The sequence below is a fragment of the Nycticebus coucang genome, chromosome 9 (genome assembly GCF_027406575.1).
Source record: "Nycticebus coucang isolate mNycCou1 chromosome 9, mNycCou1.pri, whole genome shotgun sequence".
Classification (NCBI taxonomy): Eukaryota; Metazoa; Chordata; class Mammalia; order Primates; family Lorisidae; genus Nycticebus; species Nycticebus coucang.
This window is the reverse complement of record NC_069788.1, coordinates 63,627,993-63,700,081: the sequence shown is the minus strand read 5'-3', so window position 1 is coordinate 63,700,081 and position 72,089 is coordinate 63,627,993. Positions and strand designations below refer to the sequence as shown.

At 41.5% G+C, this 72,089-nt stretch overlaps 1 pseudogene; it reads right to left on the bottom strand.

Annotated features, from left to right (window-relative positions):
• Positions 1-28,995: 28,995 nt before the first annotated feature.
• On the bottom strand, positions 28,996-65,003 carry LOC128594733 (actin, cytoplasmic 1-like; annotated as a pseudogene).
• Between the last annotated feature and the right edge of the window lie 7,086 nt (positions 65,004-72,089).

Here is a 72,089-nt window from a genome sequence, read left to right as displayed (position 1 = left end):
ATATTGCCGTTACCCTTTCCTTTTCTTTCTTGGTTCAACTGTGTGGGGTGAGATCCATGTCAGCACAATTCCATCACCCATTAAGGTTTGATTTTTGTCTCCCACATCTCTCATTTTCCCTCATTCTCATTTCCTTCCCCTTTGCAGCTTGTTGATCTTCACTCTCCTGCTCCCTCTTGATTCTCTCCCCTTCCCAAGGCCTTGACAGGAGTTCTGGCCTTTATCGCCTTAAGACAGGGTGGATTCCATGACTTATCCCCATTGCTGTCCCCTTCAACCTGTGCCTTGCTGCTTCTCAAGTGCAGCCCGGCTCACTGACAGCAGCAGCCATGCCTGGCTGCTCTTGGATTAGAGTGCAGGCCCCCAGATGGAGCACTGGCTCTGTGTTCCTCGTCTTGTGTCTCCTTCCTTCTCTTCACATACCCTCTGCTTGAGACAGCGCATGCTACCCTCCTTTCCAGAGCAAATCACCCCTGTTCCCACCTTTGCTGACACTTTCTTCTCCCTATGGAATGTTCTTTCAGTTTAGCAATTGAGAGCCTACCTATTCTGGCTCTAATTAAATGCTACTTCCTCCATGAAATTGTCCCCAATCCCACTGAGAGAACCAGACTGACGCCATCTTGGGTGAACAATGCCATCTTAGGAGTTAAGTTTCGTTTTCTCTGCCATTTTGTTTTGAAAGTTTCACTTTCCTGTAAAAGCAGGCATTTTTCCTAAATCATGAGTCGCCGGCCCCCAATCAGGAACTTCCCTCTGAATCAGGCCAATGGCAGCCAATCCAGAAGCAGTCCCTTTGTTCAAGTTTATACGCCCCACTTGCTGTGCAGCATTATAAAAATCCCTTGCTTCAGAGCTTGGAGCTCCTGGCTTGGATCCATTGCAGTGGAGCCCCTGGGAGCCCAAGCTCGAGCTTGCAATAAAAGGCTCTTTTGCTTTTGCATCGGAATCGGCTCCCTGGTGGTCTTTGGGGACTTCGTGAATTGGGTACATCACCATCAGCCATCAGTAAGCCTATCCCAAGGATATCCTCATGGCATTCATGTTAGCCAGCTGCTGATAAACTTGTCTCATCTCTGCTAGGTGACGGCTAGGAGCCTAAGGGATGCTGGGAGAAGATTTGCTTAGAATTGGCAGATGGGACCTTGAAGCCAATCTGGTTATTAATTTTGGAAGATTGCTTAACTTTTCTGGACTCCAATTTCCTCATCGTTAAAATGAAGTGGTTGGACCAGGTACCCTTGAAGGTCTCTACCAGCACCAAAACTCTATGAACTTTTTAACAGACTTCTAGCCAAGGAGATGCAGTTATTTTCTGTCTTTACCTCTGCCTCTTCCTGGAAGGGGATGAGTGTTAGTCACATGGACATTTTCTCAGTGCCCAGTAATGGAAAGGGCATTAGAATGAGCTTGGGGCCTTTCAAGTTGGAGTTTGAATGCAGTTGTATAAGCTGTATGTTTTTCAGCTATGTAAATTAGAGCAAATGTGTTACCTTTATGTACTTCAGTTTTTTAAATTTACAAATTGGAATTCTTAGTAACATCTATCCCAAAGGTAGATAGATAGTAACATCTATCCCACAGGTTAAGGGATATAACTTAATGAAGGTCTCATAACATACACTCTATAAATAGAAGCATGAGCAGCAAAGAACCACCTACTATCCAGATGAACCATAGTTTATCTAACCAGGTCTGGATCTCAGCTATGGATGCATATTAGAATCATCTAGGGAGTTTTTGTTAAAAAATGCCATCACCAGTGCAAATTGAATCAGAATCTCTAGGGAAAGGACCCTGGCATCAGTATTGTTAAAGTAGCTCTCTAGATTATTCTAATTTGCACGTAAAGTTATGAAACAATGTTCTAATGAGAATTTAATTGACCCCAAGAGAGGAAAATCCACATGTGAAATAATTAATCCCTAAGTCATGCTTTAGAGAAGTTTGAAGTACTTGGGCAAAGAAAGCTCTGCTTCCCCAGTTCAGGATCATTAAACATTTTAAACTCATGTCTATCTCCTTGACTTTACCTGGTGGCCTAGATATAATGCCTGTCTGTCCAAGCTAGGAATGGCACTTAGGAAATGAGTCATGACCCACTGGTGTTCCAATCCCCAAGCCTCTAACAGATTGTATGGATTTGAAATTTGAAATCTCTAGTTAACTACTGTTTTCACTTCCCTATTCTAAACTGTAACTTAATAGGCTATCACCATGGAAACAGGCATTTCTACTTGAGGACCAATCCTCCTCTTGACATTTTATGTCTTCTATCTTTTGATTATGCTTGACAAGAGGTGATGAACAGGTGAGATTTGTGTCCATAAAATGTGTGCAAAGGATCTGGATTTAGATTCTTCTTAGGGATGATATGGCACTTTCCATGAATCTGTTAAGGTTCTATTTGTGACAATAGGATACTTGTCTCCTAAAACAAACAAACAAAAGACACAGAGATCCTGCATTTTATCCTCCATTTCAAGAATATTGCTCAATACTAGGTAGATATGTTTTTAAACATGAGAAAATAAAATTATCATTATAATCTATCTCATTCTCACATTTCAGGTTCCAAAAGATAGAATCAAAAGCCAGTTTCAGACTAGTGGAGGGGTGCCAGCAGCCCCAGGTGGGAATCTGTACCCAGGCTTCCAGCCCATGGAAGAGCAGTGGTCTACACAGCCCGGCTGGGTGTCTGCAGTGCCCTCAGGCCCTTCTTGATCCTAAAATGAAGGATTAATTGAAACATTCCCAATCATTTGGCACTTTGGCCTCCATGGATAATGGAGAAAATAGAAAGGAAATGAGGAGGGAACTAGATGGGAAGAGGGATGTGGGGGAGAAAAAAGTCCAATTGCCTGTGAAGAGCCCTGCAGTTCTGCAGGGAGGAGCTGTGCTCAGCATGTGTGGTGGCTTTGTCATTTGTCGTCTGGACTGGGTTGAACTGTGCTTCTCAGAGTTCCCTTCCTTGCATAATTCCAGTGGGGATGGGCCATAGCAGACACTGTGCCCAACGTTGGAGGGCATCATGCTGACTTTGCATGTGGCAGCCGTGCATGTTGTCATTCATTTGCCTGCTCATGTTGCTGGTGTGACATAGTAGCTGGCCTGCAGCTACTGCACCTTCTGTATCCCCTCTCAGCTTTTCAACCCCCTGGGCCAGGTGGGTGTTGAACTCTGTGGCAAAGAGGCCTGTCTCTGAGTTGGAGGTAGTGAGGGAAAGACATGGGTTCAATCTATCCTATGACTACTGGCTTATCCTCACTGTCCCCCAACTGTCTTAGTTGGGCTGCTATAAGAGAATACTGCAGACAGACTGGAAACAGACATTTACTTCTCACATTTCTATAGGCTGGAAGTCTAAGCTCAGGGTGCCAGCAGGGTCAGGTTCTTGGTGACAGCCTGCTTCTTGGTTTATAGATGGTTGCTTTTGTGCTGTTTATGCAGGATCTCTGTGTCTTTTGTTTGTTTGTTTTTTGAGACAGAGTTTCACTTTGTCACCCTCAGAAGAATGCCATGGCATCATAGCTCACAGCAACATCAAACTCTGGGCTCAAGTGATCCTCTTGCCTTAGCCTCCCCAATAGCTGGGTCCACAGGTGCCCACCATCATGCCTGAATATTTTTAGAGATGGGGTCTCCCTCTTGCTCAGGCTGGTCTCGAACTCCTGAGCTCAAGCAATCCACCCACCTTGGCTATGTCTTTTCTTATAAGGTCACTTATCCCATTTATGAGGGCTTTACCCTTATGATCTAATTGCCTCCCACATGCACCACTTCCACATACGATCACGTGGAGGATTAGGCTTCAATGTATAAATCTGGTGGGGGTGCAGAATTCATTCCCCAGCACCCCCTTTGCATCTACCTTTCCTTCCAGGCTATCTGACCTGCAAATTTCATTTTCCAGCATTGGACAGAGAGAAACAGCCTTGTAGAGACTGTTTAACCAGTGCCTACAACTGTGTAAGTCAAATCCCTATGGTAAATTATTTATTTATTTATTTCAGATTAACATGAAGATACAAATGATATAGTTACACTGTTTTTGTTTGTTAGGTGAAGTCCCTGTTATAGTTGTGCCTTTCGCCCAGGAGATGTCCCACGTACCCTTACTTGTGCCCATTAGGTGAAAGCACACAGATCCCCCTCCCTCCTTCACCCCACCTTGTGATAAATTTTTATGCGTTTGTGTACAAACAGCTGTCCTAGTGCTTCTCTGAACCGTGGCTGAATCAGCAAGAATGAATGGAGGGGGATGGTGGTGTAGTCCTGGGTCCTGCCAGGTGCAGGACTTGACCTGACTCTCAGCCAGGCCAGGCCTTCCAGGGTATTTTAAGAAGTAGAACTGAGAGGGTCACTGACTCTAGATGTGGAAGCCATAAGAAGTAAATCTGGAAGGCTGTTGGTAGCTACACTAGTTAGTCGGTGAGGGATACTACAACAAAAACTACAGACCAGGGGCTTAAGCAGAATTTTATTTCCTCCCAGTCTGGGATGCTCTAAGTCCAAGATCTAGGTGGCAGCAGGCTGGTTTCTCTGGAGGCTTCTCTGTCTGGCCCACAGATGGCTGTCTTCTTGCTGTGTCCTCACATGGCCCTTCCTCTGTGCACGTACCTCCCTGGTGTCTCTCCATGTTCTTATAAGGACACTGGTCATATTGGATTAGGGTCCCACCCTAACAGCCTCATTTTAACTTACTAGTCTCTGTAAAGGACTTACTGTAAGTGCAGTCACATTCTGAGGTACTAGGCATTATGAATACTGGGGGGACAATTCAGTCCGTGACAGTGGCTATTGGTGGGTAAGTATGGTGGGTACACTTTTTGCTATTTGGAGAAAGTCTGATTGCAGAGAAAGTCAATAATATTGCAGAAACCCAGAGAAATATGGAACATATAATATATGTGTAGAGAGGACCACTGCATTTGGGATGGAAGAACTCTGCTTCACAAATAGCTTCTGCCATAGCTTACAGGAACTTATCAGTCCCAGCATACAAAGGGTCTCAGGCTTTCTCCTGCAGCATGGTCAGGCTTCGGGGGCATTTTACTAACTGCTGGGCTCCCAGGTGTCTGTGCTGACATCTGTTGCAGCTGGATCATCTCCCCAGCCCTGAGAGAAGGGCCTGGGTAGGGATAAGTCAAAACAGCTCTACTAGCAATAGCAAGACACCTGTTTTTTCTTATTATTATTTAAAACCATCTGTGACTTTTCCCTGCCTCTTTGGTGCTATAAATTAATTTTTTTTTCTAGAAAGTTCTTTGTAGGTTCTGGACTTGCTTTTCATAACCTCCAAGTTAAATGCATTGAATTAAATATTACCTCCACTTGATAATGTGCCAAACTCTCAGAAGCCCAATCACTTTTCAGTAATATATGCCAAAGAACCAGTCCACATTTTTTTTAAACATTTGTTTACTGTTTTCCAGTTTTATATATATATATATATACACACACATATATATAACTTTCATAATTGGAAATCTATTAAGTTTAAAAACTATTCCATTGATCTTAGCCCTTTGTCAGAGTTTTACAGGCATAATCAGTAGCTATTATTGCTGAAAGATGTATTTCTGCCCCTGAAAAATGTTTTTAAGAGTAAGGTCTCATTATTTTCTATTTTCTCCGTTTATTTCAAGTTATAATAGCATTTGCTTGTATTGGTAACTTTTGGTTTTGTGGAGGGTTCTATACTTCACAAAAACAACAGTGGCCATTATCTTAAAGACAACTTCTAAAATGCAACTTCAAAACATTTTAGCAGCTTGCTAAAATGGTACTTGGAGAAAGGAAAATTGGAGATGTTCTAAAGTGTGTATTTGCTACACAAGGCTTTCTTCTGATTCTACTAATAAAAAGTTAAAGGTCATGTTTCTGCCCTCTATAGCAATAATGTCTTCCCTTAGTAGGTTAGTGACACTATATGCCAGCTTTCAGTCTTTTTCTATTTCTTTTATTTACTCTAGGGTTCAATCTTGACTTCCCTTTGAGTGATTTTTATTTGTAAGGCACAGCCATGAATTCTTATTTTAACTCCTTGCTCATGTTTTCATATTTGATCTGTAATGGCATAGTCCTTACTTCTCCTGAATATTTTACTATATCCTCTGAGAATAAACTGATATTTGCCCTTCTACCAGTTCCACTGAAGTGCTTTTTTTTTTTCTTTTATTGTTGGGGATTCATTGAGGGTACAATAAGCCAGTTACACTGATTGCAATTGTTAGGTAAAGTCCCTCTTGCAATCATGTCTTGCCCCCATAAAGTGTGACACACACCAAGGCCCCACCCACCTCCCTCCATCCCTCTTTCTGCTTCTCCCCCATAACCTTAATTGTCATTAATTGTCCTCATATCAAAATTGAGTACATAGGATTCATGCTTCTCCATTCTTGTGACGCTTTACTAAGAATAATGTCTTCCACTTCCATCCAGGTTAATACGAAGGATGTAAAGTCTCCATTTATTTTAATGGCTGAATAGTATTCCATGGTATACATATACCACAGCTTGTTAATCCATTCCTGGGTTGGTGGGCATTTAGGCTGTTTCCACATTTTGGCGATGGTAAATTGAGCTGCAATAAACAGTCTAGTACAAGTATCCTTATGATAAAAGGATTTTTTTCCTTCTGGGTAGATGCCCAGTAATGGGATTGCAGGATCAAATGGGAGGTCTAGGTTGAGTGCTTTGAGGTTTCTCCATACTTCCTTCCAGAAAGGTTGTACTAGTTTGCAGTCCCACCAGCAGTGTAAAAGTGTTCCCTTCTCTCCACATCCACGCCAGCATCTGCAGTTTTGAGATTTTGTGATGTGGGCCATTCTCACTGGGGTTAGATGATATCTCAGGGTTGTTTTGATTTGCATTTCTCTAATATATAGAGATGATGAACATTTTTTCATGTGTTTGTTAGCCATTCGTCTGTCGTCTTTAGAGAAAGTTCTATTCATGTCTCTTGCCCATTGATATAAGGGATTGTTGGCTTTTTTCATGTGGATTAATTTGAGTTCTCTATAGATCCTAGTTATCAAGCTTTTGTCTGATTGAAAATATGCAAATATCCTTTCCCATTGTGTGGGTTGTCTCTTTGCTTTGGTTATTGTCTCCTTAGCTGTACAGAAGCTTTTCAGTTTAATGAAGTCCCATTTGTTTATTTTTGTTGTTGTTGCAATTGCCATGGCAGTCTTCTTCATGAAGTCTTCCCCCAGGCCAATATCTTCCAGTGTTTTTCCTATGCTTTCCTTGAGGATTTTTATTGTTTCATGCCTTAAATTTAAGTCCTTTATCCATCTTGAATCAATTTTTGTGAGTGTGGGTCCAGTTTCAGTCTTTTACATGTAGACATCCAGTTCTCCCAACACCATTTATTGAATAGGGAGTCTTTCCCCCAAGGTAAGTTCTTGTTTGATTTATCGAAGATTAGGTGGTTGTAAGATGTTAGTTTCATTTCTTGGTTTTCAATTCGATTCCAAGTGTCTATGTCTCTGTTTTTGTGCCAGTACCATGCTGTCTTGAGCACTATGGCTTTGTAGTACAGACTAAAATCTGGTATGCTGATGCCCCCAGCTTTATTTTTGTTACTAAGAACTGCCTTAGCTATACGGGGTTTTTTCCGGTTCCATACAAAACGCAGAATCATTTTTTCCAAATCTTGAAAGTACGATGTTGGTATTTTGATAGGAATGGCATTGAATAGGTAGATTGCTTTGGGAAGTATAGACATTTTAACAATGTTGATTCTTCTCATCCATGAGCATGGTATGTTCTTCCATTTGTTAATATCCTCTGCTATTTCCTTTCTGAGGAGTTCATAATTTTCTTTATAGAGGTCCTTCACCTCCTTCATTAGGTATATTCCTAGGTATTTCATTTTCTTTGAGACTATGGTGAAGGGAGTTGTGTCCTTAATTAGCTTCTCATCTTGACTGTTATTGGTGTATACAAAGGCTACTGACTTGTGGACATTGATTTTATATCCTGAAACATTACTGTATTTTTTGATGACTTCTAGGAGTCTTGTGGTTGAGTCTTTGGGGTTCTCTAAGTATAAGATCATGTCGTCAGCAAAGAGGGAGAGTTTGACCTCCTCTGCTCCCATTTGGATTCCCTTGATTTCCTTGTCTTGCCTAATTGTATTGGCTAGAACTTCCAGCACTATGTTGAATAGTAAAGGTGACAGAGGACAACCTTGTCTGGTTCAAGTTCTAAGAGGAAAAGCTTTCAGTTTTACTCCATTCAGTAAAATATTGGCTGTGGGTTTGTCATAGATAGCTTCGATCAGTTTTAGAAATGTGCCACCTATGCCTATACTCTTCAGTGTTCTAATTAGAAAAGGATGCTGGATTTTATCAAATGCTTTTTCTGTATCTATTGAGAGGATCATGTGATCTTTATTTTTGCCTCTGTTAATATGGTGGATAACGTTTATGGACTTGCATATGTTAAACCAGCCTTGCATCCCTGGGATGAAGCCTACTTGATCATGATGAATGACTTTTTTGATGATAAGCTGTAATCTATTGGCTAGGATTTTGTTGAGAATTTTTGCATCTATGTTCATGAGTGAGATTGGTCTAAAATTCTCCTTTTTGTTTGGGTCTTTTCCTGGTTTTGGTATCAGGGTGATGTTTGCTTCATAGAATGTGTTGGGGAGGATTCCTTCTTCCTCAGTTTTCTGGAATAATTTCTGTAGTACAGGAATAAGCTCTTCCTTGAAAGTTTGATAGAATTCTGGAGTGAAGCCATCTGGACCAGGGCATTTTTTAGTTGGAAGCTTTTTTATTGTTTCTTTGATCTCAGTGCTTGAAATTGGTCTGTTCAGGAGCTCTATTTCTTCCTGGCTGAGTCTAGGGAGAGGGTGTGATTCCAAATATCGATCCATTTCCTTCACATTGTCAAATTTCTGGGCATAGAGTTTCTGGTAGTATTCAGAGATGATCTCTTGTATCTCTGTGGGATCAGTTGTTATTTCCCCTTTATCGTTTCTGATTGAGGTTACTAGAGATTTTACTTTTCTATTCCTCGTTAGTCTGGCCAATGGTTTATCTATTTTATTTATTTTTTCAAAAAACCAACTCCTTGTTTCATTAATTTTCTGAATGATTCTTTTGTTTTCAATTTCATTGATCTCTGATTTGATTTTGGATATTTCTTTTCTTCTACTGAGTTTAGGCTTAGATTGTTCTTCTTTTTCCAATTCCATAAGATCTCTTGTGAGATTGTCGATGTGCTCTCTTTCTGTTTTTCAAATGTAGGCATCTAAAGCGATGAATTTTCCTCTCAAAACTGCTTTTGCAGTATCCCACAGGTTTTGGTAGCTTGTGTCTTCATTGTTGTTATGCTCAAGGAAGTTAATGATTTCCTGTTTTATTTCTTCCTGCACCCATCTGTTATTCAACAGAAGATTGTTTAATTTCCATGCCTTTGGGTGGGGTCGAGCATTTTTGTTAGAGTTGAGTTCCACCTTTAGTGCCTTATGGTCTGAAAAGATACAAGGTAAAATTTCAATTCTTTTGATTCTGTTGATATTTGTTTTGTGTCCCAGGATATGATCAATTTTGGAGAATGTTCCATGGGGTGATGAGAAGAATGTATATTCTTTATCTTTGGGGTGGAGTGTTCTATATGCGTCTATCAAGCACAGTTGTTCTAGGGTCTCATTTAAATCTCTTATATCTTTGTTTAATTTCTGTTTAGAGGATCTGTCCAGCTCTGTAAGAGGAGTGTTAAAGTCCCCTGTTATGATGGTATTATCAGATATCATATTGCTCAGACTGAGTAAGGTCTGCTTCAAGAATCTGGGAGCATTTAAATTTGGTGCATAAATATTTAGAATTGAAATGTCTTCTTGTTGTATTTTTCCCTTGACCAATATAAAGTGACCATCTTTGTCTTTTTTGACTTTAGTTGCTTTAAATCCACATGTATCTGAAAATAAGATTGCAACTCCTCTTTTCTTCTGAATTCCATTTGCCTGAAAATTGTCTTCCAACCCTTGACTCGGAGCTTGAATTTGTCTTTTGAAGCCAGGTGTGTTTCTTGCAGGCAGCAGATGGATGGCTTGTGTTTTTTAATCCAGTCAACCAATCTATGTCTCTTCAGTGGGGAATTCAAGCCATTAACATTCATTGAGATAATTGATAAGTGTGGTAGTATTCTATTCGTCTTATTTGGTGAGAGTCCATTGCTTAGTTTTATCTTTTGCATCAGTGTGGAGGTTAGGTTCTGTCCTTTGATTTCTGAGTTCTTACTTTGCTGCTGATCCATTGTGGTGGTCAGTGTGCAGAACAGGTTGAAGTATTTCCTGTAGAGCTGGTCTTGTTGTGGCGAATTTCCTCAATGTTTGTATATCCGTAAATGATTTGATTTCTCCGTCAATTTTGAAGCTTAGCTTAGCAGGGTACAGAATTCTGGGCTGAAAATTGTTCTGTTTAAGTAGATTAAAGGTAGATGACCATTGTCTTCCTGCTTGGAAAGTTTCATTAGAGAAGTCTGCGGTCACTCTGATGGATTTGCCCCTGTAGGTCAACTGGCGCTTACTCCTGGCAGCTTGCAGAATCTTTTCTTTTGTCTTGACTTTGGACAGGTTCATCACAATGTGTCTTGGAGAAGCTCAGTTAGAGTTGAGGCGACCTGGGGTCCGATAGCCCTCTGAAAGCAGTGTGTCAGAATCTTTGGTGATGTTTGGGAAATTTTCTTTTTTAATATTCTCTAGTATGGCTTCCATTCCTCTGGGGCATTCTTCCTCCCCTTCTGGAATTCCTATAACTCGTATGTTGGAACACTTCATAAAGTCCCATAATTCTGACAGTGAACGTTCTGCTTTCTCTCTCTTCTTTTCTGCCTCTTTTACTATCTGAGTTATCTCAAAAACTTTGTCTTCTACCTCTGAAATTTTTTCTTCTGCATGGTCTAACCTGTTGCTGATACTTTCCATTGCATCTTTAAGTTCCCTGATTGACTGTTTCATTTCCTTCAGCTCTGCTATATCCTTTTTATATTCTTCATATCGTTCATCTCTGATTTGATTCTGATTTTGGATTTCCTTTTGGTTATTTTCCACTTTATTAGCAGTTTCCTTCATTGTTTCCATCATTTCTTTCATTGTTTTCAACATGTGTATTCTAAATTCCCTTTCTGTCATTCCTAACATTTCTGTATAGGTGGAATCCTCTGCGGTAGCTACCTCGTGGTCCCTTGGCGGGGTTGTTCTGGTCTGGTTCTTCATGTTGCCTGGAGTTTTCTGCTGATTCTTCCTCATGAGTGATTTCTTTTATCTGTTTCCTTGCCCTAATTTTCCTTTCACTTCCTCTTGCTCTTTAAGTTCTTGTGCCTGTGGACTAAGGATTACAGGACCAGAAGGGTGAGAAGGTTGAAGAGCAAAAAAGGGATGAAAGAAAGGAAGACCAAGTGATAAGAAAAAAAAGAAAGATAGAGAAAGGAGAGTGGGTGGGTAAAAGGAATATTGACAAAAAGAAGAGAGGCACAGAAAGAGGGAGACAGGGCAATATAGGTGTACAGTAGGGTACTTTGACACAACCTTAAAAAACCCCACCTTCTGGGGATGCCCAGTTGGGTGGTTCCCTTGAGGTCAGCAGCTCTTTGCTAACCTGATCAGACACAGTACCCCACCTCCACCAAGTAGAGAGGAAAGACAAAAATGCTATAAATCATACCAAAACAAGCAAACAGAAAACTTTACGGGGATAAAATTGTGTGAAAAACCAAATGATAGCGGTAGAAACAGTAGCAAAAATGAAGTTGTAGTTATTAAAAAAGGCAGCAATGGGAAATTATAATTAAACTAGAAAAATTGAGAAAGAAAAAGGGATCTGTATGGAAAAGATTGATATTAAAAAACAAAAGAACATCAACAACGTCAAAATAAACAAACAAAAAAAAAACAACCAAACAAAAAAAAAAGAAAAATATACACAACCCAAAACAAAGCAGTTTGTATATCTTATTGAATATTGTCTGGGCAACACGTGGTCTTCTGGGGTATGAGATGTTAGTCACCGTTCTGATATGACTGGAGGCTGCTGATTTCTCAAACCCCAGCAGGTAGACACCCTAAATCTCTCTTCAGCCCACTTAAAAGCCACTTTGAACTTGTAAACTTGCTGAGCAGAAGCTTTCCCAGCTTTCTCGCTGGAATCAGTGCTGAAGTGGCTATATCCACTTACCCAGTGTGCCAAAACCGGTCTCACTCTGCCCCTGAGGGTTAGGGCTGCAAGGCGGCTCAGACCCCACCCTTAGGCTACTTGGTTGCTGGGTTACCAGCTCCCACCCGTTTATAGCTCTGTGACCCTGAGGGCGGAGCTTGCCGGGGCAGATCACTGACAATGGTTCCGTGTGACCCACCACCAAATACTATTAGCTCTGTCTGGCTCAGCGGCTCAGACTGGGGCCCTAGACAACAGCCAAAGTTCTCCGCACTCCTGCTCAGGCCTTCCCCAAGGCAGTTCAACTCAGTGCCAAGTCCAAGGAAATCAAAACAGTTCACAGGTAAGGCCTTTCTGGTTTGCAGTCTCGCTGCTACTGAACTTACAGTTGTGGGCGGGTTTAGACAGATTGAACACACGCGACCACTTGCTGGTTTTCCACTGTTTTAGTCCTCCTCTTGGGATCCAGAAGTCTCTCACTGACTCCCTGTATCCTCATAGGAGTGATGATAGGCAGTTCCCACCAGCCAGAGATGCCTGGAGTCCTATCTCCCCAGACTCATGGTGCCCAGATGCCCAGTCCACATTTTTTGAGCTCTGAGTATGAAGCTCAGCAGCAGGGAAGGCAGGAGATCCAGAGCTGAGGACTAGCTACTATTTTGCAAAAATTTTACCACCTGGATAAGCTCGGGGACCAAGGCACTGAACTAGGTATGTATATACAAGTCAGAGTCAAGGTCAAAATGTAATTTTGATTCTGATGCAGCCCCTTGACCAGAGGAGCAGAGGTGCTGACCTGCAGCCGTACACAGCACTTAAACAGCTTAGCTTTGTCCACAAGGAGCTGGAAAGCTGGCAGATTCATACCCCTTACTCTTCTACTGTTTACATCTTCCAAGTGGTTTTGATGAAAGTCCAAAACGATGTGGCCATGTCACAGAAATGAAAGTCACAGGTCTTTGTTTATTATTACACTGTGTGTATACAAGTCATTTTGGATTCCCTTCATATCTAGACCCTGGATGGCCTCTCAGTTCTGCCCAGATCAGGAGCTGACAGTGCTCTGTGGTTGCACTGATATTTGGAAGGAGTTGAAAAGACGTATAGTTGCAATAAGTGGGACCTTTCTAGTTGCCTGGTGGGTTGACTGCTGGTATATAATGGTTCTGTGTCCAGGTACTGTTTTGAACATTAAGGGGAAAAATATGCTGACTTATAAAGCATAGCCTGCTGCATGAAGAATGCTTCATATGGTAGTGAAGTGGAAAAAGAGACAAGGCTATTCTTATGTATTATAATGCACACATGCTCACACATACACATTTGGCTATTGTTTCTGTTTCTATGAAGAACCCTAACTTATACACTCTCTAAGGAAAATTTTCAAATGTGCCACCATCAGGAAATGTTCCCAGATTAAATCTAGGATGCCTGGTTACATTGGAATTGCAGATAGACCATAGATAATTTCTTGGTATAAATATGTCCCATGCAATATTTCTGACTATTTAGTATTTTTATACTAAAACATTATTTACTGTTTATCTGAAATTCAAATTTAGCTGGGAGTCTTGTATTTTTATTTGCTAATCTGGCAACCTACATCTAGGTACTTCTGTTTTTACAGCATCTGCAAGAGCCGTATGCCATGGCCATCACTATCTGCAAGGGAGGCTGGGAAATGTAGTGTTTTTAGCTGGAAACATTGTTTCAGCCAAGAACATGGGAGTTCTATTAATAAGGGAGAAGGAGATGGATGGAAAATGGATATTGGGTAGGCAACTCCTGGGAAGTCCTGGTGACTCTTTTACCATATGTGAGATGGGGATAAGCCTGTGTGGATAATTATATTATTGGAATGATCATGTATTAGGTTCTTTCTTTGTGTCATGTACTATGCTAAGAGCTTTACAAATCGTTTCTTATTTAATCTCCACAACAAGATTATTGCTGCTCCTATTTTGCAAAGGAGAAGCCTTACCCCATGGCTTTGGCCCAGAGAGGTTTAGGAGTTGTTTGAGGTCACACAGCCTAGTTAAGTTGAAGAGCTAGGTGTAGACTCCATATCAATATGATTATGTAGCTGGTGCTTTTGATATTTGATTTCTTTTTGATGACAGTTCTCTGTGCCTATATGGGCCAGGCACTAGGATGAACCCCTAGACAAGCATTCATATGAGTTATCTTTAAAGAGCAGGTCTATATTATGTGGTGCTGTGATTTAAACATGTTCCCTCCAAAATTCAGGTTTTGCCCATGTGATAGTACTAAGAAGGGGGGCCTTTAAGTGGTGATTAGGCCATAAGGGCTCCTCCCTTGTGAATGGGATTAAACGGTTACGTGCCAATGGCATTTTGAAATACAGCAACTGTTTACTGCCCATAATAAAGTTTTGAGAACTGCTGATCCAAGAGTGCTGATATGTGAAAGTGGGTCAGATTCTAATAACAAAAGTCTTAAATGATGAATCTGTAACTCTTCTCCCTAAACAAATATACAGCAACATAACAACAATGCCTGGGGTTCCTGACCCCATATTGGTATGTGGCCATTGCTCTTATAAAAGAGACTCTGTGTGGCCTTTGGTCTCTCCCACCCTTCTGCCCAGTGAGGGCGTGGGATTCCTCCTCTCGGGAGGATGCAGCCCTCACCAGACAGCTGAATGTGCTGGCATCTTGATCTTGGACTTCCCAGCTCCAGATCTGTGGGAAATAACATCTTTGATCTTTGTAAGTTACCCAGTCTGTGGTATTCTGTTATAGCAGCACAAAATGAACTAAGACATGTGGTCATGGTTAACGAGTTGTTACATGGAGGAAAGGCAGAGAACTAATAGTGGAAAAAGCACATGAGTTGTAATACTGCACCCGCACAGCTGATCAGAGAAAGGAAGGAGAGGGGCAGGCAGGGAAGGCAGTGGGTGGGCGGGAGGGAACCAAATGTGTGTGTAAAGGGAGGGTGTCTGGAGGGCTAAAGGCTGGGGCTACCACGGCCCCGAGTGATTTCAAGTCCTAGAAAGGCCCCAGCAGGAAAACCCATTTATAAACTGTCCAACTGGCTTCTTAGCTTTAACTGACTGTAGAGCGACTGAGAGCTGGCAACTTGTACTAAGTGGACTGTGAGTTTGTCTTTCTGTAGTATCCCCAGCACAGCACTTGGTATAGAGTACATGCTCAACATATGCTTGCTAATGAAACTTTACTGACCCTACCCACTTTGTCCAGGTTGAACCCCAGGTTCCCCCACACTGTGCATCCATGTGGTCTATGTGGGATCTAACTGTCAGGACAATTTTGGCTGGGCGGGGAAAGCAATAGTGAGCCAGAACTGGACACTCACCTGCTGGGCACTTTTGAAAAGTAATTTCTGAGTGTAGACGTCCCCTTATGTCCTTGGCAACATATGATTCTTTGGCTCCATGATTTCCAAAGATGTCAAGAGAAGTAATTAGAGTATCAATAATTGACATGTAATGCTTATTGTGTCTTAGGCACTGAGGGAAGTTGTTGGCACACACGATTTCATTTAATAACACTGATGAGGTAGGTGCCATTATTAGCTCCATTTGACAGATGAGGAAACCAAGGTATAGACAGAAAAAGTGACTTGCTCGGCTTCTTCAGCTGTATGTGATAAAGCCTAGACACGTTAAACCTGTCTTAACTGCTAGGCCAGTGCATCCCAAACTTGGCTGTACCTTAGAATCACTTGGGAGCTCTGAAAACTCTTAATACCCAGGTCACACCCAAGATCAATTAAATCAGAATGCTAGGGTGGGAACCGGATATCAGTATTGTTTAAAGATCCTCAGATGGTGCCAAATGGACAGCAAAGTTTGGGAGGGCTTACTAGGTTATAGGGCCTCTCAAAGGAAGGTAAAAGAAGCCAATTGCTAGGCTGGCATGTACAGAAGAGCCGCCTCATCTCTTTCTGCTTCCTCCAAGCTACCAGAACAGAGTAATCCCAAGTGGGAGTCATCCTGAGCTGGGAGGGAGGCATTCCTTAGGCTGGGGAAGTAGGTTTCCCTTTTAATTACAAGTTCTATCCCTATTCTATACACTCAGGTAGAGGGCAAGCTGAACTATTGCAGGAAAAAAAAAGTAATAAATGGATTCAAGATTTATTATGATTGTTATTGTTGTTATCATTCCACAATTTAGATCAGCCAGAACAGTTGTATTCATTTTAATAAGCTAATGAGTACCGTGGGAGAGCCTCCTCCAGTGATTCATGGTGATGTATTACATTCAATGTTAACTGCCTAGACGGAAAAAAAAAAGGCACTGCCCTCACTTTTTCTGTCATCACCCTTGCAGGAAAATTCCTCAGCCTTGAGCTGGATATTCCTGTAGAGCATTTAGCCTATAAACTCAAAAGCCTTGTAATTTACAGAGAGTCCAGCAGGAGAGACCATAAATGATTCTCCCTCTCCATTGGTGGGGCGCGTGTGTAGAGGAATTTGAAAAATAGAGCCTAGCTTGGTTTTGTGGTGTAGCAAGGCCAGGCCATCGATTATAGTCAATAAAACAAAGCAGACAGCTCAAGAGTTGTGGAAGTCATAGATCAGTTGGCACTATCTCTGATATTTCAGGCCCTGAGTATAAAACGGTTTTGGAGTGAGGGCAAAAGGTTATGTTTTTGATGATTGGAGGCATAAAAATTATGTTTGCAAAAAAGGTATATGATATCCACATTCAGGGGGCAAGTCAGGGAATGCAGGGATGGACAGATGAGGGAACAGGGGTGGCACCACCTGTCACGGAACAGCCTGGCCTTTTCTTGACCTCCCACCCAAGTCTGCCTGCTTGTAGGAAGGGCTCGCTGTTATATTCTGGAACCTTCTTTGGCAGGGTGAAGACTGGAAGTGGGGCTGAGGGGTAAGGGTAGAGTACATGGGGCATATTAAGTGGAAAGGAAGACTTACTTTTCAGGATAAAGGTGGGAGAAGTTACTTATTAGCATCTGTGTTCTTTTCTATTATTATTAATGTATTTGTTTGAGATAAGTTTAGGCAGAATGCAGTGACATCATCATAGCTTACTGGAAACTCAAACTCTTGGACTCAAGTGATCCTCCTGTCTTAGCCTCCCAAGTAGTTGGGACTACAGGTGCCTACTACCATACTGGGCTATTTTTATTTATTTATTTATTTTTTACTTTTTTGTAGAGACAGGGTCTCACTCTTGCTCACTCTTGCTCAACTCTTGCTCACTATCTTTTTGTAGAGACAGGGTCTCACTCACTGTGCAACACACATTAAATCAACTGGCCTCAAACTCCTGGCCTCAAACAATCCTCCCACCCCAGCCTCCCAAACTGTTAGGATTATATGTATGAGCCACAGCGCCCAGCATCTGTGTTTATTTCTTATTGCTTTCAAATCATCACACATTTAGCAGCTTAAAACAACACCTGCTTATAACTTCTGTAGGTCAGAAGTTTGGGTTCAGCATGTCAGAGTTTTACAAGGCTGAAATCAAAGTGTTGACCAGAATGTGGTCTCACGGGAAGACTAAGGGAGAATCCACTTTCAAAGCTCATTCAGGTTGATGGCAGAATTGAGTTCCTTACAGTTGTAGGACTGAGGTCCTGTGTCCTTGTTGACTGTCAGCTGGGGGCCTTCATCTTCAAATCCAGGAACTGGGATTGTCTCTCACAATTCAATCTCTATTGCTAAGAATAATCCTGTCTCTTAAGGGTTCCCTGATTAGATCAGGCCACCAAGGGTAATCTTCCAGTCTTGAGGTCAAGTGATTTTAGACCTTAATTCCTTCACAGCAGTACCTAGATTCACATTTGATTTACTGTGTACACCAGGGCCCAGAGCAACCTTGGACGCCCTCTTAAAATTCTGCCTATAGCAGCCTCTTTAGCAAAGTTCCTGAAATCACACTAGTGAGGGTGAGTAGCATCCAGTCCCAATAACTCAACCATTACTGGACATGTCATATCCCTGAGGCATCCTGTTCAACTATCCTTGCTCACTGCACTGCTTGGTCTCTGAGGCCAGCTTCGGAATTGTAATAAAGTCTCCATACTGTGCTTGTTCTATGGGTGGCTTATGGTAATGACGAAGTCAACTCATCAAGGAGACCTAAGGCCGAACTTTCCAACTGACCTACTTTGGGGTAGTCTGCAAGGGAGGAGACTACTCTGTTGAGGAAGGGCAAATGCAGGGAACTTCTGATGAAAGTAGTTTCATTATACTTTCCACGTAGACACTGTGCACCACACATTAAATAAACTGGCAAAATACATCTCTTAGGGAATACTGAAAAATAGAAATTTGTAAAGGGAAATGGCTAGTTGATTCTTTCTCCTGATGAAGTGAAGGAGGAGCCAAGAGGTGCAGAGTGCGGTCTCTGCTGAGGGACGTGGCTTCCGTGATATAAAGGCCACCACGTAGAGTTTGGTGGGAAAGAGGCATAACAATAAGGAAGGTGGGGTGGGATGCATGGGGAGGAGGAGGTAAGAACTGCAGGGGCTCCGAAGACATAACCCTGTCAATGGCTGAGGAATTTCTGAGCACAGAGTGAAGATCATTGAAACAGACATTTTTATTTATCCTTGAGTTGCATAAGAACTAGACCTTTGGCTGGATGTTTGGAGGCAAATGTGCCCCTTCCACTCCAAGAGCTCACGGGTAGTGGGTGAGAACAGGAGGAAGGCGGATGGTCTCAGTGTCCAGGACTGAGGGCAGTGAGAGCGATGAACCTGGGAGGCAGCACAGCTGCATCTAACTCCTACAGCAAGGGTGTGTCAGGAAAGCCCGAGATGAGCCTCACGGGGACCAGAACAACTTGACAATGACCGCCTTCAAGATATGTGTATCTTAAAGGTAATAAGAATGCTTGTCCAAGAGACAGACTTGTAGGAAGTGCTCAGGATATATTAATAGTGACCATGATCACGGCTTCTTACTGTGGCCCCTTCCCACCTCTGCTCCCACCCTTAAGAAGGGCTTAGAGAGGTGTTCAGGTCAGACCTTGATTTCGAATATGCAAACTATGTGCTGCAAGGTGAACAGCCCACCTAAAGGCACAGTGCTTGCTAATCACCCCAGCAGCTAGTTGGCACCCCATTTCCCCTCCAGAGCGCTTGTCAGTGGTTCTCAAATTTGAATGTGTGTCAGAAGCAACCAGAAAGCCTGCAAAACCAGAGATTGCTGGCTCCAACCCCAGTGATTCTGATTGTTCAGTTGGTTTGGGTGGGGCCCCAGAGTTTTCAGTTTCACAAGGCCCAGGAGACACTGGTGCTGAGGCCGGGTCCTCCGAAACTGCTGCTCCCTGTCACCTGTGTGGAAGGCGTTTGGAGGGGGTTAATCAAACATCAAATGGCTAGTAATTTTACAGTGGACATTGGCAGATTTGGCCTTGAAGGAAACCCACTAAAGTGAGGAATGGCTCCCCAGAGGGAAAGGCCAGAAGATTTCCACAAGGATTTCAGGATGATTGGGAATGTGGACGCAGCCATTTGCCCACCCGCACCCCTCCTGTACCCCCACGGTGGTGACAGAACTAAATGATAAAGCAGTCAGCATTACCCAAAGTGACTTGGAGGTGATTAATACTCAGAGCTCCTGGAGCAGAAAGGTGGGCATGCAAGATGCAATTAAGATGATAAAGAACACTGCTTAGCAGCGGGCTGGGTGTGAGGCTGGCGAGGAGGAGGGCTGCTGCCTGCCACCTGCTCTGCAGAGGCTGCGTCTGAGATACAGGGTGGGGCTCACCATGCCGCCAGGCTGTTGGGGAGAGAGAAGAAAGGCAACTGCAACGCGTATTTTCAAGCTGTGAGTGTGTCTTTGTCTCCCTCTGTGGAAGGAAAGCTGGAGGTTCCGGCAGTTGCTGATAACAAGGTTGATGATGATTTGGATGGTGGATGGAAAAAGCAATTGTGATTTGGTTTAAATTCAGTGTGTGGGCCAGCTAGTAATTGATAGAGGGAAGTAAATGACCTGAAGGAGGCTCTCAGAGTGATTCATAAGTCTTGAAGGCAGCGCAGGTTGCAGGCACAGAGCCAGCCCTGCCCACGGGAGGTGGTCCTTCCCTCCCCTTTCTGTGCTCCTGCTGCTCTTCTGGACACCCCCACCTCCCTCCGGGGCTCGGTGGGAGCTCTGAGGCACCATAAACATTCTCATTTCCTCAGCAAACGGCAGTAGGATAATTAACTAAATTCACACCAAATGACCAAATGGTGATTTAATGCCTCTATTCCGGTCAGTGTCTAACTCAGATGAATAACCCTGTGATGGTGGAAGGGCAGCAGAGAGGGCAGAAGGCAGCCCCAGATGTGTGTATCTGACTGCCCGCTCAGCGCTTCTGCTTGGGCCTGAACTCTCACTCTGTGCCCGCTTCCTTCATCCTAAGGCGCTCCTCTCTTAGCCTGCTCCATTGTGGGAAACGGTGTTACTTTTCATCTTTGAATCCTCCATCAGCAAATCTTTCTAGGTCTACCTTCCAAGCATATCCTAATTCAGCTTCCTCCCACTTCTCACCCCCATTCCTAAGCCACCAGCATCTCTTACTTCAAATATGGCAGCCTTTCATGGACTCCTGGTTTCCATTCTCTCTGCTTAAAGCAGGCAGTTGTGCACAGAGCAGCATCTTTATTTTATTTATTTATTTATTTTTGAGACAGAGTCTCACTTTCTGACCCTTGGTAGAGTGTTGTGGTGTCATAGCTCACAGCAACATCAAACTCCTAGGTTCAAGTGATTTTCTTGCCTCAGCCTTCCAAGTAGCTGGGACTACAGGCACCCACCACATCGCCTGGCTATTTTTAGAGACAAGGTCTCCCTCTGGCTCAGGCTGGTCTAGAACTTGTGAGCTCTGGCAATCCACCCACCTCGGCTTCCTAAGTCTTGGGATTACAGGTGTGACCCACCGTGCCCTGCCAGAGCATCATCTTCAAAAAGAAAAAGGACATTAGATTATGTTGCTTTCTTTGACTTCAGGTCTCTAACAGCTTCAACTGATAATCACTCTAAAATCCAGCACTGTTAGTGCACCTACCAGGCCCTACCTGACCCAGCCCTTTCCCTCTGACTCACTCACCCTGCCATTTTGTTTCTTCTGTTCCTTGAACACCCCTTTCTCATTCCCATCTCAGAGACTTTGCACTTGTTTTCTCATCTGACAGGAATTATCCTTCTCAAATCCTTGCACAGCCTATTTCTTACTTCTTTCATGTCTCTGCTCAGATGTCACCTGCCCAGGGAGAACTTCCCCGACTGCCTTACTCACCACCAGCACCCTGAGCTCCCTTCCCCATTGCCCTGCTTTATTTTTCTTTATGGAATTGTGTACATTGGCTTGTCCCTCACTTCTTGTCTACTTTTCCCTGAGAATATAAACTCTTTTAGGGCAGGGACTTTGGTTACATTCATGACTGTATCCCACAACGAGAACAGTGCCTGCCATACCACAGGCACATAGAAGTATTTGTTGTAGGAATACCCTTAATTAAGCCCCTCCTAAGTACTAGTAGTTTTGTATACTAAGCTACAACTGTCTGAGGCAGACAGGTGAAGGATATTGAGATGGGGGATTATCCTGGATCGTCTGAACAAGTTCAATACAATCACTTGATTCTTTTATAACGTGAGGCAGGAGATTAGGGGAAGAGAAGGCAATGTGACCATGGAAACAGAGATTGGAGTGGATGAGCACACAGGCAGGAAATGCAGGCAGCATGTACCAGCAAAGGAATGGATTCTGCCCCTAGAGTCCTCAGAAGGAATCAGTCCTATCAACACTTTGATTTCAGCTCTGTAAGACTCATTTTGGACTTCCAACCTCTGAAACTGTAAGAGAATAGATTTAGTTACTAATTTGTGCAAATTTGTTAAAGCAGTAATAGGAAACTGATACACTGCTCTACTGACTGAGTCACTCCCTCTTCTTTACCACTGTCTTTCTCTGTAGTTTGTTCATACCTTTATTATTGAATGTATCACATCCTATTTGTTTATTTGCTCATCTATTTATCTCCCCTACTAGACAGACAGTTGAGGAAAGGAGCCTCAAGAGCCTCAGAGTCAGAAGCTAATCAAAGACACAATTCCCTTCATAGTAGCTTCAAAGAAAACAAAATAATCTATGAATATATCTATCAAAAAGGTGAAGGACCTCTACAAAGAGAATTATGAAACCCTAAGAAAAGAAATAGCAGAAGACATTAACAAATGGAAGAGCATTCCATGCTCATGGCTGGGAAGAATCAACATTGTTAAAATGTCTATACTTCCCAAACTAATCTACAGATTCAATGCTATCTCCATTAAAATATCAACACCATACTTAGAAGAACTAGAAAAAATAGTTCTTCATTTCATATGGAACCAGAAAAAACCTTACATAGCTAAGGCAATTTTTAGTAATAAAAACAAAGCTGGAGGCATCACTCTACCAGACATTAGGCTATACTACAAGTTCACAGTGATCAAAACAGCATGGTATTGGCACAAAAATAGAGACACAGACATTTGGAACAAACAGAAAACCAAGAGATGAAACCAGTCTCTTATAGTTACCTGATCTTTGATAAACCAAACAAAAGCATACACTGGGGAAAAGAATCTCTTTTCAATAAATGGTGTTGGGAGAACTGGATAACTGCATGTAAGAGCCTAAAACTTGACCCACACCATTCACCATTTACAAAAATTGACTCAAGACATGAAATGATAACAATCTTAGAAGAATGTGTGGGAAAAACTCTTGAGGATGTGGCCTGAGGAAAGATTTTATGAGGAAGACTTCAGTGGCAATTGCAACAACAACAAAAATAAACAAATGGGACTTAATTCAACTGAAAAACTTCTGCACAGCGAAGGACACAACAATCAAAGCAAACAGATACCTTCAGAATGGGAAAAGATATTTCCATCTTAAAAATCTGATAGTTTAATAACTAGGATGTCTAGAGAACTCAAATTAATCAACAAAAGAAGAGCAAACAATCCCATCTATCATTGGGCAAGAGACTTGAACAGAAATTTCTCTGAGGAAGACTGATAAATGGTTAACAAACATATCAAAAAATGCTCATTCTGTAATTATCAGAGAAATGCACATGAAAACCACCTTGAGAAATCACCTAACCCCAGTGAGAATAGCCCATATCACAAAGTCCCACAGTTGCATATGCTGGCGTGGATATGGAGAGAGGGGAATAAATACTTTTATATTGTTGGTGGGACTGCACACTAATACAGTCTTTTTGTAAAGAAGTATGGAGATTCCTTAAAGAACTCAAATTAGACGTCCCATTTGACCCCACAATCCCACTACTAGGCATCTGCCCAGAGGAAAAAAAAATCATTTTATCATAAAGACATTTGCACTAGATTGTTTATTGCAGCTTGATTTGCAATCACCAAGATGTGGAAACAACCTAAATGCCCATCAGTTCAGGAATGGATTAACAAACTGTGGGTATGTATACCATGGGATACTATTCAGCCATAAAAAAGATGGTGACTTTACATTTTTTGTATTAACCTGGATGGAGTTGAAACACATTCTTCTTCTGAAGTATCACAAGAATGGAAAAGCAAATATCCAATGTACTCTAATACGAACACGCAAATGATCTAATCCACACCCATATAGGAGAAATACTCATTTCAATTCAAGTTGTGGGGAGGAGGAATGAGGAAGGCGAGAAAGGAGAGAAGAGTGGGTTTGGGGTGCTCCCACTTAATGGGCACAATGGGGTATATAGCACACCTTTTGGGTGTAGGACACAACTACAAGAGGGTCTCTACTAACAAATTCAAATATTGTGACCTGGTAGTTTGTACCCTCACATTAACCTGAAAGAAATAAAAGAGCTTCAGTCCTCAGAGGATTTAGCTCATACTACCCTGTTTCCCCGAAAATAAGACATCATCTGAAAATAAGACCTACTTACAGGAAAGATAAGACGTCCCCTGAAAATAAGACCTAGCGCATCTTTGGGAGCACACCTTAAAATAAGACACAGTCTTATTTTCAGGGAAACAGGGTAGGCTGCATAAATGTGGGCAAAATGAATTAATGTTTTATTGGGCAGGAGTGTTTTTCCCAAGCTATCCTAAATCTGTGACTATTTTATGGGACCTCCTACAGCTACTTGCCTTAGCTTAAAAGCATTAATGATGGTTTCAAGAAGAAAAATCTTTATTCTGAATTTACAGCCATGGAAGAGATCACTGATCCCTTTGGTATTTCCATGGCTCTGGTCAACTTAAAGGGAAATGTAGTAGTAACCTTCCACTGGTGAGCTAAGCCTCTGGAGGAGGATAAGAAGGAGAGAGAAAATATAAGCAGTTATGTAGCATTCAGAAGAGGAGGGTTCAGACCAAATATAATTGAAGCAAGAAGTCATCAGAATATGCAGCAACTGTTATTTTAAGGAAAATAAATTCATGAGATTCAAATTTCAACATGACAGAAAAAAAAAAGTCTTTTTTTTTGTTTTTTTTTTACATTTTCCACACGATGTTCAGCAAGATGCATCTGTCAAGAAATGGGGGAAAAGGTCACATGAAAGCCAATGGAAAGTCGTGGATGGAATTCATTCTGTCACACACCATCATCTCAATTAAAATATAACGGGGAGATTGTCATTTAGGCTCACATCTTTTCAGAATCTTTTACATAGCACATTGACAGGGCTTGTTTATTTGATTGGAGAACCTCTCAAATTTTCCTATTAGGTCTGCAGTCTGAGATAATTAATGTGTGAAATGATCCGTTGCCTTTATTTTGACAGGAGCTGTCTCAGATATATGAGAACTTGAGTAAACAAAGCATTGAGTCTCCTTGGGATGTCCAGGGTTTGTGTTATTGTATCAGGTAGTGCCAGATCAGGGGTCCTGTCTATGCCACAATGGGGAACATGTATCTGGGGACTAGAATGTCTTAGTTCCAGGGAATGTGGCACAGAAATCTCAAGCCCAGGAGGAAGTGGTGAGCAAATTGCCAATTTCCATGGTGTAAATATTTTTGCCATGGCTGATTTCAATTCACTAGCAAAATTTCTGAAAAATTAAAAACGGGCTTTTATTAGAGAGTGAAAACCAGCTCTAACATGCCACTGGGTGAGTGCGTTTTATTTATTTTTTAAGACACAGAGTCCCACTTTATCACCCTCAGTGGAGTGTCATGGGGTCACAGCTCACAGCAACCTCCAACTTTTGGGCTTATGAGATTTTCTTGCCTCAGCCTCCTGAGTAGCTGGGAGTACAGGCACCTGCCACAATGCCAGGCTATTTTTTTGTTGTTGTTGCTGTTGTTGCAGTTTGGCCGGGGCAGGGTTCGAAACCGCCACCCTCAGTATATGGGGCCGGTGCCTTACCCTGTGAGCCACAGATGTCGCCCTGTATTTTAGTTTTTTCTTAAAAGAAAATTATTGAGGTAAAACAACAACTATATATATATATATGTATATATAATTTACCATCTTTACCATTTTTAAGTATACTCATAGAGTTCAGTGGTTATAAATACATTTATATTCTCTTTTTTTCCCTTCATTCCCTCTCCTTCACTCTCCCCTCCCCAGTCTCTGGTAACCATCAATCTGCTCTCTATCTTCAAAAGACCAACTTTTTAAGCTCCCACATATGAGTAAGAACATGTGATATTTGTCTTTTTGGTGCTTGGCTTATTTCACTTAACATTATGACCACTAATTCTATCCATGTTGCTGCCAATGACAGGATTTCATTCTTTTTTATGGCTGAATAATATTCATTTGTGTGCATATATGTACACCACATTTGCTTAATCCATTCATCTGTTGATGGGCACTTAGGCTAATTCCATTTCTTGGCCATTGTGAATAGTGTTGCAATAAGCCTGGGAGTATAGATATCTCTTTGATGTATTAATTTCCTTTCCTGTGGATATATATCCAGTGGTGGAATTGATGGATCATATGGGAGTTCTATTTTTAGTTTTTTGAGCAACCTCTATGCTATTGTCCGTGGTGGCTGAACTAATTTATAATCATATAAATTGCTCATTTGATGAGCAGAATCATACCCTTCTGCTCATCAAATGAGGTGGGAATAGGGGAGAATGAGCAGGGGTGAAGGGTGGAGGGGAGTGGCGGAGGAAACGGAGACATTGTACACGCTAACCCAGCCACTGGATTTTCCTTCCTCAGGGGAAATATCTGAAGATTGTGTCAAAGGTGGGCTAGATTCTAGAGGTTGCCACAATCCCAGAGTTCTAATTTCCTGGGTGTGACCTGGGGCCGCACGAGAAACTGTGGATGACTGCTGAAGTTAGACAGCAGCTGGGCTGAGGTTCTGGCCACCGAGTCTACCTGCAGAACAGCCACGAACCTCACAGACTGGGATTTAGAGAGCTGAATGTGGCCATAAAGGAGAGGGCTTGGCAAGAATGGGGCCAAAGGGCAGCAGCATGGTTGGAAGGAGTGGTGTTCTATGCAGTTTTAAGCCAGGAAGAAGCTGGAGGTTTCGGGTACATTGAGAGCAGGGAGCCTGACAGGCCACAGATACATGCGGTCCACTAAGCCAAGGTTACACAATGATCACCATGTGAGACTTTAGTTACGCAGTCCTCTTTCCCAATTTGTGGAGGCTCCTGTGAGGGAATCACTACTGAAACAAAAGAATGATCCTGGTAATGCAGATAAACATCAGCTCCTGGGGACCTGAGCTGGTAATTTGATAATGTGATTATCCGTGGGCACTCTCTGAAGTTGGTCAAGTCGACACCACGTGATCGTCCGTAGTTCTTGGGGGTCTGGAGTCTCTGGTGCTCTGCTTGGCACCGTGCAGTGCTGAGACCCAATGGCATTGTCCTGGCCTGTGGCAGAGCGTGGGCATGGAGGCATTGAAAAGATTCCGGGAATCCCTGTGTGTGCCACCTGCTCTCAATCAGGGGGTACTTGAGGCACAATTATTATTAACTCATGGACATTTCATTGGTATTTGAAGAAAGACAACTTTATCCACAAAAAGAAGAGAACCAGAAGGTGGAAGGCAACCACTGACATAACCAAGTAGTTTTAGCAAATCATTTTCATCTGATAGTGTGCAATCTACAAATTCTTTCAAAAACACTGGTGAACATGAGTACACGTGTGTGCTGTGTGTCCTTGTGTGAAGGAAGAAGAGAATGAGAGAGAGAAAACGGGAGAGAGAGTGTGTAAGAAAGAGCGTGAGAGAGAGAATGAGGGAGGGTGTGTTTGTGAGTGTGAGAATAAAAGTGTGTGTGAGAAACAGAGTGAGAGAGAGAATGAGAGAGGCAGAAAGGGAATATGGGAGGGAGGCAGGCCAGCAGGAGAGCATGGGAGAGAGAATGAGGATGTTGTGAGGGAGAGAGGGCAAATGAGAGAGAAGTGCCACACGGCGTGGCTCTGGGTGATGTTGAAGGCCAGAAGAAGGCAGCAGGAGGAGAAGTTTGGTGAGATGCCAGGAAAGAGAAAGAAGGGAGGGCAATGGCCAGGGCTGAGATAAGAGTTGAGCAGTGGGAATTCGGTGCAAGGGTTCAGAGGAACTGTGGGTTTGTCCTAAGTGCCTCAAGTTTCCCAACAGGCTCTGGTTCTGAGAGGACCCAGCTCTTCAGGGGCTGTCAAGAATCCATGCCGGGTCTTGATGTCCAGGAAAGTGAAGGGAATGGAGAAGACTTTTGAACTTGAACATCTTTCAGACAATAGGGCCAAAAGGGCATTTGTAAGATCTGAAGCTTGGTATGCTTGGTTACTCTCTGCTGGAGGAACACAGCGTAGCTGGGTAGAAGGCAGTTTCAGGGCAGAAAGTAGAGAACAGGACTCCACCCACATTGTCCAGGCTGCTGCCGTATGGAGACTGCCAGGTCTGCTCCCTAGGGGAGCTGGAGACTCAGGGGTCAGAAGACCCATTGCAACAGTGCTCTTTTTCCTTGCTGTACCACACTTAACTCTGACCTAAACATTTCACGTGTTCTTCTTGTGGGTGGGGTTGAATGTAAAATGTGGAGGATACGTAACAGTGGGACCTCCATAGTGGACAACTTCCCTATATTGACCGCCTCCTTAAGTTGACCTAATGTTCATGGACCAGACACACTCCATGTGTACATATCAGTACAGTAGACCTAGTTCCTTATGTTGATCACCTCTATATGTTGAAAAGTTGTTATAGTCCCTTGGGTGGTTAAATTATAGGGGTTCTACTATACTTTTATTTACTTCTGTTTAGTTTTTAAATTTTTTTCTCAAAGTTTAGTTTCAAATTTATTAAGCAAAAAAAAGCTGTGCTTAAATCATTTATTTATTTGTTTGCTCATTTATTTATTCATTTTTAAGGTGCATTTTTATTGAACTGGTCTCAAGTCAGTATACAGGTAAGACTTGGTCACCTCCACACTTCTACCCACTCCCAGGGAGACCAAAAACCTTTATACATGTCAACCTGGGGGACACAGAGAGGGTCACAAGGCTGATAATATGAACACAACAAAATAAAATAAAAAGGTGAAGATTTTAAAAATTGCATTACATAATTTACACAAAAGCTATGCTGTCACCTCCCCTGTGTGGACTGGGAGGCGTAGGCCATTGTCCTCAGAGAGAAGTGGGACGGCTTTTGGGAGGGCAAGGGATTTCCTGCAACAATGCATCTCAGAATATTTGGAATGACTATTAAAAAAGAACAATGTACAAAGTCCTCGGCCAAATTGTAGACCCTTGAGGATGCTCGGTCTAACTGCTGTCACCTTCGCCATTCGTTTTTAAATCCTGAGTCAAGCCAAAAAAAGAACAAAACAAAAGCATAAAAACCCCAAATAAAGCTATTCCAATCTCATCTTGTTTTCTACACAAGTTAGGTTTTGTCAAGAAAGGGTGTAATGCAACTAAGTAACAGTCCACTGGAAGCATTTGTGGTGGACGATGGGTGGGGCCAGACACTTCCCACTTGCTTGCTGGGCCACACCTGCTAGGAGGTAGATAGTAAGGCCAGGATGGAGCTGCCCATCCACATGGAATATTTGTGCTCAGTGGGGAGCAGTGATCTTGATCTTCATGGTGCTGGGAGCCAGGACAGTGATCTACTGCATTCTGTCAGTGATGCCAGCGTACAGGGTGGTGCCTCCATTTAGCTGTCGGTGTATAGGTCCTTCTGGCTGTCCACATCACACTTCATGATGGAGTTGAAGGTAGTTTCACGGGTGCCACAGGATTCCATGCTCAGGAAGGAAGATTGGAACAGAGCCTCCAGGCAGTGGAATTGCTTATTTCTGATGGTGATTACCTGAATATCAGGCAGCTCATAGCTCTTCTCCAGGGAGGAGCTGGAGGTATGGCCATCTGCTTGAAGTCCAGGACAATATAGCACAGCTTTTCCTTGATGTTACACATGATTTCTTGTTCAGCCATGGTGGTGAAGCTATAGGTTAGCTCCATGAGGATCTTTGTGAGGTAGTCTGTTAGGTCCCAGCCAGCCAAGTCCAGATGCAGGATGGCATCACCTGAGTCTATCACAATGCCAGTGGCATGGCCAGAGGCATACAGGGACAGCACAGCCTGGATGGCTGCATACATGCCTGGGGTGCTGAAAGTCTCAAAAGTGATCTGGGTCATCTTGTCATGCCTGGCCTTGCAGTTCAGGGGCCCTCAGCAGCATAGAGTGTTCCTCAGAGGCTACATGCAGCTCATTGTAGAAAGTGTGATCCCAGTTGGTGATGATGTCGTGCTTGATGGGGTGCCTCAGGGTCAGGATACCTCTCTTGCTCTGGGCCTTGTCACGTAAGAGTCCTTCTGACCCATGCCTACTATCATACAGCAGTGCTACAGGCATCCATGTTGGAAAGGAAGATGGCTTGGGGGGCATTGTCACCTGTGAAACCAGCCTTGCACATGCCAGAGCCATTGTCAACAACCAGTGCAGCAATATCATCATCTATGGCGAGCTGGGATGTGGGTGTGGACCATGGCAGAACAGCGAGGGTGAGGCATCTGTGCTCACGAGGTGGACACGGTCTATGGCAAATCTCCCCATTTAAATGAGAGAAGACAAGAGAAAGATTAAAGAGAAATAATGCTTCAATTTTACATTAAAACTGAATATCCTAATTCAGAAAATCTTGGCAACAAATGAGATAATCAGCATGGAACTAATCATCTCTTTTGAATCACAGAGAAATGTACCAAGTGCTTATAAAGAGATACAGCTTTTAAAAGAGCCTGCTTCTGTTAGCCTATCTCTGGCTCTGGTAGGTCTGGACATTGATTAAGCAAAGAATAGAACTTCCCTTGCTTTTCTGGTTTTGTTAAAATATTCCTTCCAGTTGACAGAAGATTTCTAGCAGCTAACTCTCAGTCCTCTTACAAGGCCTGTAGCAGATGACCTGTTAATCTCTTGTACCACACCACAGGGGTCCTGAACTGTGACTAACCCACCTACCATGTCCTGAGTTATACTTGTACCACACCATTAATTGGTTTAAAGAGGCCACTCACCCTAACTTGGGGCTGTCACCATTTTCCATTTTGGGTGACAGCCTATCTGCCTGCAGATGCTATTAATAAATCTCTCCTATTAACTCTACTCAGCCTGGTTCTTTGCAGCATCTTTCCCCTTTTTAACATCTAACAAATGGTGCCAAAACCCATGAAGGAGGCAGTGAGAACAGTCATGGGATCACCCTGAACCCTTGCCACTGTCCCTGTCCCTGCCAACAACCAGCACTGCACACAAATTTGCTAGGATTTGGTGAATTGGAAGAAGGAGCTTCTTTGGAAGTCTCATACATCCGTCCACCTATCTTCTCTGTTGCAAACCCTAGCTCTAGGTTGAGACTGCCCCTGGGATCTGGGACACTGGTCCCTATTCTCCCCAGTGCTATCCCTTGGGGGATGCTTGAGGGATGGATTCGGTCTTTTTCTATTTGGCACCACAGGAGAAGCATGGAAGACTGTCGCCCCCTGGTATAAGCCTCAACCCCATTTTGTGGCTAGTCTTAAAAATTCTTTTGACAAAGTTGAAAAACAGATACTAAATTTAAATCTGCTTCTGTCTGTATGTTTGTGTGTTTGTATATGTCATGTGTTTGTAATATTTCCCCACCCAAATATGCAAAATAGCTGTGATTAATTGGCTTAAAACAATAGAAAAAGCAAAAAAGCAAGCACTTAAATCAAATATTTTATGAGGAAAATAGTAAAAACCTTGAATGCATTCACATGACTTTGGTAATCTTTGATAAATGAAACCAGTTTTAAAATTAGTATTTAAATTTAGATGTTTTAAGGTCATAAAACTGCTGCTCCTGTAAGATTTACAAATTTTGCTGGATTTGATGGCAAGCTTATATTCTTAGTTTTTGAGCCTCTAAATTCTGGGGTCTGGATATGTGGCCATGGTGAGACCTAAATCAGTACCTATAGGGCACAATCTAGCCCCCATGGCCTCTTTTTCCCTGGCCCAGATTTGCCCCCTGGCTGTTCTGGGAAGAATTTGAATCCTCCAGCCATCCTGTTTTCTGTCTTGAACCCTGCACCTGGTAAATAAATTACAGGCACAGATGGATCCTGTCCTTTGCAGCCACCTTTGATACCACATGGCCATGTGAGACTTAGGAGGACCAGGAAAGACCAGGAGTGGTGCCTATGTTGTAGTTTCAAAACTCTTTTCTTTTTCTTTTTTTTTTTTTGTAGAGACAGAGTTTCACTTTATTGCCCTCGGTAGAGTGCCGTGGCGTCACACAGCTCACAGCAACCTCCAACTCCTGGGCTTAGGCGATTCTCCTGCCTCAGCCTCCCGAGTAGCTGGGACCACAGGCACCCGCCACAACGCCCGGCTATTTTTTTGTTGCAGTTTGGCCGGGGTGGGGTTTGAACCCATCACCCTCGGTATATGGGGCCGGCGCCCTGCTCACTGAGCCACAGGCACCGCCCTCAAAACTCTTTTCAACAACATTTGAAACCTTAAAGTCATGTTAAGTTAAAAAGAGAATCATAAATGTCTGGGTCATTTGTAAGATGTAATACTTTACCTGTCTGTGATTATTTGGGAATCTGAGTCTTTTCTTTGTTGAAGAATAAGATTTTTGCCTTTTAAAATTATCTAATTATCATTTGGCTAAGTGAAAGACTAACTTTATAGATCCAGCTTTATGAAATTTGTTTTTAGTAAGAAAGGTTAAAAAGAAAGGAAAATAGTATTGTACAAGAAAAGATCTTGTGTGGTAAACTTTTGTCCTGAAATAGAATGGTTATGTAAGAAAAGGGAAAGTGAGGACAAAACAGAAGGTTATTAGCATGTTTGTAGATTATCTATGCAAGTTGGGATAGGTCTCATAAGAATTTATGAGGAATTTGCATGTGATCCAGTTGGCTATAATTTATGAATTTGTTTAAAACAATAAAAGTTTCTTGATACATTAATTTGCTCTTGATGAAATTACATGACCTGTTTCTTTCTAATTTAAAAATTGTACTGCAGGAGGTTTTTCTTCTTTCTTTTCAGTAATTGGCCTGAAAGTAGCAAAGATTTCATGCCTTATCAAGACAATTCACGTGTTATCTTTAATAAGATTTTGGCTAAGTAGATAAAAACCCTAAACTTTAAAAGGGTTAATGTTTACATCCATGTAACTTCCTGTATTACCTTTAGAAACTTTTGACTTGTGATTCTATTTGAACAAATGTTTGAAGCCTTTGATATTTGACAAACTTTCCAAAATCAAAATTCTAAATTCAGTCTTTTTGACTTCAAACTAGTTTTTTAAATATTAGGACCACTGAAAGTCTGAGAGAAATATATTAGGATTAGTTGCAATGTTAAAACTATACAGGAAACATTGTCAAATATGAAACGGTGTTTAACTTTCTTTGATTTATGTGTGTATATCATGTTATTGATGTATGTTCCAATATTATAAACTATTTATATGTCTTAGTGTATGTTATCAGTAATATTTATGTTATTATGTTAAATTGCCATATGTCACAAGAATAACCAACTTTTTAGTTGTCTCTTTAACCATAGCTATTCTAAGATCTTTGTCATTTCTAGACAATGATTTTATTTGATTCATCTCAGAAAGTATTTTTTTTTTTTTTCTTTTTTTGTTTTGTTTTATTGTTGGGGATTCATTGAGGGTACAATAAGCCAGGTTACACTGATTGCAATTGTTAGGTAAAGTCCCTCTTGCAATCATGTCTTGCCCCCATAAACTATGACACACACCAAGGCCCCACCCACCTCCCTCCTTCCCTCTTTCTGTTTCCCCCCCATAACCATAATTGTCATTAATTGTCCTCATATCAAAATTGAGTACATAGGATTCATGCTTCTCCATTCTTGTGATGCTTTACTAAGAATAATATCTTCCATGTCCATCCAGGTTAATACGAAGGATGTAAAGTCTCCATTTTTTTTAATGGCTGAATAGTATTCCATGGTATACATATACCACAGCTTGTTAATCCATTCCTGGGTTGGTGGGCATTTAGGCTGTTTCCACATTTTGGCGATTGTAAATTGAGCTGAAATAAACAGTCTAGTACAAGTGTCCTTATGATAAAAGGATTTCTTTCCTTCTGGGTAGATGCCCAGTAATGGGATTGCAGGATCAAATGGGAGGTCTAGCTTGAGTGCTTTGAGTATTCTCCATACTTCCTTCCAGAAAGGTTGTACTAGTTTGCAGTCCCACCAGCAGTGTAAAAGTGTTCCCTTCTCTCCACATCCACGCCAGCATCTGCAGTTTTGAGATTTTGTGATGTGGGCCATTCTCACTGGGGTTAGATGATATCTCAGGGTTGTTTTGATTTGCATTTCTCTAATATATAGAGATGATGAACATTTTTTCATGTGTTTGTTAGCCATTCGTCTGTCGTCTTTAGAGAAAGTTCTATTCATGTCTCTTGCCCATTGATATAAGGGATTGTTGGCTTTTTTCATGTGGATTAATTTGAGTTCTCTATAGATCCTAGTTATCAAGCTTTTGTCTGATTGAAAATATGCAAATATCCTTTCCCATTGTGTAGGTTGTCTCTTTGCTTTGGTTATTGTCTCCTTATCTGTACAGAAGCTTTTCAGTTTAATGAAGTACCATTTGTTTCTTTTTGTTGTTGTTGCAATTGCCATGGCAGTCTTCTTCATGAAGTCTTTCCCCAGGCCAATATCTTCCAGTGTTTTTCCTATGCTTTCTTTGAGGATTTTTATTGTTTCATGCCTTAAGTTTAAGTCCTTTATCCATCTTGAATCAATTTTTGTGAGTGGAGAAAGGTGTGGGTCCAGTTTCAGTCTTTTACATGTAGACATCCAGTTCTCCCAACACCATTTATTGAATAGGGAGTCTTTCCCCCAAGGTATGTTCTTGTTTGGTTTATCAAAGATTAGGTGGTTGTAAAATGTTAGTTTCATTTCTTGGTTTTCAATTCGATTCCAAGTGTCTATGTCTCTGTTTTTGTGCCAGTACCATGCTGTCTTGAGCACTATGGCTTTGTAGTACAGACTAAAATCTGGTATGCTGATGCCCCCAGCTTTATTTTTATTACAGAGAACTGCCTTAGCTATACGGGGTTTTTTCCGGTTCCATACAAAACGCAGAATCATTTTTTCCAAATCTTGAAAGTACGATGTTGGTATTTTGATAGGAATGGCATTGAATAGGTAGATTGCTTTGGGAAGTATGGACATTTTAACAATGTTGATTCTTCCCATCCATGAGCATGGTATGTTCTTCCATTTGTTAATGTCCTCTGCTATTTCCTTTCTGAGGATTTCATAGTTTTCTTTATAGAGGTCCTTCACCTCCTTCGTTAGGTATATTCCTAGGTATTTCATTTTCTTTGAGACTATGGTGAAGGGAGTTGTGTCCTTAATTAGCTTCTCATCTTGACTGTTATTGGTGTACACAAATGCTACAGACTTGTGGACATTGATTTTATATCCTGAAACATTACTGTATTTTTTGATGACTTCTAGGAGTCTTGTGGTTGAGTCTTTGGGGTTCTCTAAGTATAAGATCATGTCGTCAGCAAAGAGGGAGAGTTTGACCTCCTCTGCTCCCATTTGGATTCCCTTGATTTCCTTGTCTTGCCTAATTGTATTGGCTAGAACTTCCAGCACTATGTTGAATAGTAAAGGTGACAGAGGACAACCTTGTCTGGTTCCAGTTCTAAGAGGAAAAGCTTTCAGTTTTACTCCATTCAGTAAAATATTGGCTGTGGGTTTGTCATAGATAGCTTCAATCAGTTTTAGAAATGTGCCACCTATGCCTATACTCTTCAGTGTTCTAATTAGAAAAGGATGCTGGATTTTATCAAATGCTTTTTCTGCATCTATTGAGAGGATCATGTGATCTTTATTTTTGCCTCTGTTAATATGGTGGATAATGTTTATGGACTTGCGTATGTTAAACCAGCCTTGCATCCCTGGGATGAAGCCTACTTGATCATGATGAATGACTTTTTTGATGATAAGCTGTAATCTATTGGCTAGGATTTTGTTGAGAATTTTTGCGTCTATGTTCATGAGTGAGATTGGTCTGAAATTCTCCTTTTTGTTTGGGTCTTTTCCTGGTTTTGGTATCAGGGTGATGTTTGCTTCATAGAATGTGTTGGGGAAGATTCCTTCTTCCTCAATTTTTTGGAATAATTTCTGCAGTATAGGAATAAGCTCTTCCTTGAAGGTTTGATAGAATTCTGGAGTGAAGCCATCTGGACCAGGGCATTTTTTAGTTGGAAGCTTTTTTATTGTTTCTTTGATCTCAGTGCTTGAAATTGGTCTGTTCAGGAGGTCTATTTCTTCCTGGCTGAGTCTAGGGAGAGGGTGTGATTCCAAATATTGATCCATTTCTTTCACATTGTCAAATTTCTGGGCATAGAGTTTCTGGTAGTATTCAGAGATGATCTCTTGTATCTCTGTGGGATCAGTTGTTATTTCCCCTTTATTGTTTCTGATTGAGGTTACTAGAGATTTTACTTTTCTATTCCTCATTAGTCTGGCCAATGGTTTATCTATTTTATTTATTTTTTCAAAAAACCAACTCCTTGTTTCATTAATTTTCTGAATGATTCTTTTGTTTTCAATTTCATTGATCTCTGATTTGATTTTGGAGATTTCTTTTCTTCTACTGAGTTTAGGCTTAGATTGTTCTTCTTTTTCCAATTCCATAAGATCTCTTGTGAGATTGTTGATGTGCTCTCTCTCTGTTTTTCGAATGTAGGCATCTAAAGCGATGAATTTTCCTCTCAAAACTGCTTTTGCAGTATCCCACAGGTTTTGGTAGCTTGTGTCTTCATTGTTGTTATGCTCAAGGAAGTTAATGATTTCCTGTTTTATTTCTTCCTGCACCCATCTGTTATTCAACAGAAGATTGTTTAGTTTCCATGCCTTTGGGTGGGGTCGAGCATTTTTGTTAGTGTTGAGTTCCACCTTTAGTGCCTTATGGTCTGAGAAGATACAAGGTAAAATTTCAATTCTTTTGATTCTGTTGATATTTGTTTTGTGTCCCAGGATATGATCAATTTTGGAGAATGTTCCATGGGGTGATGAGAAGAATGTATATTCTTTATCTTTGGGATGGACTGTTCTATATGCGTCTATCAAGCACAGTTGTTCTAGGGTCTCATTTAAGTCTCTTATATCCTTGTTTAATTTCTGTTTAGAGGATCTGTCCAGCTCTGTAAGAGGAGTTTTAAAGTCCCCTGTTATGATGGTATTATCAGATATCATATTGCTCAGACTGAGTAAGGTCTGCTTCAAGAATCTGGGAGCATTTAAATTGGGTGCATAAATATTTAGAATTGAAATGTCTTCTTGTTGTATTTTTCCCTTGACCAATATAAAGTGACCATCTTTGTCTTTTTTGACTTTAGTTGCTTTAAATCCACATGTGTCTGAAAATAAGATTGCAACTCCTCTTTTCTTCTGAATTCCATTTGCCTGAAAAATTATCTTCCAACCCTTGACTCGGAGCTTTAATTTGTCTTTTGAAGCCAGGTGTGTTTCTTGCAGACAGCAAATGGATGGCTTGTGTTTTTTAATCCAGTCAACCAATCTGTGTCTCTTCAGTGGGGAATTCAAGCCATTAACATTTATTGAGGTAATTGATAAATGTGGTAGTATTCTATTCACCTTATTTTGTGAGAGTCCATTGCTTAGTTTTATCTTTTGCATCAGTGTGGAGGTTTGGTTCTGTCCTTTAATTTCTGAGTTCTTACTTTGCTGCTGATCCATTGTGGTGGTCAGTGTGCAGAACAGGTTGAAGTATTTCCTGTAGAGCTGGTCTTGTTGTGGCGAATTTCCTCAATGTTTGTATATCCGTAAATTATTTGATTTCTCCGTCAATTTTGAAGCTTAGCTTAGCAGGGTACAGAATTCTGGGCTGGAAATTGTTCTGTTTAAGTAGATTAAAGTTAGATGACCATTGTCTTCTTGCTTGGAAAGTTTCATTAGAGAAGTCTGCGGTCAATCTGATGGATTTGCCCCTGCAGGTCAACTGGCGCTTACTCCTGGCAGCTTGCAGAATCTTTTCTTTTGTCTTGACTTTGGACAGGTTCATCACAATGTGTCTTGGAGAAGCTCGCTTAGAGTTGAGGCGACCTGGGGTCCGATAGCCCTCTGAAAGCAGTGTGTCAGAATCTTTGGTGATATTTGGGAAATTTTCTTTTATAATATTCTCTAGTATGGCTTCCATTCCTCTGGGGCATTCTTCTTCCCCTTCTGGAATTCCTATAACTCGTATGTTGGAACGCTTCATAAAGTCCCATAATTCTGACAGTGAACGTTCTGCTTTCTCTCTCTTCTTTTCTGCCTCTTTTACTATCTGAGTTATCTCAAAAACTTTGTCTTCTACCTCTGAAATTCTTTCTTCTGCATGGTGTAACCTGTTGCTGATACTTTCCATTGAGTCTTTAAGTTCCCTGATTGACTGTTTCATTTCCTTCAGCTCTGCTATATCCTTTTTATATTCTTCATATCGTTCATCTCTTATTTGATTCTGTTTTTGAATTTCCTTTTGGTTATTTTCCACTTTATTAGCAGTTTCCTTCATTGTTTCCATCATTTCCTTCATTGTTTTTAACATGTGTATTCTAAATTCCCTTTCTGTCATTCCTAACATTTCTGTATAGGTGGAATCCTCTGCAGTGGCTACCTCATGGTCCCTTGGCAGGGTAGTTCTGGAGTGGTTCTTCATGTTGCCTGGAGTTTTCTGCTGATTCTTCCTCATGGGTGATTTCTTTTATCTGTTTCCTTGCCCTAATTTTCCTTTCACTTCCTCTTGCTGTTTAAGTTCTCGTGCCTGTGGACTAAGGGTTACAGGACCAGAAGGGTGAGAAGGTTTAAGAGCAAAAAAGGGATGAAAGAAAGGAGGACCTAGTGATAAGAAAAAAAAAAAGAAAAATAGAGAAAGGAGAGGGGGTGGGTAAAAGGAATATTGACAAAAAGAAGAGAGGCACAGAAAGAGGGAGACAGAGCAATATAGGTGTACAGTAGGGTACTTTGATACAACCTTAAAAAAAAATACCTTCTGGGGGTGCCCAGTGGGGTGGTTCCCTTGAGGTCAGCAGCTCTTTGCCACCCTGATCAGACACAGTACCCCACCTCCACCAAGTAGAGAGGAAAGACAAAAATGGTATAAATCAAACCAAAACAAGCGAACAGAAAACTTTACGGGATAAAATTGGCTGGAAAAACCAAATAATAGTGGTAGAAACACTAACAAAAATGAAGTTCTGATTATTGAAATAGGAGCAATGGGAAATTATAATTAAACTAGAAAAATTGAGAAAGAAAAAGGATCTGTATAGAAAAGGTTGAACTTAAAAAACAAAACAACAATCCCCAACATCAAAATAAACAAAAAAAACAACCAAAGCAAAAAAAAAAAAAAAGAAAGACACAACCAAAAACAAAGCAGTATGTATATGTTATTGAATATTGTCTGGGCAACACGTGGTCTTCTGGGGTATGAGATGTTAATCACAGTTCTGATACGACTGGAGGCCGCTAATTTGTCAAACCCCAGCAGGTAGACACCCTAAATCTCTCGTCAGCCCACTTTAAAGGCACTTTCAACTTGTTCACTTACTGAGCAGAAGCTTTCTCAGGGAAGTGCTTGTCACTGGAATCACTGCTGAAGTGGCTATCCACTTACCCTGTGTGTCAAAACTGGTCTCCCTCTGCCCCCGAGGGTTAGGGCTGCAAGGCAGCTCAGACCCCGCCCTTAGGCTACTTGGTCGCTGGGTTACCAGCTCCCACCCAATTCCAGCTCTGCGACCCTGAGGGCGGAGCTTGCTGGGGCAGATCGCTCACAATGTCTGCCTGTGACCCAGAGCCAAACTCTATTAGCTCCGTCTGGCTCAGCGGCTCAGACTGGGTCCCTAGACAAAGGCCAAAGTTCTCCGCACTCCCGCTCAGGCTCTCCCCAAGGCAGTTCAGCTGAGTGCCAAGTCCAAAGACACCAAAACAGTTCACAGGTAAGGCCTTTCTGGTTTGTAGTCTCACTGCTACTGAACTTACAGTTGCGGGCGGGTTTAGGCGGATTGAACACACGCGACCACTTGCCGGTTTTCCACTGTTTTAGTCCTCCTCTTGGGGTCCAGAAGTCTCTTGCTGACTCCCTGTATCCTCTCAGGGGTGATGATAGGCAGATCCCACCAGCCAGAGATGCCTGGAGTCCTATATCCCCAGACTCACGGTGCCCAGATGCAAGGAAGCTGTTACTCGGCTGCCATCTTGCTCCACCCTCAGAAAGTATTTTTTTAAAACTAGTTAAATCCGAAGTTTGTCCTTCAAGGAAAGTCATGAAAAGGGCTGACAGGTTCTCTTGAATACAGACTTCTGATACCTTCAGAGGTCTTATACCATTGGATTAAAAGCAAAGTTCTAAGATTTTAATTAGAAAGCTGATATGTCCTTAAGTATTGGCAACTCAACCTCAAACAGGACAGAAATTAATTACATGGGACTGAATTAAATTTTATGCTTTCTGTGTTCTGTTTAACAGAAGTCAAGAAAGCCCTTTTCTATCTTTTAAGACATTTATAGCTTATAGCAATGTATGTATTTGTAAACACAATTTGAAACATTTATTTTTCTCTCTACTTGATTTCTCCAGAATTTGAAAATCATTTGTAAGTATTCTAAATTTATGGCAGTATAAGTTATTTGCATAAGTTCAATAAGAATTTGTTTTCTTCTGTAGGATACAGTGAAAGACACTGGTTATTTTACCAAGATTTTGACTGGAATGGCATATTTTCAGGGGTATCCAGACTGTGTTAAGAAATTAAGATTGACTTTATAAGGCCACTAAAAATCCCATTGGAAAAACTGGCTGGACACCTCATCAATAACATTTCCTTATCTGTCATGAGTAAAAAGTATCACTTTCTGCCAGGTCCAGGAAACTCAAGTTCTTTGAGACCTCCAGAAAAGAGGAATTTACCCAATGCATGCAGGTATCAGGTATCCAATGGCACAGACAAATCTTTGGCTTGACTTGAGAGGCTTCCAGGTCTAACCTGAGATTCCTTATGAAAATTCCAGCAAAGCCAGTTTTTTTTTTTTAAAAAGAAGTCTATATGGCTAATAATTATTCTTAGTGGACTTTATGCAAATAATTAGACCAAGTATACTGAGAACAAAGTTTATTTTGGCAAGTAAATTAATCATACTATGATTTGTCTTTAATAAAATGGGAAAATTAGAGAGAGAAAAATATGATTAAAAAATGAAAAACTATGCTCTACCTGTGTTAGATTCCAGCCTTGTCTGCGATGTCGGCTCATGGAATAAGACAGAGCTGTTTAAACTGATCTGTTCCTAGGGCTAAGAGACTGGCCGAAAGATAGAGAATGATGCCCAGTAGTCAGATTTGTTCCAATTCGGTTTTTTTCCTTCCTGCTTTTTAGTTCTAAGATGACGTCTTGGGCTTTACCATGTAGTACCTTTCAATTTCAAAGTGGGGAAATTAGAAATGTTTACCACAAAATACATTTCTTTGACATATTTTGGGATTGCTGCCACAGAAATAAGACTACAGAACTTACTGGAAATACTGGTCCCAATTACAGAGTAGATGCCAACAGAAATGTGTTTCTGGATTTTCTGTTGGCCAAACAAGTGGAAGTCTGTACAGTATTAAACGCTAACTGCTGTGCCTCGGGAGGAATTAAAACCCACATAGAAAAATTTCCCAGCAAACTGTGTGGCCACGACAGGGCTCTAACATCTAATTGGTTTACATGTGGTTTAGACTCCACATCTAATTGGTTTCAGGAATATTCACTTGGATTGCCCAGAACTTCAGGTCAGTTCTATAGGGCTTTTCTAGCTAGATATTATGTATCTTAAGTTTACTTAAGAACTGTGCTAAGGCTGTAAATAAGAATACCAATGTTCTTGTCATGCAAAACGTAGACTCAATATTTGCAGGTGACTGCCAAATGGTTTCATTCTTTTACCCTGGGCACAATCCCGACGACATCCATATTAGCCTGAAGAAGCTAGATGGGTTGTTGGGCCTTAACCTTCTCATTTGCCTACACTTCAGAATTGAGGTTGGGTAAAAGCCTGGGGGGAATTGAAACCCTCTTACAAATTGATGAAGGGGTGCAAGGTGAGAACTAAAGTAAGAGTCCCCAGAACTCTACAAAGGAGCAAGTTTAGTTAAAATAATGAATAGCTGGGCGTTGTGGCGGGCGCCTGTAGTCCCAGCTACTCGGGAGGCTGAGGCAGGAGAATCGCTTAAGCCCAGGAGTTGGAGGTTGCTGTGAGCTGTGTGAGGCCACGGCACTCTACCGAGGGCAATAAAGTGAAACTCTGTCTCTACAAAAATAAAATAAAATAAAATAAAATAATGATAGTAGTCATTGTCCCCTCGTTTGCTTGATAATAATCACTGTTGCCCCTGTGTGCTCCCTTACCCTACAGTCATGCACAATCGTCCATACAGAACATCACCTGTTTTTGAACTTAATGATATTTTAAAGATATCTTTCAGGTCCTTCATTCCAGGCATAGACCCACCCAAACCAAAGAACTGACTCAAGTGGTCTTGGACACTCCACCCAAGGTTCTGCATTTCAGTACCTAACCCACCTAGACAGTGGCAAGCCAAAAGACTGATGGTTTTACACTGAAAATTAGCAGGCACCGAATGCAACTCCCCAAATTTTCTTTTCTCTTTTTCAACACCAGTGGGCTGGAATGTTAGTTTTGTCTGGCTCCAGTGGGACTCAACATATATTTAGCAAAGACTAGAATTCACTTTGCTTTTCTGGTTCTGTTAAAACAGTCCTTCCAGTTTGCAGATTTCCAGCAGACTACCCTTAGACCTTTCACAAGGCCTCCAGCAGATGACCTGTTGATCCCTCGTACAACACCTCAAGTTACTGAGCTGTGACTGACACACTGGCCATCTCCTGAGCTATATGCCCACCACACCCTGAATTGCTTCAAAAGACTCCCCTTATCCTAACTTGGGGCTGTCACCATTTTCCATTTCAACAACAGTCCACCTGCTTGTATATGCTCTGGGTGAATCTCTGCTGTTAATTCTGCTTGGCCTGGTCCCTTGCAGCACCTTTCCACCTCCCAGACATCTAACACTTCCAAATGCAATCTCCTTATGTTTTGTCCTGCAGATTGATTAACAGAAGAGAACTTCAATGTCAAATTTACTCTCTGTCTGGACATGATCCCCACCACTATTTGTTCTATTCTTTTTCTTAAAGTGATAAGTTTTAAAATATAATATTTTGAATGGGAATTTTCAAACTCATTATCATAGAGTTCTCTTAACTTTATGATAACTTCTTATTGTTTTCAAAATTCACATTCAGGGTTTTTTCCTCCCTTCTTCCCTCCTCTCCTCCTCCCTTTCCTTCCCTTCTCCTCCCTCTCTTCCAAAAAAAAAAAAAAATTCACATTCATGGTGAAACAATTATAAAACATAAAAAATAAAATGAAGACCCTCCCTTAAAAGAATGAAAAGTAAAATCCTGCATCTTGAGTTAATTATTATAAAAAAATCTGGCTATGTAAACTTCCAGTCTTTCTTCACTTTTTAAAAAATAAAATTAAGATCATAACATGCTAATGCTTGAACTTAATAGTTCTTTCTTTTATTAGTTTTTTTCTTAATTTTTAACATTTTTTAATGTATGCTTTTGTAGAAACATAACTTTTAAAGAAGATGTCATAAATTATGTAGCCCCTCATCAATTATTATTATTGTTTTCTTTTGAGACAGAGTCTCAAGCTGTCACCCTGGGTAGAGTACTATGGCATCACAGCTCACAGCAACCTCAAACTCTTGGGCATAAGCAATTCTCTTGCTTCAGCCTCCCAAGTAGCTGGGACTATAGGCACCTGCCGTAACGCCTGGCTATTTTTGTGTTGCAGTTGTCCTTGTTGTTTTAGCTGGTCCATGCTGGGTTTGACCCCACTAGCCTCAGTGTATATGACTGGCACCTTAAACACTGAGCTACGTGCACTGCCCTTCACTAATACTTGAACATTTTGGTTGTTCAGGATTTTGCTATTATAAAACTACAATGACGACTATTCTGTACAATAATCTTGGTGTGAATCTTTATTTTCTTGGGCTAAGTTTCAAGAAGCAGAATTACCAGTTCAAATAGCATGGAGACTTGTGTCTTCTGATGTAGAGAATGCTACTCAAGTCTCTGAAGCATACGGGCATACGTAAAGTCTAGTGAAAGGTGTGACTTTTACTAGCTTGAGGTCTTTTCTTCAAGAAGGAGGCTTACATGGCTGCAGCTTCTGAAGCTGCAGCCATGTAAGCCTCCTTCTTGACTTCCTTTTCCTCTCTAGCCCACCAAGGAGAGCCCAGAGGGTGCCTCATCATGGCGCTGAGGTCCCTTGGGACACATAGGTGGCCGCCCTGCCAGTTGCACTTGGGCTGCTGTGGAGCTGCTTCCATTGGCTGCTGAGGCCCACCTTCCTTTCTCTCTGCTAATGTAACTCAGACTCTTGGGACATGCAGGGTTACAACCCTTATATAAATGATCTCTGGTTTTAAAGGCAGTTCCTTTTACCCTAGAACATCCCAGGTGGCTGGGTCCAGACAGGTCCAAGTGCTTGTGCACTCTCAATGTGCTTGGAAACAGTAGGCCTCTATTCAGAAACCCTGTGGCCTGATAAGTCTGTTTGCTTCTATAGCCCTCAGAATAGGAGAAGGTATTTGCAGGTTATGTCTCCGACAAAGGTTTAATAACCAGAACCCACAGAGAACTCAAACGTATAAGCAAGAAAAGAATAAGTGATCCCATCGCAGGCTGGGCAAGGGACTTGAAGAGAAACTTCTCTGAAGAAGACAGACGCACGGCCTACAGACATATAAAAATATGCTCATCATCTTTAATCATCAGAGAAATGCAAATCAAAACTACTTTGAGATATCATCTAACTCCAGAAAGATTAGCCCATATCACAAAATCCCAAGACCAGAGATGTTGGCATGGAAGTGAAGAAAAGGGAACACTTCTACACTGCTGGTGGGAATGCAAATTAATACATTCCTTTTGGAAAGATGTTTGGAGAACACTTAGAGATCTAAAAATAGATCTGCCATTCAATCCTATAATTCCTCTATTAGGTATATACCCAGAAGACCAAAAATCACATCATTACAAAGATATTTGTACCAGAGTGTTTATTGCAGCCCAATTCATAATTCCTAAGTCATGGAAAAAACCCAAGTGCCCATTGATCCACAAATGGATTAATAAATTGTGGTATATGTACACCATGGAATATTATGCAGCCTTAAAGAAAGATGGAGACTTTACCTCTTTCATGTTTACATGGATGGAGCTGGAACATATTCTTCTTAGTAAAGTATCTTAAGAATGGAGGAAAAAGTATCCAATGTACCCAGCCCTACTATGAAACTAATTTATGGATTTCACATGAAAGCTATAACCCAGTTATAACCTAAGCATATGGGGAAGGGGGAGAGGGAGGGGAGAGAGGAGGGAGGAGGGCAGAGGGAGGGTGATTGGTGGGATTACACCTCTGGTGCATCTTACAAGGGTATATGTGAAACTTAGTAAATGTAGAATGTAAATGTCTTAACACAATAACTAAGAAAATGCCAGGAAGGCTATGTTAACCAGTATGATGAAAATGTGTCAAACGGTCTATAAAACCAGTGTATGGTGCCCCATGGTCACATTAATGTACACAGCTATGATTTAATAAATTAATTAAAAAAGAAAAGTCTGTTTGCTTCTTCTTCCTCATGGGAGATTTCCTTCCCGGGACACTATATTTCCTCCTAGAACTTACCTTCAGGTGGTTCCCATCTAAGCTTACAAACAAAACATGTTTGAACTTTGGCTTTGGAATCCACATGAGGACACAGTTCTGGATAGCTTCTAGCTTCCCAGCAAGTAAATGAATTTAAATGGCTATTAGAGAAGAAGGGTGTTCCCTGCCTGGATTATTCTAAACTCTGATCCAGACAGCAGGGTTCTTCTCTATCATGTGTGACTAAATTGTCCTTCAGAAAGTTGAGTCCTCATACATTTTCCATAAAAAGTACACACTTCCTAAACCACTAACAATATAAGATGTCATCATTAGTACAATGATTTCATCTATTTAAAGGCCAAAAAAAAAAAATAGTATCTTGTTATTTTTATTGGCTTTTGCTTGAGTATTAGTAAATTTGAATACTTCCTCAAATGTTGACTACATGTTTTTCTCCATTTGAGAATTATCCGTTCTTTTGCTTAATTAAAAAAAATCTTGAAATAGGCATCTTTTTCTCATTAAGTTTTATGTTTTAAGGATGTTAATTAGCCATCTGTTCAACAGGTGGGATACTTTTCATTGCAACCAACAGAAAACCTCTGAGATTTGTAATTTCATAAATAAAAAGTCTGAAGTAGGGAAGCTCTGGAATTGGTTAGTTCAGGGGCTACACAGCCTCATCAGGGGTGTGGGTGTCTTTCCTCTCTGCTGTCCTTTACATATGGTCTTGTTCTCAGTCTCATGCCTTCATGGCCTGGAGATGATGGCTCGTAACTCCAGAAATCACCTCCTTATCACAACAACATCCAGAGCCTGAAAGAGGCCCTTCTTTTCCTTGAGTCTCTTCAAGTTTGAAGAGAACTTTCCCCAGAAGCTTTGAGCTGACTTCCCTTCAGAGCTTGTTGGCTAGAATGCATCACATACCCATGGTGACACCTGTCATGGAAAAAGGCAACCTGTGACTGGTATTATGGGCGTATATCAGTTACCACTGGACCTGAAGAGAAGTAGATACCAAAGCCAAATGGGGGTTCTCTTAGCAAGGAAAAATGAGAAATGACCTTTTATTTGCTACCAATAGCAAATAAATAGCACATAGCAAATAAATAGCACATAGCAAATAGCAAATATCTGCTACACCTTGGTTTTCACACATATGAAATTCAGGTTTTAAAACAAAATAGGCTCACACAGTGGCTCACACATGTAATCTTAGCATTTTGGGAGGCCAAGGCAAGAGGATCACTTGAGGCCAGGAGTTCAAGACCAGGGTGGGGCAACGTAACAAGGCACCATCTTTACAAAAAATTAAAAAATATTAGCCCAGGGCAGCGCCTGTGGCTCAGTGAGTAGGGCGCCGGCCCCATATGCCGAGGGTGGCGGGTTCAAACCCAGCCCCGGCCAAACTGCAACAAAAAATAGCCGGGCGTTGTGGCGGGCGCCTGTAGTCCCAGCTGCTCGGGAGGCTGAGGCAAGAGAATCGCATAAGCCCAAGAGTTAGAGGTTGCTGTGAGCTGTGTGACGCCACGGCACTCTACCCGAGGGCGGTACAGTGAGACTCTGTCTCTACAAAAAAAAAAAAAAAAAAAATATTAGCCCAGTGTGGTAGCAGTAGCACACACCTGTAGGAACACCTTCAGCTACTTGAAGGCTGAGGCAGGAGGAATACTTGAGCACAGGAGTTCAAGGCTGCAGTAGTTATGATTGTGCCACTGCATTCTAGACTTGGTGACAGAGTAAGATCTTGTTACTTAAAAAATGCCTTAAAACCCCCCCAAACACTGTGGCACATCTCAGATCTTTCTTAGAACAGAGGCCAAGATTGTCAGGAAGATCCCTTTATTGCTAATTCTCAGTCCATAGTGGGGGTCCCTCTACCTCACTGGAGGTCGGGTTTATTCTTCAACTGCTTTAGAGTGGGCCCTCTGCATAGTTCAGACTCCCCCAGTTTAACAGTCAGAAGAGTTAAAATCAATGAGTCTGAAAATATTTTCTTCCAACAACTGCTTAGAGTTTCTCAAGGACTCGGACATTTTCCTGCCGGGAGCATGACATCTGCATCTAGTACTCATCTGGTTCAGACATCTACAACATTCTTCTACTGGGCAGCTGTATGAATTTCCTATCACTGCTAAAACACATTATGTAAACTTAGTGGCTTCAAATAGCACAAATTCATCATTTTATAATTCTGGAGGTCAGAAATTCATTTAAAATGGCCCTCACTGGGCTGAAATCAAGTTACCCACTAGGCTGCATTCCTTCCAGAGGCTCTGGGGAACAACGCGTTTCCTTTTTTCACCCCAGGTCCTACAGGCTGCCCACATCCCTCAGTTCACATCTGCAAGCTGACCAAGTCATCTATTACATCACGTCATCACACCAACCTTCTGTTCTGGTTCCCACTTGCACCTTTAAGGCTTGTGATTATCTTGGGCCCACCCAGATAACCCAGGACAATTTCCCTATCTCAGGGTCACCTTGTGAGCGCATGTGGTGGAAATAAGTTGGAGCTTGTCAGGGTAGGGCCAACATGATGCAGCTGATCTAAATTGTTTAGGTCCTACCCAACCTTCACCTCATGTCTCCCATTCTTGTTGCTTTGTAGATTTGGTTTTAACCTAGAGATGAATATTTTGAGTAGTTCAGGGCAATTGGTTTAGGAGAGTAACTTCTAAATTGGAATGTTGGTTTGGGTCATGGGTTATACTGATTATTATTTACTATGGGTCATGAGTTCTGCTGATTATTGTTTAAGATAAGGGTTAACATGGTCTTCACTTTGAACTTAAATGTATAAAACTATAATTTTGGAAATGGAAGAACAGCACAGTCTTAGGCTACCCTCACTGTTCTTCAGAATCCCAGTCTTCTGACAAAGTTTGGTGGCCCTATCCCCATCTCTGCATATTGGCTGATGGTGACAGGCAGCTGGGCCCTCTTCATCCAGTGACAACCTGATGAGCAATCTTAGCTCCGTCGGCTCCCTTACTTCCCCTTTGCCATCCTAACGTAGTCACAGGTTCTGGGCATTAGAAGGTGGAAATCTTTAGGGAGGAGGGTATATTTTTCTGTCCACCATAGCAGATAGGAAAAATAATTCTCTCTTCCTTCCCTATAATCTTTATTTAATGTTACTGTGGTAGAGTATTTAGGACATGTTTGGCCTCAAAATAGTGTTGCTTTGGTTTCCTAGATGCCACTTCATTATTCTTCCTCAAGGTCTTCGCCTCTGGCATTTTGCTGAAGACACAGCATTTGGAATTAGATCAGAGAGTACACGTATCTCCTCTTCCAGGCTTTGTGAGCCTCTCTGCTAAGCATGGCTATTTCCATCCGGTAGCCTGTAATAGATGCATCACTCCACTGTGCTTCTATTTAGGAGCTGTACTACATGTAGTCATTCCTCTTTCGTATGGCTCCCTTGTCAGAATAAATCTATCTCGGAGCACAGAATTGATTATTTCTCTCTGACTTCTTTTCTCGGGAATTCAGGGAAGCCACATGCTGGGAGGAAATTAGCTCAGTTCTAGGCTCTGGTAGGTCAGACAAGCTGTCCTTTTTACTCCAAATTGCCTTAGGTTGTTTCATCAGGTAAAAGGCGATTTTCTTTCACTCCTCCCATCTCCGCTATCTTTCCAATCTCCTTTGTTACATGAGATGTTTTCTTGCTATTCTGTCATCAGGACTAATCAAAATGGGAAAACAGAATACTTGTCTGACAAACACCAGGGCCACCAAGAGTTGATAAAGAAACTAAAAACGGCAGGAAATTGTGCAGAGCCTGCCTCCCACACACAGACGTTATATTTCATGGATTATTGGTGGACCGGGAAATGTATTTACAGACAGAAGTTACTACCCTGGTTTTGACTGGGTCAGTATTAGTACAGAGATCCCAGTGACCTAAAAATGTCAAAATGGAAAGTTCAATGAACTCTGACTTCATAGCTCAGTCTGAAAGTTCTGGATCTTTAAGTGATCTCTGTTTAACCAAATGCAGTTCCTTTTGAGACTGAAAGTATTACGGCAAGCCCTACAGCCCTGCAGCCACCTCAGTGTCACATTGAGAAGAATAAGCTTGTTTGAATAACGCCGACGTAATCGTCTTTGCAAACCTGTCTGGAACCCTTCCAGCAGCATCTGTCTGGGCTTCCTATACTGCAGGACTGGCAGGGCTGAATATGCCCACCCCTGGATGCAGCTGAATAATCGCTGACTTCTGAAGATGCTATGCTTAGCTGCCCGGGGTCTGGGTTAGTCAGGGTGGACTGCTACAGCAAAATACTATATACTGAGTAGTGCATTATAAACAGCAGAAATTTATTTCTCATAGTTTTGGAGGGTGGGAGTCCGAGATCAGGGTGCCAGCATGGTCAGATTCTGCTGAAGGCCTCTCTTCTGGCTGCAGACTGCAGCGTTCTCACATCCACATGCAGTGGGGAGCAGCGGGAAGAAAGCTCTTTCCTGACTCTGGTAAGAGTCCTAATCCCATGTATGAGGGCTCCGCTAGTGGGGACTCATCTAATCCTAATTTCTCCCCAAAGGCCTCACTTCCTAATACCATACATGGGGTGGTATTTTTTTTGGAAGCATTTCTGCTTCTTAAACCAACCACTCCTGGATTTCATAAGATGCCAGGCCCCTAGGGCTTCTTCCAGCTAAAAGCTAAGGAAGGCACCTGAGACTCCTTCTATAATAGATAAAAGGCCTAAACAAGGGCTCAAAAGAAAGTGACTCAGGAGGAACAGGGGCGCCTTCCCTCCTTCCTGCGTCTTCCCTTGTCCTACCCAGGCATGACGCTACAGCCCCGTGCTGTCAGTCACCACTGTGACCAGACATTATTTTCTTTCTTATCATGTATGCCCGCCTCTTCCCACCCTGTCATTTCTGAGAGCCCTGTAATTACACAGTGTGCACATCCATCCAGGCTGTCAGTGGATCTTCTGAGTGAAACATAGCTAACCACGTTTCTGTAATGAGAAAGCAAAGGTGGGGCCACACCAATCTCAGTCTGCAGCTCTGGTCGGCCTCACTCTCACTAGATTGTTTGCTTATTCACTGCAATGCTGATATGACTTTGTTCCAACAGGGCGAACTCTCACCTTGCATTACAAATTAATGCTCCCCTCCCCCATTCTAATATAAGATCTGGGCGTCAGCCTTGACAATATAGAGAAGCCTCTCTCCTCTTCAGCAGATGCTTCTGAGAGGCTTGTTTGCCACCTCTGTTCCTTCCCATCTTAAACCCTTTGAAACGTAAGCAGCCCTCTGCTAGCTGTTGTCTAATTTTGTGGATATGTGCAAGGGCTCAGTCTACTTTGCTGTTAGGGGCATTGTCCTTTGTTCCCTGTAGTAGTCAGAATATTGGCCCCCATTGAGGCCCATATCCTAGTCCCCAAAACTTCAGAATATGTTACTTTAGATGCCAAAAGGAATTTTTTTCTTTTTAAGGTTTCTTTTTTTTTTTTTTTTATTGTTGGGGATTCATTGAGGGTACAATAAGCCAGGTTACACTGATTGCAATTGTTAGGTAAAGTCCCCCTTGCAATCATGTCTTGCCCCCAAAAAGTGTGACACACACCAAGGCCCCACCCCCCTCCCTCCATCCCTCTTTCTGCTTTTCCTCCCCCCCATAACCTTAATTGTCATTAATTGTCCTCATATCAAAATTGAGTACATAGGATTCATGCTTCTCCATTCTTTTTTCTTTTTTTTGTAGAGACAGAGTCTCACTTCATGGCCCTCGGTAGAGTGCCGTGGCATCACACAGCTCACAGCAACCTCCAGCTCCTGGGCTTCAGTGATTCTCTTGCCTCAGCCTCCCGAGTAGCTGGGACTACAGGTGCCTGCCACAATGCCCAGCTATTTTTTGGTTGCAGTTCAGCCGGGGCCGGGTTTGAACCCACCACCCTTAGTATATGGGGCTGGCACCTTACCGACTGAGCCACAGGAGCTGTCCCATGCTTTTCCATTCTTGTGATGCTTTACTAAGAATAATGTCTTCCACTTCCATCAGGTTAATACGAAGGATGTAAAGTCTCCATTTTTTTTAATGGCAGAATAGTATTCCATGGTATACATATACCACAGCTTGTTAATCCATTTCTGGGTTGGTGGGCATTAGGCTGATTCCACATTTTGGCGATTGTAAATCGAGCTGCAATAAACAGTCTAGTACAAGTGTCCTTATGATAAAAGGATTTCTTTCCTTCTGGGTAGATGCCCAGTAATGGGATTGCAGGATCAAATGGGAGGTCTAGCTTGAGTGCTTTGAGGTTTCTCCATACTTCCTTCCAGAAAGGTTGTACTAGTTTGCAGTCCCACCAGCAGTGTAAAAGTGTTCCCTTCTCTCCACATCCATGCCAGCATCTGCAGTTTTGAGGTTTTGTGATGTGGGCCATTCTCACTGGGGTTAGATGATATCTCAGGGTTGTTTTGATTTGCATTTCTCTAATATATAGAGATGATGAACATTTTTTCATGTGTTTGTTAGCCATTCGTCTGTCATCTTTAGAGAAGGTTCTATTCATGTCTCTTGCCCATTGATATATGGGATTGTTGGCTTTTTTCATGTGGATTAATTTGAGTTCTCTATAGATCCTAGTTATCAAGCTTTTGTCTGATTGAAAATATGCAAATATCCTTTCCCATTGTGTAGGTTGTCTCTTTGCTTTGGTTATTGTCTCCTTAGCTGTACAGAAGGTTTTCAGTTTAATGAAGTCCCATTTGTTTGTTTTTGTTGTTGTTGCAATTGCCATGGCAGTCTTCTTCATGAAGTCTTTCCCCAGGCCAACATCTTCCAGTGTTTTTCCTATGCTTTCTTTGAGAATTTTTATTGTTTCATGCCTTAAATTTAAGTCCTTTATCCATCTTGAATCAATTTTTGTGAGTGTGGAAATGTGTGGGTCCAGTTTCAGTCTTTTACATGTAGACATCAGTTCTCCCAACACCATTTATTGAATAGGGAGTCTTTCCCCCATGGTATGTTCTGGTTTGGTTTATCGAAGATTAGGTGGTTGTAAGATGTTAGTTTCATTTCTTGGTTTTCAATTCGATTCCAAGTGTCTATGTCTCTGTTTTTGTGCCAGTACCATGCTGTCTTGACTACTATGGCTTTGTAGTACGGACTAAAGTCTAGTATGCTGATGCCCCCAGCTTTATTTTTATTACTAAGAACTGCCTTAGCTATACGGGGTTTTTTCCGGTTCCATACAAAACACAGAATCATTTTTTCCAAATCTTGAAAGTACGATGTTGGTATTTTGATAGGAATGGCATTGAATAGGTAGATTGCTTTGGGAAGTATAGACATTTTAACAATGTTGATTCTGCCCATCCATGAGCAAGGTATGTTCTTCCATTTGTTAAAATCCTCTGCTATTTCCTTTCTGAGGATTTCATAATTTTCTTTATAGAGGTCCTTCACCTCCTTCATTAGGTATATTCCTAGGTATTTCATTTTCTTTGAGACTATGGTGAAGGGAGTTGTGTCCTTAATTAGCTTCTCATCTTGACTGTTATTGGTGTACACAAAGGCTACTGACTTGTGGACATTGATTTTATATCCTGAAACATTACTGTATTTTTTGATGACTTCTAGGAGTCTTGTGGTTGAGTCTTTGGGGTTCTCTAAGTATAAGATCATGTCATCAGCAAAGAGGGAGAGTTTGACCTCCTCTGCTCCCATTTGGATTCCCTTTATTTCCTTGTCTTGCCTAATTGTATTGGCTAGAACTTCCAGCACTATGTTGAATAGTAAAGGTGACAGAGGACAACCTTGTCTGGTTCCAGTTCTAAGAGGAAAAGCTTTCCGTTTTACTTCATTCAGGAAAATGTTAGCTGTGGGTTTGTCATAGATAGCTTCGATCAGTTTTAGAAATGTGCCACCTATGCCTATACTCTTCAGTGTTCTAATTAGAAAAGGATGCTGGATTTTATCAAATGCTTTTTCTGCATCTATTGAGAGGATCATATGATCTTTATATTTGCCTCTGTTAATATGGTGGATAACGTTTATGGACTTGCGTATGTTAAACCAGCCTTGCATCCCTGGGATGAAGCCTACTTGCTCATGATGAATGACTTTTTTGATGATAAGCTGTAATCTATTGGCTAGGATTTTGTTGAGAATTTTCCCATCTATATTCATGAGTGAGATTGGTCTGGAATTCTCCTTTTTGTTTGGGTCTTTTCCTGGTTTTGGTATCAGGGTGATGTTTGCTTCATAGAATGTGTTGGGGGAAGATTCCTTCTTCCTCAATTTTTTGGAATAATTTCTGCAGTACAGGAATAAGCTCTTCCTTGAAGGTTTGATAGAATTCTGGAGTGAAGCCATCTGGACCAGGGCATTTTTTGGTTGGAAGATTTTTTATTGTTTCTTTGATCTCAGTGCTTGAAATTGGTCTGTTCAGGAGGTCTATTTCTTCCTGGCTTAGTCTAGGGAGAGGGTGTGATTCCAAATATTGATCCATTTCCTTCACATTGTCAAATTTCTGGGCATAGAGTTTCTGGTAGTATTCAGAGATGATCTCTTGTATCTCTGTGGGATCAGTTATTATTTCCCCTTTATCATTTCTGATTGAGGTTACTAGAGATTTTACTTTTCTATTCCTCGTTAGTCTGGCCAATGGTTTATCTATTTTATTTATTTTTTCAAAAAACCAACTCCTTGTTTCATTAATTTTCTGAATGATTCTTTTGTTTTCAATTTCATTGATCTCTGATTTGATTTTGGATATTTCTTTTCTTCTACTGAGTTTAGGCTTAGATTGTTCTTCTTTTTCCAAATCGATAAGATGGCTTGTGAGATTGTTGATGCGCTCTCTTTCTGTTTTTCGAATGTAGGCATCTAAAGCGATGAATTTTCCTCTCAAAACTGCTTTTGCAGTATCCCACAGGTTTTGGTAGCTTGTGTCTTCATTGTTGTTATGCTCAAGGAAGTTAATGATTTCCTGTTTTATTTCTTCCTGCACCCATCTGTTATTCAACAGAAGATTGTTTAATTTCCATGCCTTTGGGTGGGGTCGAGAGTTTTTTTTAGAGTTGAGTTCCACCTTTAGTGCCTTATGGTCTGAGAAGATACAAGGTAAAATTTCAATTCTTTTGATTCTGTTGATATTTGTTTTGTGTCCCAGGATATGATCAATTTTGGAGAATGTTCCATGGGGTGATGAGAAGAATATATATTCTTTATCTTTGAGATGGAGTGTTCTATATGCGTCTATCAAGCACAGTTGTTCTAGGGTCTCATTTAAATCTCTTATATCCTTGTTTAATTTCTGTTTAGAGGATCTGTCCCGCTGTGTAAGAGGAGTGTTAAGGTCCCCTGTTATTATGGTATTATCAGATATCATATTGCTCAGACCGAGTAAGGTCTGTTTCAAGAATCTGGGAGCATTTAAATTGGGTGCATAGATATTTAGAATTGAAATGTCTTCTTGTTGTATTTTTCCCTTGACCAATATAAAGTGACCATCTTTGTCTTTTTTGACTTTAGTTGCTTTAAATCCACATGTATCTGAAAATGAGATTGCAACTCCTCTTTTCTTCTGAATTCCATTTGCCTGAAAAATTGTCTTCCAACCCTTGACTCGGAGCTTTAATTTGTCTTTTGAAGCCAGGTGTGTTTCTTGCAGACAGCAAATGGATGGCTTGTGTTTTTTCATCCAGTCAGCCAATCTATGTCTCTTCAGTGGGGAATTCAAGCCATTAACATCTATTGAGATAATTGATAAGTGTGGTAGTATTCTATTCATCTTATTTTGTGAGAGTCCATTGCTTAGTTTTATCTTTTGCATCAATGTGGAGGTTAGGTTCTGTCCTTTAATTTCTGAGTTCTTACTTTGCTGCTGATCCATTGTGGTGATCAGTGTGCAGAACAGGTTGAAGTATTTCCTCTAGAGCTGGTCTCGTTGTGGTGAATTTCCTCAATGTTGTATATCCATAAATGATTTGATTTATCCATCAATTTTGAAGCTTAGCTTAGCAGGGTACAGAATTCTGGGCTGGAAATTGTTCTGTTTAAGTAGATTAAAAGTAGATGACCATTGTCTTCTTGCTGGGAAAGTTTCATTAGAGAAGTCTGCAGTCACTCTGATGGATCTGCCCCTGAAGGTCAACTGGCGCTTACTCCTGGCAGCTTGCAGAATCTTTTCTTTTGTCTTGACTTTGGACAGGTTCATCACAATGTGTCTTGGAGAAGCTCGGTTAGAGTTGAGGCGACCTGGGGTCCGATATCCCTCTGAAAGCAGTGTGTCAGAATCTTTGATGATATTTGGGAAATTTTCTTTTATAATATTCTCTAGTATGGCTTCCATTCCTCTGGGGCATTCTTCTTCCCCTTCTGGGATTCGTATAATTCATATGTTGGAACGCTTCATAAAGTCCCATAATTCTGACAGTGAACGTTGTGCTTTCTCTCTCTTCTTTTCTGCCTCTTTTACTATCTGAGTTATTTCAAGAACTTTGTCTTCTACCTCTGAAATTCTTTCTTCTGCATGGTCTAACCTGTTGCTGATACTTTCCATTGCATCTTTAAGTTCCCTAATTGATTGTTGCAGTTCCTTCAGCTCTGCTATATCCTTTTTATATTCTTCATATCATTCATCTCTTATTTGATTCTGTTTTTGGATTTCTTTTTGGTTATTTTCCACTTTATTAGCAGTTTCCTTCATTGTTTCCATCATTTCTTTCATTGTTTTCATCACGTGTATTCTAAATTCCCTTTCTGTCATTCCTAACATTTCTTTATAAGTGGAATCCTCTGCAGTAGCTACCTCATGGTCCCTTGGCGGGGTTGTTCTCGACTGGTTCTTTATGTTGCCTGGAGTTTTCTGCTGATTCTTCCTCATGAGTGATTTCTTTTATCTGTTTCCTCACCCTAATTTTCCTTTCACTTCCTCTTGCTCTTTAAGTTCTCATGCCTGTGGACTAAAGGTTCAGTGAGTCCTTTTGGTACAGGACCAGAAGGGTGAGAAGGTTGAAGAGCACGAAAGGGATGAAAGAAAGGAGGACTGAGTGAAAAGAAAAAAAAAATAGAGAAAGGAGACGGGGTGGGTAAAAGGAATATTGACAAAAAGAAGAGAGGCACAGAAAGAGGGAGACAGAGCAATATAGGTGTACAGTAGGGTACTTTGACACAACCTTAAAAAAAACCCACCTTTTGGGGGTGCCCAGTTGGGTGGTTCCCTTGAGGTCAGCAGCTCTTTGCTAACCTGATCAGACACAGTACCCCACCTCCACCAAGTAGAGAGGGAAGACAAAAATGGTATAAATGAAACCAAAACAAGCAAACAGAGAACTTTACAGGATAAAATTGGGTGAAAAACCAAATAATAGTGGTAGAAACACTAGCAAAAATGAAGTTCTAGTTATTGAGAAAGGCAGCAATGGGAAATTATAATTAAACTAGAAAAATTGAGAAAGAAAAAAGATCTGTATGGAAAAGGTTAAAATTAAAAAACAAAACAACATCAACAGCATCAAAATGAACAAAAAAACAACCAAAGCAAAAAACAAACAAACAAACAAAGAAACACACAACCAAAAACAAAGTAGTATATATATATGTTGTTGAATATTGTCTGGGCAACACGTGGTCTTCTGGGGTACGAGATGTTAATCACAGTTCTGATACGACTGGAGGCTGCTGATTTCTCAAACCCCAGCAGGTAGACACCCTAAATCTCTCTTCAGCCCACTTAAAAGCTCTTTGAACTTGTAAACTTGCTGAGCAGAAGCTTTCCCAGGAAAGTGCTTGTTGCTGGAATCAGTGCTGAAGTGGCTATATCCACTTACCCAGTGTGCCAAAACCGGTCTCAGTCTACCCCTGAGGGTTAGGGCTGCAAGGCGGCTCAGACCCCACCCTTAGGCTACTCAGTCACTAGGTTACCAGCTCCCACCCGGATTCTAGCTCTGCGACCCTGAGGGCGGAGCTTGCCATGGCAGATCACTCACAATGGCTCCCTGTGGCCCACAGCCAAACACTATTAACTCCATCTGGCTCAGCAACTCAGACTGGGGCCCTAGACAACAGCCAAAGTTCTCTGCACTCCCGCTCAGGCTCTCCCCAAGGCAGTTCAACTGAGTGCCAAGTCCAAAGACACCAGAACAGTTCACAGGTAAGGCCTTTCCAGTTTGCAGTATTGCTGCTACTGAACTTACAGTTGTGGGCGGGTTTAGACTGATTGAACACATGCGATCACTTGCCAGTTTTCCACTGTTTTAGTCCTCCTCTTGGGGTCCAGAAATCTCTCGCTGACTCCCTGTATCCTCACAGGGGTGATGATAGGCAGATCCCAGCAGCCAGAGATGCCTGGAGTCCTATCTCCCCAGACTCATGGTGCCCAGATGCAAGGAAACTGTCACTCGGCCGCCATCTTGCTCTCTCCCCCGCAAAAAGGAATTTTAAGATAGGATGTAGGTTAAGGACCTTGAAATGAGAAGAGTATGCTGGATTACCTAGATGGGTCCAATGTAAACACAAGGTTCCCTACAAGGGAGAAAGGGAGGCGGGAGCCTGGAGGAGAAGTGGTGATGAAAGCAGTTTAGAGTGATACAGGTGAGGGCTAGAGCCTTCCAACCAAGAAATATAAGCCCCCTCCAGAAACTGGAAAAGGCAGGGACACAAGTCCTTTCCTAGGACCTTCAGGTGGAATGCAACACTTCTAATGTCTTGATTTTAGCCCAATGAAACCCCTTTCAGAATTCTGACCTCCAGAATTAGAAGACCATAAATTTGTTTTGTTATAGGCCATAAGGTTAACAGAAATGACAGGAAACTGCAACATTTCCCCAATCACAACCTGCTTTTATTAGGCTGTTTTGGTGGCAAGGATTAACAGTGTACTTCAGACAATGAAGTGTTTATTCTAAGGAGCCCTGTACTCAGAAGCCCACCCACTGGGAAGCTCAAGAAGGGGGAGAGTGGGGGCAGCTGTCACTGAACTGCTCCAGGGGAAGCTCAGCAGGAGACCTGGCTGCTCTTGGCCGCACCAGGCTCCTATCAGTGTGTCTGTTTCTCTTCCAACTGGCTTACTTTTTCATCTTCTGTGTATACTATTTTTTTTATTCTTGGTCTTTCTTTCTTTTTAGTTCCTGCTCCCTCTTAACTTTGCCCTGAAAGAGATGCATCATGGTTTTTTCCTTTAGCATCAGGTGAACCTGTATCAACTCTAGTCTTTTGGTGTTCAGCCCTTGTGCCGAAGGAGGGATATGACCAAGCCAGCCTGATTTTTATACTGGGTCACAGCATGGGGTCCTGGCCAGGCTGTCAGGGGATATTTTTTATGAGCGCTATCTCATTACTAGGGTATGGTGGATATGGGCAGTGGATGGTTATTGCAGTCAATCGAGGGCGGTTGATTTTCTTTCTGAATTAAGAGTGTACAGACATCTTCATATGGAGATGATAAATTATCTCCAGGACTATTGTCCCTGATAAATAGTAAAGGGCCTTGGAAAGCATCCAGTATAGTCACGTTCCTCACTACCTTGCTGATGCTCTGATATCCCTTTTCTGTCCCCAGGGAGGGGAGGTTTTGTATGACAGGTATACAATAAGGTAATGTTTATTGTAGAGTTTGTTTGGTCAATGGCGTACAAGGCCAAATCAAAAGGATCAGCATCAGGGAATTAAACAAAGCCAACAACTAAAATCTCTTAAGTACTTACTATGTGCCAGGTGCTGTTTTAGACACTTGGGTTATACCTGTGAACATAACCACTTTTTCACAGAGTTGACATTCTAAGAAGGAAAGAAAGGCATATGATTATGCATATGACAATAATCATAGTCTCCCGGTGAGGCTGGCCACTTATGAAGTACCCCATGTCAGGCACGCAGAGAAAAGTCATATGAAGTGTCAGAACAGCCAAGTAGCAGCTAGTGGGCATGGGTCCAGCCGGGGGCAGGGGAGAGAGTGTCAAAGAGAGCTTGAGCTAGGTGCTGGGGAGAAGGTGTCAGAGGGAGGGGGATGCCATCCTGAGGGCGTCATGTCAACAGGCACTGTGGGGAAGCCCAAGGCAGCTGGCAGGCTATGACAAAGGGACATGGGAAGCAAGGTTCTGAAATGATGGTGTCTCAGTCTCCTGAGAACTGGCTGTAGGACTCAGAAGTTTGTGAAGCTTGGGTATGTGAGGACATTGCAAATACTGGCATATAATCTCGATGCGTGGTTTCTGAGGAATAAAGCGAGAGCCCAACCTTGGGCCAGGGTGGAATCAGCAGCAAGACCCATTCAGCAGTTGGATTCTGAGCTCCTGACTTTGGGGCCTCTTAGTTCCTTTTCAGAATCTGGAGTGGGGAAGAACTTGGAAACATTCTGACCAGGCCTGCAGGCCTGAGCGGCCCTTGCTGGACTATGCTGGACTATGTAGGGCCGGAACCTAGACAGCTTTTCACAATCAGGTCTGACCCTTGGGTGTCACTTTTCTTGTGTGACTGAAGACCTGCCTTGTGCTACTATTCCCGATGACTAGGGCCATAGTGAGTCTAAATATTCTTCCATACAGCAGCTTTCCAATTATTTAAAGACTCCTATCATAGTACTATGGGCAGTGATTCTTAAACTTCATTAGCATGAGGACTCCTTATGCCCACCACTCTTTGGTGTGAACCTCATGCCGTGGTGTAATATGTAAAGCAGCTAAAAGCAGACCTGTTCCTTTTGCAGCTGGGTTAGGGGTCCATTGTCCCACCTTTCCCTCTCTCTTCCCTGTTTTTCTGTAGTGCCTTAGACATCCCTGTGAAAATTATCAATGCAGTTTGAGATCTCTATTTTTAGGTTAAATACCTCTAGTTCCCTCTATTCCTTAAAGCAATTAAAAGCTTCTAGAACCTTCACCAATCTAGTTACCCTTCCTAGGTAAACTGTATTTTGTCATTGTGTGCTCAGGAGCTTGAAGAGACCTTCTCTGGTCTGGGCTCCTGGAGGCACCCTGGGTGTCTGCCATGAGTATATATCTACACGCCATCTACATTATTGTTCATTAGTTCATTCCATAAATACTTACTGAGTCTCAGCTATGAGGCTCAATATTTAGCCTTCTATTAATATATTAAGGCCTGGGGAGGGAGGTCTCCTTGGCTTCAGTTTGGTAAAGGCAATGGTAGCTGTCTGTGAGGGGGCAGGAGAGGAGATAGTATTGATAACTATCCTTGAGGGGGTTGAAGGGGACCTCTATCCCACCTCACTCACCTCTCTTCTAGCCCTGTATTCTAGTCCTGGGGCATCACACACCTCTACAACTCCCACCTCTATCTTTTCTTATTCAGTAGGAGGAAATTGTATCACTGCTGTGGGCTCTTGGGTTTTTGTGTAACAGAAATTAACAAGAGGCTGAACAGGGAGTTGCAGGCAAGATTTTATTGGGGTTATTCTGAGCATGGAGAGACAGCACAAAGGAAAAAGTCCTCAGCCTGGCCCCCAAGGGCAGAGTTTTGAACAAGCTTAGGTGGGGAAAGGGTGCCGTGTGAGCCCTTGGAGGTGATTTTCTTGCACTTACATGGTCCTATGATGTACTTTTTCATGCAACATATGTTTCATTAGCATGTTAAATCTCCACCCTGGGCATGATGTTTTAGCATTAAAATGAAATTATAATAAAGAAAAAGTCAGTGTAAGATCAGTCTGGGTATCTGTTCTGGCTTGAGGCAGTTAGATCCAGGTAGGTCTGGTTTCTGTGCAGACAGGTGTCTTATCAGCTTACATCAGTACAGGCAGTCTTGGATTATGAACCAAATAGATTCTGTAGTTTTGTTCTTAAATTGAATTAGTATGTAAGGTGGAACAGGTGCATTTACCTATTACCTGTAATAGCCGCCATTCCTAAGGGCAGGTTCTACATTAGTCAGGTGTTTGTAACTCAGGGACTGCTTACATCTTGTTTCAGTGGTCCTGAAAAATCTTATAAGAAAAGTGGTTTAGCCCTTTCCTTATATGGGTATATGCTGAATTCTGGCAATTAGGAAACTATTTGTTTCAGCTCTCCTGCAACTGATTAGGCCAGGTTATGTTGACTTCCATGGTCAGGAGTGAGGGGCCTGAGTCCTGCCCTTATGCTGTCTCAAGGTCCTATCAAGTTGTATCCCAGGTTCCAATTGTGATCTTTCACTGTTTCCCTAAATTGTAGTAGTTTCCAATTTGAGAACATTAACTTCAGTTGTCTCAGCAACCCCAATTTCTGTCTTAATATTCCATCTATCTAATACAGTATGTAATCTTCCAAGATATGAGGTCTGACATAAGTTCATGCACTTGCCAGGTGCGCTTACATTGACAGCATTGTATAAACAGTTCAGTAGGCTTCAGAGCTGTGGCCTATCAGTGTCTCACCGGGTGTGTTCATGTCAATGTGTGGTGGTGTTTTGCTGAGTAGCATTCATTATTGTTGTTGCATGTTTTTGTGTGCTGTCAAAAGCATGTGAGAGCTGAATTATAGCAACAAACAAACATTAAATTTCTTTCAAACTTGGCAAGAGTGGAAGTGAAAGCAGGGACATGTGAAATCTAACTTTATGGGGATAATGCCATGAAGAAAACAGCAGTGTAAAAATGAATTAAACATTTTTTCTGAGGAGAGAGAGAGTGTCACTGATGAAGAGAGGTCAGGGCAGCCAGTAACGAGCAGAACTGATGAAAAATTGAAAAAATTAGTTGAACTGTGCATCAAAATCATCGACTGGCTATGAGAAGCATATCAGACCAAGAAAATGTTCATAGAGAAGCCACGTAGGAAAATCTTAACTGAAAATCTTGCATGAGAAAGGTATGTGCAAAAATGGTCCTGACGGAGCTTGCCAATGAACAAAAGCAAAGGAGAATTGAAATTTACCAAAATATTTTGGAGAGGCAAGATGTTATTTTGAGCCACATTATCACTGGTGATGAAACATGGGTGTACCTATATGACCCTGAAACAAAGTGTTAAAGGGCACAATGGAAGTCAGTCAATTCTCTGCAACTAAAAATGTTACATCACTCTAAATCAAAAGTCCAAATGATGTTACTAACCCTTTTTTTTTTTTTTAATAACAGAGGGATAATTCATTATTAATTTCTACCAACTGGACAGTTAACTAGGTTTATTGCTTGGAAGTGCTGAAAAGGCTACATGAAAAGATTAGACGAAAACAACCTGCAGTTTTCACCAACAACTCATGGCTCTTACATCATGACAATGCACCAGCTCACACAGCACTGTCTGTGAGGGAGTTTTTAGCCAGTAAACAAATAACCGTATTGGAACACCCTCCCTAATCGCCAGACCTTGCCTCAATGACTTTTTTCTTCACCTAAAGATGAAGGAAATTGAAATAAAGACATTTTGATACATTCAGCACATCAAGAGTAATATAATGATAGCTCTGATGGCCATTCCAGAAAATGAGTTGCAAAATTGCTTTGAAGGGTGGACTAATCACTGGCATCAGTGCATAGCTTCCCAAGGGAAGTACTTTGAAGGTGACCATAGTGATATTTAGCAATGAGGTATGTAGTACTTTTTCTAGGCTGAATTTATGAACATTATTGTCAGGTTTTGTAAAGCTGAGTATCAGACTCCTTAAATAGAGAGAAAATATACATTAAGAGAGCTTTTATAGCAGACATGCATAATATTATTCTAACAAATACACTATCACTATACAGTCCCTCTTCCACAGAGCCCCTTTGCACATGCCCTTTTACATATGGTGAATTTAAGGGTTTTGAGAAGAGACAAAAGGAAGATTCTTCTCTGCTGTGAGCTCTCACGGTGTTCTTTTTTCTTAGGTCTTTGTCTCTTAAGGCTTTTCATTCTTATCTTTCTTAAAGGTTATTGTGACCTTCAGATAACAACTGCAATTGAGTTGAAGATATCTTTCATTACCTTTTCCACCATTTTTATTTATTTATTTATTTATTAAATCATAGCTGTGTACATTGATATAATCATGGGGCATCATTCACTAGCTTCACAGAACGTTTACCAAGTTTCACATATACCCTTGTAAGATGCACCGCTGGTGTAATCCCACCAATCCCCTTCCCTCTACCCACCTCCCCCCACCCTCCCCTCCCTTTCCCCCTTCCCCCTATTCTTAGGTTGTAACTGGGTTATAGCTTTCATGTGCAAACCCTAAATTAGTTTCATAGTAGGGCTGAGTACATTGGGTACTTTTTCTTCCATTTTTGAGATACTTTACTAAGAAGAATATGTTCCAGCTCCATCCATGTAAACATGAAAGAGGTAAAGTCTCCATCTTTCTTTAAGGCTGCATAATATTCCATGGTGTACATATTTTCCCACCATTTTTAAATCTAAATTGTAGCCTTCTCCCACTTTTCTTTGTTTTTTGTTTTGTTACCCTTCAACACTACATATACTGCTAGACTTTTAAGGGCTTCCATTTCTATTTTTAGATAATGATTTTTGCACTCTTTCCCTCCTAACCTAAGAACTATGTACATTTAAAAATGACTTTGAATTCATGAGAGCACTATGTTTTGGGTGCACGTTTTCTGCTTTGCTCCTCTTCCTAGATAAGTGAGCTGACTGCAGCAAATGTCTGGCCCGACTCTATACTGTCTCCTCTCAAGGCTCATTATCACCATTTTACAGAAGGGAGAAAAATATTACTATGCCGGTTTGGACAGAGCCAATCTTATTGAAGAATAGGAAACTATTAACTGCTTACTTATCCTACAGGGTTGGGGAGCAAATGAGATAGTGGAGTGGCAAATACAGGCAGCTTTATGGAATAGGACATGGTGTTAGGGCAATATATCTACTATTACAATGTTATGCTTGTTTGCTACAACACAGCTGTCTTTATATATATTTTCTTCTCATTTTCTCTATCCCATTTTAGGATACTCAATTTCATCTTGAGAGACTATGTGCTATATTATAAAGAATACAAATTTGAGAGTTAGAAAATCTCAGTGCTTTATGAACTGTAATGTGTATTAAAAAGGCTAGATGTTATTGTTGTATAAATGATAGCTAGCAGTGTATTACATGCCTACTATGAGTTAAGCTTTTAACATCTGATAGATCATTTAATAATCCTCATAACAAGCCTTTAATGGGGGTTGATACTATTAATATTATCATCCTCAGATAGCAGGAGAGGAAACCAAGGTTTAGAGAGGTTAAGTAACTCGACCCACATCGCACTCCTAATAAGTGGAATTTAAACCCAGGTTTGTGTGTTCCCAGAGCTGTTACTTTTTACCACTGTATCTCTCTCTCTCTTTTTTAGTATTAATGATGACTATAACAAGAATTAGAGTAATACATACAGGGAAATGCTGCATGATCATCTACTCTACTCTACCCCTCTAGAAATTGGTAGACCCAATCAGTTAACTTTGGAGCTAAAATGAATCTGAATGGTCACTTAATCCAGCCTTCTCAATTTACAGTTGAAGAAACTATTAATAAATTTATAGTTGAGGACACTAAAGCCCTGGGAAAGAAAGCGCCTTTTCTAAGCATGCAGTAAACCCCAGATGCTTGACACCTGAACCTCCGAGGTACCTGACTGCACGTGAGGTACGAGCTTCACTGGCTGGTTTCTTCTCATTTATTGTGTAATCAGCTGTCATGTTTGTATTTTTCTCTTTCGGGGACCATGGCTCTCACACCTTGGGTAGAGGCGAGGGACTCACAGGATTCAAGAAAGAAACCAAACCTGGTCTTGTCTAGTCTTCTTCTGATGCTGGTTTTGACTCTGACGGGGTGGATGACTTCCACTCTACCTTTACAAGTCTGTTTCTCAAAGGAACTAAACTCACTGTATGTTGTCTCCTGTTACTGCCCTATTGGGCTCCTTATGTCATTCTGTCAGTGTCTATGCAGTCTTCATGACAGGACCAACACTGACACTTGAAATACCACAGTTCAATAAATCAGAAGCCTCCTACTCAGGATTCTTTGTACCCGATGGGATACTGTCTGATACAAAAATAAATAAATAAAAAACAGCAAAGGATCAAAAAGAGACTTGATAAGCTTAAACAATAAGGGATTTATTATCAAAGAAATTAAGAGGTCTGGAAGAAGGAGCATTCTTAGGATGGCCAGCTAAGTGCTCCATAACATCAAGGACCCATGTTCCCTCCTCCTTTCTGACCTGCCAAGCCCAGTTATCACTTAGCTCCCTTCACAGTAATTCCAGGCATCCCATCTCACTTGGGCCAGTGTCCAGAGGCAAAGAGATTGTTTCCAGGAATCATTCCCTGCTCACTGGCCAGGATAGGATCAAATGTCATTGGCAGGGGAAAGGAATTGTCATTATTGATTTAAATTAATTAAATTTTACTACCATGAGGATGAGATGAGGTCAGCCTTCCCAGGCGTCTTGTAGAGGAATGCAGATTCTTAAAGGACATTGGGATCTGATGCTAAGGAAGAAGGAGAAATGGTGACTGACTAGGCCTTTTGATGTCCAATCATCCTGGAATAATTTTTAAACTAAAAAGTTGCATTGCATAACTTGTCATTTCTCTTTACCCAATTACATCAAAAGCCTCTGTTAAAAACTTAAGAAAATTTTACAATTACTTTAGAAAGAAAATGATCATGCCCAGTGTTGGTGAGGGTGGACTGAAATACTCTTACTATTGAGAACACTATAGATGACATTCAGTCTTTTGGAAATCTACTTGGCAATATGTACTGAGTTTGAGATACAAAAATATTCTTGTGACTTAGTGGTTTTCCTTCTAAGAAATCAGTTCAAACTAAGGGGAAAAGTACCGACCCAAAGATATTAATCTGGCAATTAAAGGCAACAAAAGTTTGGCAGCAACTAACTGGGGGATATCATGGCACAGTGGAAAAGGCATTGACTTGAAATCAGGCAAACTTGGATACAGAGCTTGCCTTTACCACCTACTTATGGCAGACAGCTGGGCTTCTGAACGTGTAACCCTGAGAGATGGTTTGAGAACTAAAGAGAGTCCATATAGCACTCTAGTCACAGAGTAGACACAGGGTAAGTGGTAAATGCACGTATACATACTTCTAAAACCAAGGAAATCAAGATTATCTTCCTCATAGATGTGTGCAACTGTTAAAATTTATATTAGTTAAGAGTCTGAAATAGCAGAGAAAACAGTTATTACAATAGTAGTTAGTGAAAAATTAGGATAAAAAATTACTACCATGTTTAAAGAAAACCCTATGCAAATGAATAAAATCTTACATGCCAATATGCTAATAGGGTTACACTAGGCTTAATAGGATGATGGGTAATTTCTCCTCATTTTCCTGTACGTGATTATTATATTTATAGTGAAAATGAGTTTTTAAAATGCAGACCTGTCAAATGATCTACCTAAGATGGAGCTTTAAATATTTTCTCCTTCCTTTTTCTTTTCTATGAACACATCTAAGAAAAATTCTTCCACTTCTTTTTGATGGTCTGGTCTAGATTTATTCAAGATGGAGCTTTGTTGCCACCTTTTCTGCATCCATTGATACCTTTCCAGATTTTTCTAGGGCAGTTTTCTTCTGCCATTTCCCCCTTTCTAGCTTCCTTGGTGTGCACCCGCCTCATTTTGTTGGTGTCATTTTCCCTCCCCCAGCAGTCCTCTGTCAATATTCTCAGGGGGACTCTCGTTGGTCCTCCATACCTATTTTGTCTCTTAAATTGCCTTGCATTGATTCTATTCCTCACCATCTTCTTCATGTCTTTTTTTCCTACAATTGCCCATCGATCTTGTCTATCTTGAAGGCTGACAAGGACTTTCTGTTCATTAATTACTTGCTTTACCTTCACCTAGTCTCCTCCTGTCTAAAAAATTACTCATCTCCATGAATCCTTAGCAAGACTATTTAGACGTGCTCAAATTGATGGAAAGCTAAAGAACAAGGTCAGGGAAGCTGTGTGACTTTGAGGTCATGCTGTAGACACAGGCGGTTAAGACACTGTCACAGGTGTAACAGCTATTGTGGCCACTGGACACAGTCACTGAAAATAGATTTAAGCTGCCCCTGTGCGTTGTGTCCTCGGCTGAGAACCAGAGTCAGGGCTGGAACATTGTCCGGCTGCTCCCAGGTCAGGTGTCCACGCCCTCATAGCTGTGGGTGGGGAGAAAGGTGTGCTCTCCTTGGCTTCCTTTTTTGGGAGTTGAAATGGCCAAGACTTACACAAAGAGGGTCCCCCGGATGAGAAGGAAGTTCAGATCCTAAATGAATAAAATAAACAAAAAGGCAACCAGTGTCTTCTGCACTTTTCAGGATCCTGAGATCCCTAAGGCAAACAGCCCCAACTTTACACTGTTACTCTACGGCACAGACACTCCCTTGAAACATTTTCTCCCTGCTGTTTCATGAGGAACTCTTTAGCTCCGGCATTGTATTATAAAGTAAAAGGGTACCTCTCACCTTCCTCTTGTTACTATATTGACCTTGCTTTGTGTGGGGTTTTGTTTTTCTCTCTCTCCACAAGAGCTGTGTTTTCTGCCCTGGCATCCTCCACTGCTGATTCTCAGCATGTGTGTCTCCGACCCTCACCCCCCCACACACACTACACAGCACTACTGTGAACTAATCCTGTTTTCCCGTTAAATGAAAAGCTCCTCCAGGGCGGATACCGCCTCTCCCAGTTTTATCCTCAGCACCTGGTGCAGGGCCTGGCCCATGTAATACATACTGAATGAATGAATAAATGAATGAATAATTGTTGCCTCCCTCTGTATTTTTGGTTAAAGCAAACATATGCCCTGTAGTTTCCAGAACAATCAGGAGTGAAATTTTCTTTTCAGTAAAGAACACTTATTAACTGTCTACCTAGATATAATTCACTTTCATACCATTATAAAATTTCTTTATAATACCTTCTAAAATCACAGAAAATACTTTTGTCAGGCCATGTTCTGATTTTTGTTCAGAAAAATGTGATTTCTAATTATTATCAGAGATACAAAGTTCTTGAAATGCTATTAAAAAAAGAAAGGCATCTCAGTGCAAATTTCTTCTCACGAAGACCAAAAATAAACCCCCAAATGGAACTTCTTCTGGTCTTAAATATATGACTCTTGATAACTTTTCTATTTTTGAGCATGAATGCAGAAGAGTGAAGGTTTTAGCTTATACCGACGCTGGGTCTGTTGTTGGGGTTTGGCCTCTCTGCTGACTGTTGGATAGTTCCCTGATAGATGTGCTCTTCATGGAACTGCCACTCAATTTCTGACCTGTGTCCTTTGACCTGAAGGGAGTGTACTACACCCATTCCTCAGCCAAATAATTCTCCATCCTATCAGGCCACCTTTTTATAAAAAAATTTATTTATAAGGACTCCTTTCACTATTCTAAAATGAAATTCATGAGAAGCATAACATTTATATACACAATTTTTTTAAAACACCAAAATGATATTCTAACTAGAATATAAAGAAGATGTAAAAGGAGATTAATTTACAATGCATGCTTGGGCATTTCAATAAGTAGTAAAGCGTCAGCCGCTCCAGAAAACTAAATAAAATAGTCAGATGCTTCACTGTCAGGATGAATGTGCAACAATTATGAGTGCAGGTTGGTAGAGGTACGTATGTGGAAGGGTGAGTATCACAAAAAAAATTGTTTTGGGGGCGGTGCCTGTGGCTCAAAGGAGTAGGATGCCAGCCCCATATGCCAGAGGTGGAGTAGGACACCAGCCCCATATGCCAAACCCAGCTCTGGCCAAAAACTGCAAAAAAAAAAAAATTGTTTTGGAAAGGTAAGTAAAAGCTTCCTTTGATTCATAGAGTAGGTGCATTGCTGAAAAATTCACTGGTTAAAAGCTATGCCAAAAAATATTTTGGACTTGTGTGCAAGATGGAGTAAGATCTACCTTTTAAAAAGTGGATGCTTTTTACTTGATATTTTTGTTATGAAAAATTTCAAACATGTAGAAGAGTTGAAAGAATAGCAAAATGAATACCAGTGTATATCTTCCACCCAAATTCAACCTTGGCCCTAGTGTTTTCTATTCCTTTGTAATATCAAAAGACAACATACTATAAGTGATAGATGTCCTACACATCTCAAAGCCTGACCATATCAATCCTTCCTAATTCTTCTGTTAATGGTCACATCATACTGTGTTGTGCAGATGCACCTTAGCTTATTCAACTAAACCCATAAATGTTATGGTTTGTGCTATGGCCAATCTTTATTTTATTGCAACTAATGCCATGATTAATAACCTTGTGTCTATACTGTTTTGTATTTGTGGAAATGTAACTTGAGAGTGGATTCCTAGAAGCGAGATTGCTGACTCAAACTTTTAGAGCTTTAGACGTTGCCAAATTCTCCTCTTCAGGCTCGGCACCCATAGATCAGTGGTTAGAGCGCAGGCCACATACAACGGGGTTGGCGGGTTCGTACCTGGCCTGGGCTTGATAAACAACAATGACACTTACAACAACAACAAAAATACCCTGGTATTGTGGTGGGTACCTGTAGTCCCAGCTACTTGGGAGGCTGAGGCAAGAGAATCACTTAAGTCCAAGAGTTTGAGGTTGCTGTGAGCTGTGACACCACTGCACTCTACCAAAGGTGACATAGCGAGACTCTGTCTCAACAACAACAAAAAAAATCTCCTCTGTAGAAGTTTCACCATCTTCCCTTTCCACCAGCAGTGTATATGAACGAACGTGTTACAAACAAGTTTTTCATCTACGCAAACATTTGGTTTTATTTTTAAAAAGCCACAAGAGATGTGGGGCAATTCTTCCTTAGATGAAGGCAGTTCTTTATCAGGTGCACTGTCTGCCCCTAGCAGGGTGTTGAGCATTCCTGGGCTCTGCCCACCAACAGCCAGGAGCGTGCTCACACTGAGACAACCCCCACACTGCAGTGCAAATTCCCCAAATGCCACAGTGTGAACCTCTGCTGCAAATACTCTAATGTTTACCCTCGGGAGTAAGAGAGTTACAGGTATCTGGGCCACGTGGTTTTTTACATCCTGTGTAATTGTTTTTGCTGACTTGTCCTTAGCATTGTTCTACTCGCTCACATGGAAGGGTGGGATGTGAAAGCTGCTTCCTAGAACTTCTGCAGGGATAAAAAGTTCTTGCATACAAATCCCCCAGGCTCTCTTTCCAAGGATGCTTAGGGGAAATGTCTCTCTTTTATCAATCCCAGGAGGAGTTTTGCTTCATCACAAACTTGATCTCACCCTCTTGTTTGTACTCACTGCTAGAACATAACTAGGCAAGTCTGCGCGCCGTTTCTGGCGCGTGCACAAGAGTTTATGATTTGCATTTTGTGGATGAACCTCACTCTTGGATCCATCTTATTTTCCTATATTCTTGATTTCTCTTTGTCTTATTTCCTGGACTTAACCTTACTAAAGAAAAAAAGATCAGTGGGATTATATGCTTTCCTAAATTGCCTTGAAAAAAGAAAAAAATTCAACACCAACCTTTCAGGATTGTGGTTAGGATTATGCACGTGGGGGACCAGCCATGCCCATAACTTGTGGTCCCTGTGTCAGTCAGTCCTGCCTCCCTCTCCCTGTGCTTCTGCCCCAGCAGCACATCCCACTCCCCATTACATACTGAACATGATGTTCATGGATTCTCTGAGACCTGCTCCTGTCTTTCCAGTTAGGTTCCCTGTAAGTTTTTGAATGTGAACAAAATAGACTGGATGTGCTTCTGTGCTACAAGAGCCACACAGTAGCTACTTTCTCTACGGTGCACCAGTAAACTTTTTCCCCATTCAGGAATGGATGGACATTCTGCATCTGGAGACACGTGAACATGAGTGTATTAGTTGGGGTTCTCTAGAGCAATAGAACCAATAGGAAATACCTCTCTATATGGATATATATATATATATATATATATAGAGAGAGAGAGAGAGAGAGTGGGTGCAGAGTTGAAAAAACATGTTTTTCCTACTATACTCTCACAACACAGAATGTATCTCTGACCAAACGTGTATGTGGAAGCAATCAGTTCTGCAGCAGACACCAGCTGGGTGTTTAATTAATGCAATTCCGTATACACACTCAGAGTTTCTAGGTGCAGGGAAAATAAGAATAAATCATTAAAAAAATTTGTACACCATCTACGTGGGGGTAGATCACACCGGTTGAGAGCTTAGTCCCACAAGACCCTTGTGCCCCTCAGACTCCAGTCACAAGTCCTGGCTTCTAGAACTTCTGACAAACAGGCTATACATAGTACACTGGGGTGCCCTCAGCCCCTTCCTCAAGTTTGATTAATTTGGTGGTTCACGGGACTCAGGGAGACACTTTACTTGCAGATACCCATTTATTGCAAAGGCTTTTTAAAAGGATATTAATGGACAGCCAGATGAAGAGATGTGTAGGGCAAGGTCTGAAAGATTCCTGAGTGCTGGGGCTTCTAGAAGTGCTCATGGAGTTGGGATGCTCCACCCTTCTGGCACATGGATGAGTTCTCGTTCACCAAGTTAGAAACCCTCTGAGGTCAGTTCCTTTTGGGCTTTTCTAGGGGCTTCATTATATAGGCATGAGTGATTAAACCATGATTAAACCAATTGATTGGTCATTGGTGATCCACTCAGCCTTCACCTTGCCTAATTTCTTAGTTGGTTCCCATGGCAACCAGCCCCCATGATGAGGCTATCTAGGGGCTTCCAGACCAGTTATCTCATTAGCATACAAAAGACACTATCATCACTCCAGAGGTTACAAGGATTTTAGGAGCTATAGG